A 72,089-nucleotide genomic window follows, 5' to 3' on the forward strand; every position below is an offset into this window, starting at 1 on the left:
TTGTAAGGCAGTTTCAAACTATATGAGAATGGCTACTTAAGTCTATGGTTGCTAGGTACTTTTATATCAAGTAAGGGTCGTTGCTTAGAACTTTTGACATGACCTTGACCTCTGGCATTTAACCTTGTTTCCAAATAAAAGCAATAATCGTTCTAAAATTTGTTTCTATTCAAGGTATTGGTATATTTGTAACCATTTCTGACAAAATCTAATAAAAAAAAACTCAAGGTCAAAGGTCAAGGTCATCAATAACCTTTAACCTTTTGATCAAACTTAAGGTATTTTTCAATTGATTTCCATCCTTTATCTGTCATAGTTTATGAGATACACATGTATCTTAATAACAAGGTCAAAATTATTTTACAAAATAACAAAAATTTCACTTGTAGGTTCATTTAGCAACCACCCTAGCATGCCGAATCCAAAACCTTTAGTTATAAATTACTAGGCAGCAGTGTTAGGTTACGTTAATAACTTCAATGTAAATGGTTGTGGATGTAAAAGAGTGTTATTAGTTCATGCAAAATACCTATAATTTGCCTTCTTGAATACAATGAAAACTCCCTTATTTTAATCAGTACTGCCACCTTCTCCCTTTTTCATTAGAGCTGTATTTTGTCTTTTATCTAACTAATTAAATGCTATATTTTATTGAACAAATATCAAAATATTCATCAAAATTGAAATGAGTGCATGATAACTGCCTGAAAATGGTAATTTTTCTACCCCAAAAATTGCAATTTTGAGCCAAAATCCAATGCAACGGGAACATAACATTTTTTGTCAATATATGTCTTATATGTTTGTCTATAGCTACCAACAAACAAAGTTAAAAAAATAAATCTGAGAATATGCGTGTCGCAACTTGGTTGGTAGCTATAGAGAATTGCTATTAAATACAGTGTATATAAAAAAAAAGGACTTTCAACGATATGTTTTACCGCAGTATAATTATCATCAACTATTTTGAACTATTTTTAACTAGTGATATTGTTCCATTATATAATGCATCACCATATAACAGTCTTGACAATATCAAAAGCGGAAGACTGCGATCGTGGTTACGTATATCGCTTTCCAGTATAAATATTAATTCTGGTTTTACCATTCTACAATAACTGTAGTCAAGAAGTTATTTTTTATTTTTGGTATTGTTAAAATTGCTTATAAACGTGGCGGCGAGCACATGTTAGGGAAAAAAAACTTATTTGACTTAGGTTGAAAATCAGTACATGATGTATTTTTAAGTTAACAAACTTCGAGTGCTCTCAGGGATGAAGTTGAATGCGCATATTCAACGTTGGACTACGGAAGTTTGTTGTGAGAATGATGTGTTGCATTATCATTTATGTTAGGTTCAGGTGAACTGATGAAACGGGACTAAATTAACAGTTATTTACACACACTTAACGACCGCAATCACTACCTGTTACAAAGACCCTTAATATAAAATTATGACAAATTCTAACTTTAACAAACAACAACTAAATATCTGATCGATACGCATGTTATTCGCTTTGACATTTCTAATTTACAGGGTATTGTGATAACTTGCTCATCTCCCCTTAACATAATACTACATTACATTTAAAAATACAATTGAAAGTTCCTTATCGGATTACAGATGTTAATTATAGTTTATGGTTTATGTTTCTTTACTTCTTTCCGATGTTATTTTGAGTGAGTTTTTATTGTATTTAGTTCCTGAATAATTCATCTATAGATTTTGATTTCAAGGGTATAATTTGTTAATCCATTACAAGAATGATCCCTGAAAATATCCCTAAATATCGCAAAACCGTATTATAATAGCTAACCAGAAAGTACAAGGTAGTGTGTGGTAGCTGTTTGAAGAAAAAAAGTGCGTGTAAACAGTTCAAAAAGTGTGCATTGCACGAGATAATAGGAAACAAAGCACTGAAAAAATCGAAGATAAAAAGTACAGGCGTAATAACTTGTTTCACTACGTTTATAAAATTTCGAGACATTGGATTAATTTACAAGAAGTTGTTGTGTCCTAGATGTAACACTGGATTATATAACAATTTAATATAACAATTCAATCAAAACCACATCTGGAAATGTATTTCCATTCAGCATTGCTAATGCCCTTAGACAGACTATTTTGATTTTCCTAACGACTGGTGTTTTTCATCCCAGAGTAAACCATGTTAAAAGATCGTCTATTTTGCTGAGCATACCATGGCGGACGTTTTGTCAAAATAACTTTTAAACATATTTTCTTCTAATGTAACAGAAAATTTGTCTTGTTGTTGCTATTTAGCAAAACCTTCTGAGTTAATTTTATATTCATTTTGTCCCGAACATATTTGAAATTCTTGCCACTGGATTTGAAAATAAACAACAATAACTCAATAGTTTGAATTTTTGAGTTAGTGACAGCAACCCAATTTATGACAAGAAAAAATAAACAAACAAACGCTTAAAAAATATGTAAAATATATAAAAGTTTTATTGAAGTAATTAGTATTTGCATAAATGTTTGGTGATGCATCATGGGGAATGTTATCACAGTCTTATTAAAATGTCAATCCAGTATTAATCCTACCATTAAGGATCATTGCTTCAAACACAACACCTCTTTGTCTTTTTCACATGCAATAGTACCATCATAATTCAAAAACCTATTTATCAAGGTTAAGAGGAAGAAAGTAATTACTAAATTCGTTTCATCTACCGTCAAATTCCGAGATAGGTAGACTGTTTCCCTGTCCTTTATCTGTTGAGCTCTGTCATATCTCAGATACCCGTATGTTGCAAGGTAGAAGACAAGCCTACGAAATTGGCTGATATTGTCATAGGTATATGTATTACCAATCTCCGGCGCAGAGCTCACATCCACTCCGTACTTACTTCGTTTCACTACACTGAATATGACGTCATTGTAGTGATTGATTGATTGGTGTTTTAACTATTTCGTGGCGGTCAGTTTTTATTGGTGGATGTTGCCGGAGTGACCGGATATACCACAGACATTCGGTAGAAAAAACTGACAATTCTAGTCAATTAAGATTTGAGTCGAGTGCACCTGCCCAGTTCGGGATTCGAACTCACAACCTCAGTGTTGACTGGCTAGTGATACAGTAGTTCGACTACTTAGACCACTTGGCCACCGAAGCCCCCATTGTAGTGTAGTGTACTGAGTTTACGGAACGGAAACGAGTGCTGTACGGAAATTGATATATAACCAGTGACCGCTGTGTGTAGTTAACTAGGAATTGATAGTATATAGCAAATACATGTTATTTCTAGCATATATATGTAAATATATCACAGAAAAATGCAAAACTAATTGAAATTAAAAAAAAAAAGATAAAAAAAAAAAAGTATTTCGGAAAAAAGAGGGACGGCTTGAAGAAATGTGTCCTGTCCCCATATCACCTTTGACACACAATTTGACCTTGGAATCATGTGACAGGTGATACATTATAAGCAGAAGGTGCTTATCATGTCGGCGCATCTGGAGCAAAAAATGTTACGACTAAAATCGATCTTAAGTTGAACTTAAACGTTCATAACTTTTTTTCATTTTTGTTCGTACTAAGATTTTTTCCCCCATTGATCGCATGTATCATTCGGTTAAGAGTTCAACAGATTTTTTGTGTCATGTATATCTTTTTTATACAAATATTCATTTTTTTTTTTATATAAAAGAGCGATATGTGGATTAATTTATGACAAAATAAAATACACGCACTTGAGAAAAGACAAAACAAAAGAACAGCGCTTTTCAGGGAATTAAATGCATAAATGTACAGTGTATCTAAAGTAACGAAAAATATACATTATAAAAATAACAATTATTATCTTAGTACACTAGAAAAAAGGGCTCGGGCAGCTAAGATATTTGCCACGATTTTGATGTATGGACAATAAAGAAAAGAAAACAAAATCGGAACCTGGTGCTTTTACAGGGTAAGCAAGAGGTTATTTGTTGAAATTCTTAACCTCTTAAAGGCTGATGATTTCATTCAATGTATTTCACCTAAAAACGTCAATCATATGATTTTGTCAATGTCATTCGAGCTTACATTTGTAGCATGTGTTACTGTTATTGAACAAAATGTAATTTATTAGTTTCAATACTTGAAGATAAATTACTTTTTACTAGGTATTCGTATGTCTGTATGTATGTACATAACCAATAAGAAAAAATCCTATTCAGCAAAAGTTATGAGCACGGTACACTATTGTTAAGAAGGACATTGAAATGAGGACAGTCAATTTCTCATCGAATTTAATTCGCAGAAGGATCGTTTTCAAAGGGTCTTATCCTAAGCCTCGTTTTGAGATGGTGCACGCTCTCTGCACGTTAAGAATCCTTCTCACAACTCTTAAGTAGTCCGTACCTTTAGGTGTAGGTGGAGTGTTGCAAGACAAATATCAAATATACCCTGAGGCTCCACAGGTCGACTTAACAAAATTTAAAAGTATGGCCAATAGGGCCAGTTAGAGCGTAAGTTTACTGGCCCAACTCAAATAAAATTTGCCCTAATAATACTATCTAAGTGAAAATATAGTCAAATGTAATGGCCAATGGGGCCAGTAGTCTTTATGTTCAACTGGCTCTATCGAAATTCTACTGGCCTTGGGCCAGTGTTTAAGTCGACCCCTGCGGCCTCATTTTACAGTGGCAGCATACAGTCCACATATACCTGACCTTCATCCCGGACGGCATATATTGAAGGACCCACGTTTTGTATTTATTGTTAATTTGTTCTCGTCCTAACATGAATATTTGCCTTTGAACGTGAAGCAACCAACAATCAACCAATCAAATGGTGTATGCTATAATTCAGTTTCATAGTTTTAGGTGTGTGTAACTACTCGGTCATTCTCGTTATGCCTACAATCGTAACTACTCGACCATTCTCGATACGTCTACAATCGTAACTACCCGGCTATTCTCGCTACGCCTACAATCGTAACTACCCGGCCATTCTCGATACGCCTACAATAGTTATTTGATAGTTATCAAAGTTTTAGGTGTGTGTAACTCGAGCTCCTAACAATATCTGATATTATTTCTGAATCATTATCAAATAGACCGTTTGCCAATAACCGATTTTATTCTGTTATTACACACTTTATTCACAAATTGCTTCCCTTTGTCTCTATACCGGACAAAATTGGCTTTTACCCACGCAAAACATGATCAATTGAAAATGATATATCGGCGTTTTTAACCAGTTTATAGTAAAAAAAATAACTACTGGTATCAACAGTTTTGAGCGTAACAAAAATATTAATGTACTGAAAAGATTTGAAAAAACGTAAAGCTGGGTTACACACATTATGCACAAATACATTTGCTCTTTCTGCTAGCTCTCTATGGTCAATGAAAATCTATGTCCCTCTTAAGGGTGACAACTAAAAATGGTTCTCTAATCACAGGGTCAATTAAGAGAATTTGCAAAACAGATTTCTACTGTAGCCTGAAGCAGCCGCGATATAGATATTAAGCTAGGTCAGCGTTGAGCAAACTGCCAATCAATTATTATATGATTATTAAACACTGGCTATAAACTGCTATTTTAAAATATTTTTATTACGGTTTGAGTATTTCTCTCGAAACTGAGTGTTAAGGACATATCAACACATAACCGAAAGAGTATCTACAGCCATCGTAACTATTCGGTCATTCTCGCTACGCCTACAATCGTAACTGCCCGGCCATTCTCGATACGCCTACAATAGTTATTGATATAGTTATTGTATGGAGTAGGAATTCGTAGCGAGAATAGCCGAGTAGTTACGATTGTATCTAGAGAACACCTTGCATTACTTGATGATTATTTTTTCCAGAATCAATCTAGTCGTACATTTATACTTCGATGATTCTGCGTTTTTTTCCTTCAAACACATGTTTTTTTTTATCAACATTGTTTTAAACATCATCTTTTTTTTTTGCACTGACTAACATTTTGATTGATTTTGATTTTTTTAATAAAAAAATATATATAATAAAGACTCATTTAATCATAAAATACGCCTTTTACTTTCTGCAATGTACCTATATCATTTGTTTTGATCTACCCAAGTAAAGAGGTGGGGGTGGTTGAGTGCTTGCCAACATAATAAACCCCGCTGCATTCTTTATGTGGGTGCCTCAAATCAAGAATCTGTTATACGTACAGTGGTTGTCGTTGGTTCAGGCCTGTCATATTTCTTTTTCGTAAATGGAATTGTTATAAATAAATTTTCTCGTTTCTTGTTTGAACTGTTTCATAACTTTTTTTATCGAAGCCTTCCAAAGCTGACTATACAGTATGTGTTTTTCTAACTGTTGCAGGTCTTGCGTGGACCAATCGTTGCTTACTTCTACGTCTTTTGAACTCTAATGAATAGATGTTTCCTTGGCAATCATACTACATCTCCTTATTTAAATAATGGCCTTTTTTAAAACAATGACACAAAGACGAAAAAAAAAAAAACAAACACACACACACACATTTTTAAAAACCTTTTTAGCCAAGTCTCTAAATGGTTTATCTACTTTCAAAGATCTTTTTAAATCAAATAATTCTGCCTTCGACGCTAATGTTTGGAAACACACATCTCAGTATGAAGCAGAATATATTCATTAGCTAGTGTTTATTTAACGTTCAGTGGCAAATACATCATGTACATGTATATTCAAGACGAGAAAAATTACACAACAGCATATATATGTTCTGCAAAGTTGGTCTACCAGGATGAAGGGAGGAAACTTTTCACCGTATCTGTAAGAAAAAAAGTAATTTTAAACATGTGAACCCAGTTATCTCTCAGCGAACCACCTGCATTCCCTCAAATGTTACTGGAAGAGAAAGCATGACACTCCTTTGGTAAATGTCCCGATTTCGACCGGAAACATGTCTTCGAATTTATTTATTCCACATACATGTAGCTTATTCATTTACGTCATTTGTTAGCATGGCTTCACAGCCTGATGGGAGAAGTCCAGGTTGTCATATTTTTAAACCAAATTCTATTCATGAGGTATTGAAATAATATGAGAAGAAACAAGCACACACATAGGTTTTCGTCAAAGTAAAGTGAAGTTGAGATACAAAATAAAATCGACAGAATCGAGACTTCATTAGGCATTCGGAATATTAATCGGCAGATCATGACCTCATTCAACCCCATATTACCTCCAGACGTCCGTACTTAATTAGAACCAAATCACTTTTATGAATACTTTTTCAATTGTCGTATTATATTGACAATGTAACCTATTTTGATCTTATTTCTCGCTACTTTATTACTTTTTTTTTAAACAAATTTTTACCACTAGACATTGTTTGTTTTGATGATGTGAGCCAATAATCTAAACATGTCCTTTGTATTTCCCTTATTCAATAATTGTTATGTCGAGTTTATTGTATGATCTTTACGATAAACTGGAATGCTTTCACTGATTCGTGAAATTTACCAATCAATTAAAAATTCAAATCTAAGAAAATCCGTTTGGATCAATTTAGAAATTGGAAACAAGGCAATATATTTCTAAACACGGACGCTGTTGCCTTTGTTGGTAATTTCGTTGTATTACGGAATGCACACTTGACTCACGGGTACATAAATCTCTGTTGTCGTGGAGTAGGTTATAAACCTAGCCGAAACCTCATTGGTAGAGGATGCGATTCCATTATTTGGATGTGCAAACATCCATTTATAGAATTGGTCGTGTAGGATTTCATACTTACTATATAAACGACCTCCAAATAAACAATCCTTCCTGTACACATAAATAGGGAGATGTGAGTTATACGCTGATAGGACAGCAACCCATAAAACACACACAACACTATCTGTTCCCATTATTACCTTAATATCACCACAACCTCTACCTCTTTCGATTACTAGAAACTTATAATTGGACTTACGGAATGTATAGAGTTATTTTCAATCATTTGTTATTCTATGTCGGACCCTTTTTATATTATGCTATCAAACGTTCTATGCTTTTTGCTATTTGTTATTCACGATCGTACCTGTAATGGCGGTTAAACCAGAAACACGCGTTGTACGCTTGGAAACCATATCATCTCATTTGTCTTTTAGATATGAGAGAAGTTTCGAAGGATGCCCCGACAGAGCAATTTACATACGCCTGCATACGGAGTATATATCTCCCAATTGATACGATATTCCCGGGCTTGTGTTTCCTATCATGATTTCCTTGATAGAGGATTGCTGCTCACAAGGAAGCTATTAAACTAAGAGTTCCAAATGGTGAAGTTGAAGTCATCCCTTCGTAAATTTTACGGACGCCATCACGAGTTGGTTGACCGTTATGGAATAACCGTTTCACAGATGATATCGGATATGTTCCTTATGTCGTAAATACAATACCCTCCCTTTTCACGAATGTGACTTACCGAATTAGACTATTTACCGGATGTGTAATAACATAAGCAACACGACGGGTGCCACATGTGGAGCAGGATCTGCTTACCCTTCCGGAGCACCTGAGATCACCCCCAGTTTTTGGTGGGGTTCGTGTTGCTTAGTCTTTGGTTTTCTTTGTTGTGTCATCTGTACTATTATTTGTCTGTTTGTCTTTTTATGTTTGGCCATGGCGTTGTCAGTTTGTTTTCGATCTATGAGTTTGACTGTCCCTCTGGTATCTTTCGTCCCGCTCTTACACAATTTAAGCAAATGGACATCTTTGTTGATTTAGGTAATAGAAATATGGTCTTCCATTGACTCCCTCTATCCGACCATACCATCCTTAGGAAAGAGGGGCGTCCGTCTGGCTGCATAAATAGGGATTTAAGTCCTGTCAGAATATGAACGTATTTTACTAGATGCCTGTGTCAGGGAAAGTGTCAAGCTTTCTGCGACAACTCTTTAGGGGTTCTTCAGAGATATGTTGAAATACGAATGTTATGCCCTATCAAACATACCCTCTTTCCCAATGCCATTAATGATTCTTGCCCTTCATCTCTGTCAACCTACATTGCAAAACGTACATATATGCTATTCGATACCTTTCTTGAATCTGCATGAACTATTTGCCAACGGACGATCACCAAACACCAACCAATTAATCAAACTTGATACTGCCGCTATCTTAACATGAATTTATTTGTAAGGGATAATCCATCTCTGTCTTAGCATACATACATACATAGAATAAAAAATGTTAGATTAATTTCATACGATTTAAATGCAAATCCAATTGCCTTCTCAATTTCTTCTTTTTCTTTTCAAAGATAGCATGAAAAAATATTATGCGATTTTTTCTCCTTTTTAACTTTTCTAAGTACTCTTAAATGTAAATGTAAATTAATAAATTAAATACGGTATAAATTATCATAAAAATGACAGACATAATTGAAACATAGTTAAATAATATCTTTGTAAGTTAATATCAATTTCACGCGGACAATTTTTTGAATGGATTGAAATTTTAACATTCAAAAATCTTTATTGACAGTCTCTTAGGGATGAGATATAGATACATATATTACCTTTTTGTATTTATAGATAGAATGAACGAATGAATAGCGATCAGTTTACCTTTTGATATCGATCAACTTACACACGTTATAGAGCTCTATATATATTATGGAGTTTTTCAAACTAGGGTAAAGTAACGTGCGAGACCAAGAAAAGTGTGTGATTTGCGATACTATCTTACACTTGCTACCGAAAGTATTATACATTCTTAGTTGATTAATGACACAGTACTAATTAATTTTATTCCATTGATATGTGACAGATTTTGGCAAGAATCGACATTGTTTTGATATGCTGAGAGTGAAAAGAGTGTGAAAATGTGTACGCGGACTTGTCTTATAACCTTTTTAGTTTTTGGACTTAACTTTTGGTATGCAGAATGCAACACTACGCAAACATGTCCCCAGAATCTGAACCCTGCTTCTGGAAAAACTGGGTAAGTTTGTTTTTTATTTCCTATTGTTTTGACAGCTCGCTGGAGTTTTTACAAGGCAATTTTTAATACGTAGTAGATCAGATTCATTTAAATAAAAAATCAAGTTTTGCAAATTTCTTTCAGTAAGTTATTACAACAGATGTTAGCTAAATTTTGACTTCTTGAATTGAAACTTTTGTTTGTCTATAATTTTCTTTTTTGAACAACATGTGTACTTGTACAAAACTTTCTCTATTTGACGTCTGTCTAATTTCATGCATGGTGGGTATAGGTATAGATTTATAATTTTATTCATTAATATGTCGTTTTCTCTTTTCTTTTTCCTATATTTGAATTCATACCTTAAAGCAATAATACAATTGAATTAAATATATAAACAAAATGAACAATATCACCATTAGAACAAGTCTTTTCACCTGTGATTTCAATGCATTTTTTTACTATGCACTGTTAAGATAAAGTCTAGAACTATCTTAAAAAGATATCCGACGCCTTAAAATGGGAACAAAATTATGTTTAAAACTTTTTTTTTTGGGGGGGGGGGGGGGGGGGGGGGGGGGTATTATATTTATTTGACCAAAATTGTACACATTTTGCTATTTTGCTTGCGGTTAATAGAATGAATTGATTGTGTTTTGCTGAACGTCCAGCGACAAATATTTCAGGCATTTTATGGATGAACACAATTTAACAATACATACAATAAAGAAGTTCTACAATGTATGTAGCCTTGAGAGATTTAGACATCTTTAATATAATAAACAGTCAACCCTTAATAAATAGAAATCGGGTCTTCCATGGACTCTTTCCTTCCAACAGTAAATTACTTGTTCAAGAGGGGCGTCCATTTGGCTGCATAAATAATTTTTACATTTCTCCAAGGGTTGACTAAGGTATTGGATTATGGTCACCTGGCTTTCTTTCTGAGTACTTTCAATAGCAATAAGACCATTAAAAAAGGGGGGCGTTCATTTGACTGTACGGAAGGTATTCACTATCTAACTATGACGTTTGTTTTAATTCCACGTTCTTGGAGAATGCAATGCTTTCTGTGGGTCATTGAACTCCTGACACACGTATTTGAAGGGTCCGTAGATGACCTACAGACCTTTCTGTCACCCATGTACCTAGCTACATCCACTATCAGAACGTACCTATGTGTTATATTCTTTACTTTGTACTCGTCCTGAATGTGCGTGACTTGTTTGATATCTTACGTTAAGCAAACACAAGTTTATCAATCTATCTTTTTAACTATCAACTTTATTTGTTTTCCTCTGATTAAAAACCTGAAGGTATTGAAATAGATAAAACAATTGCACTCAAATTGCCCAAAAACCTTGACACAGCAGTAAAACTAAAGGATTGCAGTGTTCACCATTTAAAAATATCACAAAATTATAGGCAACTCTTACCCATAAATGACAATATGCATTCAGTATTTCTCGCATAAGATATTTACGTCCATACTAGTATAGTCTATCGCAAATGTTTAGTGCCGTTGGAACAAAAGTCCCCCCTCCCCACATATAGAACATTAAATATAAAAGCTGCACTAATTCGAACGAAGTTAGTATTGATTAATTTATTCTTGTTTGTGTCCGCTGTCAAATTATTATCTCTATTCAGGACGACTGCATGGTGAACTTATTAAAATGATTGCTTCTAATATTTATAATTTATACAAAAACTTCCTTTGTCAAAGTCGACATACATTATAGATTCGTGTGCATTAAAGAGCTTCCTAATGGGGTTTCTGATTATGTGATTACTTGGCCATTTTTAAATTGATTATTTGATTACCAGACCAAGAATTTCATGATTATTTGATTATTTGAAAATCTAGGACTGTATTTTTGATTATTTGATTATTTTGTTTAAAAAAAAATAATTAATGATTATGTGATTATATTGGCAAAAAAAAAATGTGATTATGTAATTACTTGGACACCCCCATGAGGGGCCTCATCAAATTTCCTGTTTTACTTTCACGTTTGCAATTGTTTCCTGCATATTGTGTTGCAGAATATTCTTTTTCATCTTGTATTTATTTCCTGCTCTTACCTGGCCAGGATATTCTTTTTCATCTTGTATTTATTTCCTGCTCTTACCTGGCCAGGATATTCTTTTTCAAAATCCTCCCCCAGAAAATCAAATGGTCGACTCCGAAATGGAATTTATTGTAAATGATATATTTTCTTTCACGACATATTTCTATTTTCCGATCACATATAACGTTTGTTACAACAAAAACCATTTAGACAAGGTATTGAAGTAGAAAATATCATAAAGAATCATTCAGCAAACTACATAATAAAAGTCATCAGCGATATACAGATCGTAAAATAATGGTCATCTCTCAGCTTCAGGATGCGAAATAAATAGTTCCTAATTTGGCTAATATGGCGGAGCTGTATGTAAGTTGTCCTTCGGTTTTTAATATTGGTTATACTGTTCAATGCTTGGAACTGAATCGGAGTGTAAAATATGACAATACCTCATTAAAATAGGGTATACATATGCTTTAATTTGTATCAAACGGTGATAAGATAACATGTAAGATTCATATTATATTGAAGGAGTATTGTTTTCGTAAAAGTCCGGTATTTCCGTTTATCCAAGGGCTTTTCGGTTTTCTTTTGAGTGTTGAACATGCATGAATATGGCAGCTACTCACATTCAGAACTATAAATGTACTAGAAAAGGGTAGCTATAATTACAGTTAAGAACGTAACCGCATCACCCCTGCCCCCCCCCCCCCCCCCCCCCCCCCCACAACAAAACTAATACAGTCGATGTTTAAAATTGCACGCATAATAGACAATATTTCACCCAAAAGTATAATAGTTGTTTTCTGATGCTTATCTTTTAATGAAAACGAATCAAACAGATATGCAGTACATGTGGACCGGAAGTTAAACCAAACGTAAAGGACAATGAGACGAAATCAAGGACATTTTCCTACAGTTCCGGTCCTCCTTGGCCAATCAGATACTAGAAAAAGAAAACATATTGTCTTCCTGTGGGACCCTTCAATAATGGATTTATTTTATGTTCCCCAACACCAATATCATACCTGTGTATACAATTTATACGTATACTTGATAGGACGAGTAAATTCAAGCTTATTTGCCAATATCTAAACACAAGTATGCAATGAAAAATGAACCCAACCTTGTCAGAATAATTGTTGCATTGGCTTATGTCAGAACAGACGAAGGTTTCTAACTAAGTCCGATCACAATCGATGTACAATTCATTATTTTTTTTGGTTAGAATCTTAGATTTGATCAACACACTCAAATGTGAAATTTGATTTATGTATTTTTCTTTTTAGCCATGGCGTTGTCAGTTTATTTTCTACTTGTGAGTGTGGATGTCCCTTTGGTATCCTTCGCCTCTTTTGAAGAAAAAAAAATTGTGTTACAATAATTATGTTCTTTTGTTGAGGTGTTAGATGGGTGGAAGGTTTACTTGTGATGATAAGAATGCATTTACATACAGCCTTCATGTACTTGGTGATAATGTTCTTCACAAAATAACGGGAAAAAACAAAACAAAAAAACATGTAATATAGAAATAAGAAGATGTGGTATGAGTGCCAATGAGACAACTCTCCATCCAAGTCTCAATGTTTAAACAGAAAACAATTATAGGTCAAAGTACGGCCTTTAACACGGAGCCTTGGCTCATACCGAACAGCAAGCTATATATAAAGGGTCCCAAAATGAAAAGTGTAAAACAATTCAAACAGGAAAACCAACGGTCTCATCTATATAAAAAACGAGAAACGAGAAACACTTATGAACCACAACAACAAACGACAACCACTGAAACAGGTTCCTGACTTAAGACAGGTGCAAACAATAACCCGTTACTTGATTTGGCAATCATTTTTACTATAACGGAGTACCTATCATCTCTCATCATCTTGGGGCCTCGGTGGCCGAGTGGCCGAAGTAGTTACTACTGTAATCACTAGCCAGTCAACACCGAGGTTGTGAGTTCGAACCCCGCTCGTGCGGGTGCACTCGACTCCAATCTTAATTGACTAGGATTGTCAGTTTTCCTATCGAAGGTCGGTGGTTTTCTCCGGGCACTCCGGCTTCCTCCACCAATAAAAACTGGCCGCCACGAAATAGCCCAAAAGCGGTGCTTAAAAGTGGCGTTAAAACACCAGTTGTTCACATTAACCAGAGTTTTATATTTCAGTGTTCACTAATTGTAATTACCAAAACATTTATGTCATCTGTTGCAGTATTTTGTGTTTTGTTTCAACCTACATATTACGGAAGCGATTGCATCTTTTTTACCTGGAGTACTTACTTGCTAGTCTTGACCGTTAATATTTTCAAAGCCATGTATCCCCAGATTTTAATACGAATCCAAATGATCGAAAGTAGTTCTTGTGTATACGAAAAGCGTGTCTAGTGTAATGTATCCCCAGATTATAAAACTTGTACGAATCAAAGTGATTGAAAGTAGTTCTTGTGTATACGAGACGCGTGTCTAGTGCCATGCATTAAAATATTGGTATCTTTAATGATTTTTTTTTATGATTTGATATTTGTTTAAGATCTGACAGAAACCCAAAGCATACATGTATCAAAGGCTTTTTTATCATGTTAATTCCCTGAAGAAAACAAATTTTAATGCTTTCAAAAAAATATTTTGTAAAATGCTTCAAACTTATTTACAAGTGTCCGTATTTCTATATATGTAAAATAAAATTGAGAATGGAAATGAAGAATGTGTCAAAGAGACAACAACCCGACCAAAGAGCAGAAAACAGCCGAAGGCCACCAATGGGTCTTCAACACAGCGGGAAAATCCCGCACCCGGAGGCGTGCTTCAGCTGGCCCCTAAACAAAAATGTGTACTAGTTCAGTAATAATGGACGTCAAAACATATAAATGAACTAAAATTAAAAATCATACAAGACTAACAAAGGCCAGAGGCTCCTGACTTGGGACAGGCGCAAAAATGCGGCGGTGTTAAACATGTTTTGTGAGATCTCAACCCTCCCCCGGTACATGTAACTCTAGCCAATGTAGAAAAACACACAGCAATACACACAGTAAAACTCATTTTAAAAGAAGTCCGAGTCTTAAGTTTGTTAAGTTAATTATTAGTATATTTGTACTACAAGACGAATTTAAACTAGGTGTGTGGTTTGTTTACGAGAAATGTTAGTAAAAGTGGCAATTCATATTTTTCCCCCAAGTCCCTTTTAACGGTCTTGTTTGTATCTTTGGTGACTTTTATTTTTGTTGTTGATGTTTTGATTGTTAATACAATACAATATTGTTGACACTAAAGCTTGTTATATATATATATAGGTGCTTTAGATCGTTGTCTTCGTGACGTTGATCTCCTCGTTCCTTTTTATTTTCCTTTTTGACGTTGATCCCCTCTTTCCTTTATATTTTATTTACTGCTATAAAGTAAGTCTTTAACTTGTTATTGCGTTATAGTCTGAACTTACTTAAGATTTGCGTTTTTTTGTTTTTTTTTAATTATTCGGTCGACTCTTTTAAAATGCATTCTTTTGAACTGAGTTTTACTGTGCGTATTGCTATGTGTTTCTTTATTCTACATTGGCTAGAGGTATAGGGGGAGGGTTGAGATCTCACAAAACATGTTTAACCCCGCCGCATTTTTGCGCTTGTCCCAAGCCTCTGGCCTTTGTTAGTCTTGTATGTTTTTTAATTTTAGTTCATTTATATGTTTTGGAGTTTAGTGTGACGTCCATTTTCACTGAGCTAGTACACAATTTTATTTAGGGGCCAGCTGAGGACCACTTCCGGGTGCGGGATTTTCTCGCTGCGTTGACGACCTATTGGTGACCTTCGGCTGTTGTCTGCTCTTTGTTCGGGTTGTTGTCTCTTTGACATATTCCTCATTTCCATTTTCAATTTTATTTACGTTTAGTTCATTCCTTTTTAACAATACGACCAAGGTTCATATTTTTATCGATGCTGTTTTCTGACTAGTATTTGAATGATTATATCATAGTGAAAATAGATGTGTTTATGTCGATGTAATTTATGTATTATATCCAATTGTACCAAGGCTATAAATTACAAACTGGATAAGGTATGAAGAATCTTTTGAATTTATTTATTGATACTTTAAATCCGATTTGGCGTATCAATTGTCAATATAAACTTATGCATCAAACTGTATAAAGTCTTTCTGTAACTGAAATGACCGTATTTAAAGACATTTTAGTGTGTTTTTTTTTCATTCAGAAATAACACAACTCTTAAATGTTACCAATGTTCACGCCTTTTACATTGTTGATTTTCTCCTATTTTCATAATATAAATAGTCATATTTGCATCGATATAATTTATGTATATTTGATAATAACAACGGTCTTACAATGGTGGTTACTGCTATAAACTACAAATTAAAATAAATATATATATACCATCTTTTGACTTTAAATCCTATTTTACATAGCAATTGTCAAGAAAGACATCAACTTGGATGACATATGGATTTATCTGAAGTCACTTACGATACAAATCTAAACATTTGGTTGAATTTATTGTTGTTGTTCGGATAAGAAACGTTCTCTGAATTTTTGTTTTCCAACCAACAATAACACCAAGAAACATCTTGATATTTATTTTCGTTTAGACAGTTTGTGACAATATAATTCATGTCTTAACTTTCAATTGTAACAGGGGCCTCGGTGGTCGAGTTGTCTTAATAGTGAACTACTGTATCACTAGCCTGTTAGCACTCAAGTTGTGAGTTCGAATCCGACACGTAGCAGGTGCTTTCGACTCTAATCTTAATTGACTATTTTCAGTTTTCTTACCGAAGGTCGGTGGTTCTCTCAGGGCACTCCGGATTCCTCCATCAATAATCGCCACGCAATAGTGTTGAAAGTGGCGTTAGACACCAATCAATTGTAACAATGTTTCTTCACCAATGTTAGGTATTCTTTAAATTGCACAACATCTCTACTACAATCTTACTCCGATTTCGTATTTATGAGAGAGAGAGAGAGAGAGAGAGAGAGAGAGAGAGAGAGAGAGAGAGAGAGAGAGAGAGAGAGAGAGAGAGAGAGATTACTGTGTTTATTGAGGCTTACAAATGTGAATAATTTTCTCCGCATCGATGCTTTACTGGGTACATGTAGTTGTTTAATTGTTGTATATGTGACATTTAAGTAACCCAATTTCAGCCAAAAGGTACATTCTATTCTAAGGTGGATTGGATTAATTACAAATATTTCGTTCTACACAAAGTTAAATCTCTTTAATATCAATTTAGATTTAGTAGAATGCTAGCCGCCATTTATCACTAAAATGTGGCATTAAGATATTAAAACACATTCTTATACCTAGACTTTGACCAAACTGATGAACATACATAATTATTATATGATGACGATAGAAAGGTGTTTAGCGTCCAGTGGCAAATATCACTTCCGTATCGGAACGAAAACATGCTTATGCATTATGATTAGTGACACCTGCTTTCTACTAGACAGACACACAGATCCGTATTTTGGACGTGGTAGTTAACTATGTTACAATCCACCTGAAAAAAATATCACCTTACCTGGGGACATTATTCTGTTATTTTAACCGTAAATGTTGTGTACTTAGCGGAGAAGTAGCAACTATCAATTTTCCAAGTCTTTTGTTTGAGCCCTTGAGGGATCGAACCCTCGGTCCCCAGGATTTTTGGCGAGCACGCTCCCACAATACCCCTGATGCAGTTTATGATTATTATCATAATTATTTTATAAAATTGTAATCTAATGGCAATTGTGCCTGTTAAAAGCTATGTTTTGTCGTAAGCACTATTGCAGAAAAAATATCAAACATCATTATAGCAAGAGAGCTCGAGCTTCGCTACATAAAGGATCGAGTTGAAATTAAATTGCAGTTCTTTAATCAGGAAATTATAATATTTCAATTCTAATTACTTGAAATTGTAATTTATTTATCTAACTGGGAGATGGAATTGGATTTTAATTTTGTCTCTTTGTCGTCAATTTCCAATGAACTTCTCCATACCAGTGCTGTGCGTTCTGATACTATTGCAAGTACGCATGTACTTTATTATATAAATAAACTAAATCACCACATTCCACCCATAACGACTGCACAATAAATCTTGTTACATAGCAGTTATATGCATATTTTTGTGCATTGTGAATATTACTTGTATTATTGCAGTGTCAATGCAATCTACATTGAAGGTAAATAAGAAAAAAATATTTGTGTGATATTTTTGGCATTTCTACTCTGATAAGTTCTCCAGATATTTGACTTAGAATGGGTACTAGGTTTTTGGCAATTACAAGTAAACAATCGGTCAGATGAGGTCAGTACGTGAAAACATTTACCTACAAAGACTACGTAAATATAACTTGGCATGTTTATTTTGTGTTGAGTCTGATGTTTTGCATTCATATGCTGATAATGCCAAGGAAGTGCGAATGACAGGTCGGATGAAGCCAGTCAGTTGGAAAGAGAACGATTGTTTTATATTGTCTATAGATCATTTGTTGGTTGCTTAAGGTGGTACATAACACTACAGGAAGATAACTCTGTAAAACTCAGCTGAACGTTTTAATCACATTCTATAGTTAAGGAAATATTAAGCTTCTCAATGATCAAAATTAGTGTTTGTCAAACTACTATATATCCAATGAAATTTTTACGAAAAAAGAGTGTTGTTCAACTTTTTTGAAATGTTACTATTTTTTTCAAAGGGTCAAAGTTAATATGTAGTCAAAATTTTATGAAAATTAAACGAGCCAAATTAATTTTAGTCAAGGTGTTTGGTACCACCTTAATGTCTAACGTCCAGTGGCAAATATTTCATGCATGTTCGGGACGATTTAAATATTTGAAGTACTGAGAACGTGATTACGGGTAAGTGCCGATATGCTTTTTCTCTGATATTTATGGAGTCATAGTTGCTTACATAGCGCACTGTACTGAATATTATGCTCATACATTGTAAGACTTGTATGAAAATACACCAGACAATTGTTGTAGGCCATTCACACCAGAAAATTGCTGACAGCAAAATACACCAGACAATTGATGTGGGCTATTATATGAAAATACACCAGACAATTGATGTGGGCTATTATATGAAAATACACCAGACAATTGTTGTAGGCCATTCACACCAGACAATTGCTGTTGGCTATTGTATGAAAATACACCAGACAATTGCTGTAGGCTATCATATGAAAATACACCAGACAATTGTTGTAGGCTATACAGTGACCTGTATTTGTTTTAACATTCGAGTTTATTGGATTTTAGTAGAAAGCTGTTACATTGGCAATCACGATGACACCTCGGCAGTTTTGTAACACAGATATGAAAATTATTCAATTCATGTACATGTTCGGAAAATATAGAATTAATGCATGGTACGAAGTATAAAAGTAAAGGATAGAAAAGCGAGGCTGTTTTTTTATATCATGTATCGGATATATTATATATATATCGTTTAGAAAATGTTGATATGTTATTTTCTCCTGGAATTTAACATAAACGCTTAAAAACTTTTCGTGTTTAAATTCAAAATCTTTGTCTTATGTATTTCAAGAGATCGACATTGCGAAGAGGACCCAAAGAAAAACTGTAATGTTCATAGTAATGTAAAGATTACTGGTCGCTCAACATAGAAGCAGTTTTGATACAAAAAAAAAAAATTTTTTGATACCAATATTTCAACATACACTGGTTGATTTTAGTACGATAAAATATGATACAGTGAATAACTATGAACTCCTAAATACAAGGAAATTTTAATGCGCAGAATATCAACAAATGTCTTATTTTTTAAAATCCTTTTTTACGTGAATAAAGGTACATTTATATTGATTGATTGATGGCTGCTTAACGTCCAGTGGCAAATATTTCATGCATATTCAGGACTAGAACTCATTTTCAATAAATAAATTAAGTAGGTCCTATAATAGGATTCGTCCGGGATGAAGGTCGGAAAATTTGGAATTCTTCAGGTTATTGAAGGTATATTGGATAGGGACATACACTTTTCCTAGCAGCAGGCCACCTACGAAACCCTCAAAGAGGTGTTGCAGTGATTCTTAACGTGCAGAGAGCGTGGTATTTTCTATACATGAGGTATCGGATTACACGTCCCAAATCTGCCCGGACGTGGCTGCTTATTCCTTTATACCGCTCAGCCAAACGAACGCCCACTTTGACAAAGGTTTTATTTGCGATAGGAAGAAGACCGAAAGTGACCACATTTTCACCCCACAGTCACCCTTGTAAATTTGTAACTAGGCGACAAATTGTCCAGTATTTTTCGCAAGATTCACACATTTAAATCTTCATATTCACATGTTTTGTCATGTTTGAAAATTGTGTAATTCTTTTGGATTTTGTGTTTTTTGCTGTGTCTGCTCTCATTTTGTGTCATTGATGAAGTCACCATATCATTTTTGAAAATTGTGTAATTCTTTTGGATTCATACTTTAAATGCCCAGTAATTTAAAAAAATAAACGATTGGACTATATTGTAAAATGATATGCATAGTCTGCACGAAAAAAGTAAAAATAACAACAAAAAAAATACCGAACTCCAAGGAAAATTCAAAACCGAGAGTCCCTTATCAAATGGCAAAATCAAAAGCCCAAACACATCAAACGAATGGAAAATAACTGTCATATTCCTAACTTGGTACAGGCATTTCCTTATGTTGAAAATGGTGGATTAAACCTGGTTTTATAGCTAGCTTTACCTCTCACTTGTATGACCGTCGCATAAAATTAAAAAAAAATTATTTCTTTCCTTCTAATTTGTACTTAAAGCGTTTGTTGCAAGTAGCATTACTACAAAAACTCAATAATACCAGATCTTACTTCAATCTAATGCATGTCTGAGTGCAATTTTCATGGATCTACTTAAATTGTACTTCATTCAATGTCATTTTTATTATTATTTACAATTCTTAATTGTTATTAAACAGAAACAAATCCCATCTGAAATTAATTGTATTTTTTTTACGTAGCCTTGATGAAATCATTATCATTATCATTCTATTACATAATTAAAAGTATGCTTTTGTTCAAAAGATCTAATACATTGAAATACTTTTTATTGGTGATTTTTACTCGTCATTATAATAATTGATAAGTGGCTTTACATCCCAACTTTGTTCTAACAGGGGTGATCTGAGTCGGATCACGAGTCGTAGTTGTACAGTGTGCTAGTGACCCAATACGATGGATACGGTGCCAGTTGATTCAATATGGAACGAAAGCAAGCGAAGCATACTTTGTAACGAATTTATCTTACCGACTATCTTAATATGAGGAATTTAGACGTACTTTATAAACAAAACGATTTTGTTGCTATAGTGTTCAATACGATTAATCTAAGCTATATTTGTTGTCTGCTAGAGCAGCGCTCGAGTATTTAATATCAAGAACCTACTTGCACTGATGTCAATTTGATATCACATGTTAACACAACATTGAGAAACATGAGAAAATACTGTGTTATTGAACACAAGGGTCAAATTTATTTTGGGGGAAATGATGACAAAAGTCGGCACTTATAATTTCAAAGATGAGAATTAAGTATTCAAATATCTGCAAAGGCATTCAAAATTTTAAGCAGACCATGTTTATGTTTAAAGATTTAAGTTCTAATATCGATTTTTGAAGTTTTGGGTGAAAATATGATTTTTGAAATAACAAAAATTGCAAATAAAAAAAAATCGCGTATTTGCCTTAAATCAATGGTTTTGATAAAAAAAATAACACTCTGTAAATATTAGACCAATTGGGCAATTATTTACCTTGGTACAGTGTATCCAATTTCATTATATATGGAAAATACTTTGCCTTGTATCGTTTCTTTTGTTGACTAGTATATATTTGAATTCTGATGTACAGTTAATCTTCAACATGTTAATTACAAATTAAGAAATTGTCCACCTTTTACTATGTTTACATTACAACACATGCTTATGTTAACACATCTGTAAAACATCTAGTTTTGATTAGGTGTAATTGGAAAACTGTATGTTTCGTGTAAATATTGTGACTTTTTTTCTCTCGAGAAACTGAAAAAAGGTGTTTCTAAAACATAGATGTCGAATAGGATAATTACCTTTCATTCTATTGCAGCCAAACTCATATTTCACATACAGTTACAAGCTTTAGAAAGCCATAGGCGTTGGTACTGTACAAACTATTAACTATTGCATATTTGATATTTTTATAAATTGATTGATTGGAGTTTGGTGATTAACGCTAGCTTCGGCACTATTGGCTTTTCCGTGGCGGCCATTTGTTATTGGTGATGGAAGCCTGGTGCCTGGAGAGAACCATCGACCTTGTGCAGGAAATATAGCAATCCTAGTCAATTAAGATTAAGCCATACGCAGGGTACGAACTCACAACATCAGGCTAGTGATAAAGTAGATTCACATTCTAAATTGAAATATCTGGATTTATTTGCGCAATATCGTTATATTTTTCTGCCCGGTGTTCTAGTATGGAAGCTTTATAAAAATAAGGAGATTAAGGGCCGTATACGTCAATGATATGAAACAGCAACACATCAACAAAACTGTAATTAACCTTCTTGGATATTTTAAAACGCTTTTTCTAAATCATTAGTTTTTATATATATGTGTATGCCATGGTTGTCTTTGCTATTTGTTTTGTCTATACGTGTTTTTTATGTGGATTTCGTATTACAGCTATCGTTTTTAGGGGAATTCACGGTGTGTCATTTCTACTTCAATATTATCAATTTCCTCTTACTGGAGTTGGCAATGCGACAGAAGAGAAAGATGCAGGGGGCTCTTTTCCCATAATCTCTTACCACTAACATTGATTGTAAGGTACATTGAAATGTTCTAAACTTACGAGTATTTTTATCTCTTTAGAATTTTGGTGAACTGATTCGCTGAATAGGATGTTGAACTTTTAATACAATTCTGTGCATTGTGTTTCTAAAAAATTGCATGAGCAACGTTGGATACTTGGAAGTCTAGGGCTCTTCATTTGATTTATTTTGATTTAGCTTTCAAATTGGATCATTTATCATACTTTTATTGATAAAATCAATTTGATTAAACAATTGATCGTATGTTCATGATTTGCTTACAAACCAAATGTGATCGCATAATTTGTATTTAATTTATCAAATTGTTAAATAAAATCGATGTGAAGCAAAGTCCTTAACATCTTTGCATTCACATAAAAAGAATTGTGCCATTTTCTACATAAGGAAATGCATATGACAGTTGTTTTCAATTCGTTTGATGTGTTTGAGCTTTTGATTTTGCCATTTGATAAGGGACTCTCGGTTTTGAATTTTCCTTGGAGTTCGGTGTTTTTGTTATTTTACTTTTTAGGTTATTTTACAGGGGAGTTCTGTGTACGTTTAATTCAGACACATAGAACAAGGCACATGACATGTTCCTTTGTTTTTTAACTGAGTTTCTAGATTAAGACAATTGTACACACGGTCTAGACGCGGAGACCGGGGTTTCAGGTCAAAGCACTCCATCAAGGTCAGAGCACTGTAATCGAGGTCAGTACTCTAAGACATATGACACACTGAATTAGATCTTGTGGAAATTCAATAAACAGTCAATAAGAAACCTTAATTTCTTTCACATATTAAGATAATGAATCTTTGAATAAACAAATCACTTATTCGAGTGTTACATTATAACAAGAAATTATCCTTCGAAGACATTAAACATGTCATTGCATCGACTCCTTGCATAATGCCCTCGGAGTTTTTCTTTTACATGTTATTAGGTTTTAAAAGCAAAACATTACGTAAATCTGAAATACGTCTGATTTATTAGTTAGCAATGTATTGCTAAACCTCATAATGTCTAGGTCTTTTACCCTCCAACCGTTATTTTACTACACAAAAACTATCCGGTGTACATATAACAAGAAGATGTGGTATGATTGCCAATGAGACAACTCTCCACAAGAAACTAAATGACACAGAAATTAACAACTATAGGTCACCGTACAGCTTTCAACACATGTACGGCACACATTGGCTTTTCGTAAATAGTATTGGCATGTCGTGTCCTGGTATCCTTTTATTATGAACGGTTATATTCAAATTGTTATTTACTCAATATTAGTGTCCTCCTCGCGATACGTATGAATAAAGGGAGATATTTGGTATGCGTCAAGGATACAGCATTCTAACGACACAAATAATCTACAAGACATCTAAAGGGCAACTGATCATAGTGGTACACAATGTGACGGTCAAGTTCTAAATCGACTCAAGTTATGAATATATTTATCAGAAATAATCCATACTTAATATCTCAGACTAACAACAACACCAAAATTATCCATTTAGTCTAAATCAAATATCGACACCTTTTAAAACCAAAGAAAACAACTGAAATTGCGGGATAAAAATATACTTATATAACTGTGAAATGATATGTGGATCTGTATACTTGCGACGACACAGGAGAAAAGCTCGTGAGTATTGTTTTTCTTCCTGTCTTTAAAGCTCAATCAAATTAGTTCACTATTTTCACAACAATGCACGTATATTATATATGTACTGCTCAAAGAAGTTGACTTTAAGTCATGTTTCAGCCATATACACGCATGCATGTTGCTTATCGTAGACATGGCATTAAAACACAGTGATACCAGAATTTGAAATTTTCATTTTTTTTTCATACACTGAAAAATAAGCCAAAATTCTGAGATTACCAGAAAATCAATGCAAGGGAGCTACCATTTGATTTTTATGGGAAGGGGGGGGGGGGGGGGGGGGGGGGGGGGGGGCTAGGATGAAATTTAAAAAAAATAGGCAGGACAGGTGTTTTGAGTAAAAAAAAAAAAGGCAGGATGAGACACTTGCAAAAAAAAAGTCAGGATGACAATTTAGGGAAAAAAAAGTCAGTATAAACTTTTAAAAAAAAAGGCAGGACCGAATAGAGTGAAAAATAAAAAGGCAGGACAGAGATTACAACTAAAAAAAATGCAGGAAAAAAAATTTCTTCCTCATAAAAATCAAATGATAGCTCCCTAAACGTGGGGGAAAGGTGCCAACTACGCGTGATTGGTATTTGGCAAAACCTTTCGGATTTGTGGTTCCTCAATGTTCTTCAAATTCGTACTTTATTTGGCCTTTCTAACTTTTTGATTCGAGCGTTTATGATGAGTCTTTTGTAGACGAAACGCGCGTCTGGCGTATCTATGATACGCTTACTGTAGTAAGAAAATGAACTTTCTATGCCATATGGTATTTTCAATTGCGGTAAAAATAGTGGAAACTATAAATCGACAAAATTTCAACACTGATATGTCATATGATATATAATATTTAACACCCTTATGGACTATGACATGTATAATATGAAATAATAATATTTGATATCAATGTTCCTTAAAACACCCAAACATGTACCAAATAACATTTCATACGTATACTTGCATTGTTCAAATATTTTCCTTTTGAGTGAAACAGTACAATACCACCCGTACCTCTTTGTAAACACAATCGTATAACTCAAAACGTAGCTAAAATAAATGCGAAAAAAATCTCTCTTTTGTTTGGTAGTGCAGTACGCATTAGGTGATTCAGTGGAAAACCACTCTAAATGTATGCGAGGAGTTTTCAAGGTGAATGCTGGTGAGTGAATTGGAAGGAGAATCACTATGAAATATCTCTGGTACATTCTTTATATACGATATCACATGGTCCAAATCTAAGTGTTATCATCTCCAATCACTAACAATCTCCCGGTTTCACCGTGAATCACTGAGCACCATCAATGAGTGATTTTTGAGTGAATTGTTCTGTGTATACTTATTGCTGCTTGTCTAGCTTATTGCATTGTTTTATACACATAAACAGTTATTCTGCTATTTAACAAAATGTATCTTTTTACCCAAAATGTATTTTTGATGATGAATTCAAAGCTTTAAACTCAGAGTCGACCGTGCAATATAATTCTGCGGCAAGTTACCACTTTTCTAGGGAGTTAACTTTGATTACAGTTGTCGACGAAGTCTGAGCAGTGTTTTTTGGACTGGTGTTTGTGTCGTCAGTTCATTTTGCCATCAACCTCGTATTTTCTGTTTCTATTCTTTAACAATCCCTAAACTAACGTTTCTGTCCGGAAAGAACTTCTTTTGATATCACAAAGTGATCAAACATCCTCGTTCTCCAGTGAGAGATTGTTTTCTCATACCCTTTTCGAAGACTTCTTTTTGAATACAAATCAGTCATCACTTTCTTTCGCTCGACATTTATGAAATAATGTATATTAGGCGCAGCTAGACATTAATGAAACAGTGTCTATCAGGCGCAACAAACCAACCATTATCAGACATTTTGTGTAATATCAGACAAACAACACTATGTGCAAGGAATACAAACAGACTTTAAAACTATAACAGGTGCAAGGAATACAAACAGACTTTAAAACTATAACAAGTGCAAGGAATACAAACAGACTTTTAAACTACAACTTTTTTCTTGTAGGGTGAAACCAGTTTTAGACAGATACGAGTCAGCATTGCTTATGTTACTAGGATTTGGTGGTTTTTCGATCATCCTTGCCTTGTTTCACAATGCCGTTCGGAAGCATATATTCCACGATGAACACAATCTGGACACAACGTTTGATGCCGGCGGAAACGTCAGTCTTAGTTTAACAGCAGTTACTGTTGCTTCCCAACTGTTTTGGCCAGGTGACATTCTACACAGTGCCACCCTGACGACTAAGGTAAAGTATCAGACTAGCTAATCGAAAGTTGACGCTCTTCTTGGAAACAGGTTGGAATAATGTGTATCTAGTTTGAGCACGTCATTGGTGGAAGGATAGTGTATCTTTGAATAGAATGGTAGTCCCTGGAGAAGGACTTTTGCTACCGATGAGTCAAAACTTGCTTTTAGTTTGTTTTTTTTTTTAAATCAATGAACATCATTTATCAGAGGCAGATTTGGGAAGGATGGGGTGGGATGGGCAGGCCCCTTTTGTGGGAAAAATTTGGTTGATTATTTTGGTCATCACTGAAGCATGACTGGAGCGGGCCCTCTCTTAGGCAGTCAGTGACCCCCCACCCCCTCTCCCTCCCCTCCCCTTTTATGAAGATTTACTGCCACTGTTTATTATAAACTACTAGTGTACTAATGTCATAGTAACATGTATTTCATGTCTGCAAGGTCTGTAGATAGATATAGGAAGATGTGGTATGAGTGCCAATGAGACAACTCTCCATCCAAGTTACAATTTATAAAAGTAAACCATTATAGGTCAAGGTACGGCCTTCAACATGGAGCATTGGCTCACACCGAACAGCAAGTTATAAAGGGCCCCAAAAAATTCCTAGTGTAGAACCATTCAAACGGAAAAACCAACGGTCTAATCTATATAGAAACGAGAAACATGTATGAACTACATAAACAGACGACAACTACTGTAATCAGATAGTGAGTGTATCTTCTCTATTACATAGTCTTCAATTTAGACATGATTTTTTATGTTCATATATGATTCTGTAGTCCATAGGCTTTCCAAGGTTTTCAGAAACGTACATAACACATTTACAGCACTTTTATATTTTCCATCTAGATATTTCAATTTTTCAAGTTAATGGTTTTTCAATAACCAAATCCTTGATTAAGATTTTATATTTAAAAGTAAAAATTGAACTTTGTAATACCTTTCATACAAGAAAAATACTATAATAGTTTAAAAGTAAAAACTCATAAGATTTTTAATAAAATAAAATAGTGTATTTTGAATATCAGCAACGCATATTTTTAAGCAAAATGTCAAAAAAAGTGTTTTCAACTGTTGCAAACAATAAAAACTGAGCTCTGGTAACGTCTTCAATACATTCCTCCACCGATGATTGGCGAATACATCATGCACGAGGGTCTGAATGGGTTTTACAGAATAGAGAATAATGTAAAAAAAGTGCAGAATAAATAACAAGAAAAATAAGTATAGAGAAAAATAAGACACACACAATAAAGAATATAGAAAAATGGGGTGCTAAAATATAAAGAATAGAGAAACATGGCAGATAGAATAAAGAATACAGAAATGACAGAATCTCTCATCCAGACCCCATCCATCATGTCGTATTATATCCCGCACTGAATCAATAAAGAAAATATATCATTTGTCACAGTCAAGGGTCATAATTAGAGCGATAGTTAAATAACACTTAAAATGATTGGTTATGCGAGATGTTGATTGGTAGCCGTGGCCCGTTAGTTGATCTCGAACTCTGCATAGACACAAAATAATTTTGTCGTAATTGGTACCTCAAGTTAATAAGCTTATCGTAAGGAAACAATATCGAAACTGAGGATTTGCTGAACAATTCAATTAGCAAGTTTTGTCACTGATAAAAATATAAAGAATAAATATTGTCTTACAAAGAAGAGTAGATAACAACTGAAGACTCTTTAAGACTTTCAGATTCCACTTTTTTCAACTTAACGTCAAAATGTTTTCACATAGATGACATCTCGCGTGAACGGGATGGGAAAACATGTGATTATTTATTGACGGCAAACATACTTGATGTCTAATTAATTTATCTGGAATTCTTATAAATGTTTCCATTAAGTATTTGATCTGATCTCGTAATTTATCTTTTCTGCATTCGAAAAATGGAATTTATAAACAAAAACAAAAGCAGTGAAATCGAAAATAGGCGCTAGGTTCTTAAGAATGAAATGTTTCACTTTGTTTTTTTTTTTACCGGTAAATCCCTCTGGATGTATTAATTATTCATTCATCCTACAAAAAAAAAGACATGTCATATTTTAAAAATCACAATTGTCCCACCTTCCTGTATAAAACAAGACTGTTTATTATGAATAAATCCAGTGAGTTAAAATGGGGATTTGTAGGCGTCATTCATCTTAGCTTCAAATACTTTCAAGTAGCCTTTAAAATACAAACATTAATGCAAGAGTGGATCCTTAAAATATTCGGTTATTATTTTTGTTGTTTGTTTTGTTTTGCCTATGAGACCTTTTATAGATTTGTGGTCACGAGTATTTGCTCCTGTTGAAGTTACTTCCAGAAACATGTATTATGGACACGAACATTATCATGAATATATATAAAAATATGTTTTTATATAACTGTAATGAGTTTATTTTTTTTACAAAGCAGATATATTTAATATGAACGTTCATTTCAACAATTCTAACCCGTTATTTTAATAAGTCTTCCGAACATTTTGCTTACATTTACAGAATAGATCTATATCATATTTCTCAATCAAATATTAGTTTTAAGTGTATGTAAGACGTCATATTAATACATCTGTGAATATATCCACAATATAAATGTCTTACGAATTAGAGTAAGCCTAATTTAGAATTACAATCAAATTAAAATTTGTCATTTAACCACTGACAGTTCATAACTTTGTTGTACCAAGTTAAACTAGATGAGATTTCAGATATATTCGGAATATACAAAATTTCAAAATGATAATTGGAAATAAGTTTCAGATTATGATATTGTTCTTATCCGCTCTAGAAATTCAACTGTGACAAGACATACTTAACAGCAGTATATAGCGCTGAATGCCATGTGCAACTTGATGTTATGAATATAATAAATTATTATGAAAAATTGTTGAAAATCCTGTACTCATACAGTATAAATCTATTTTTTTTTTAAATTCCACTAGGTTTCGTTAAAAACATGTTTGAAATTATAACATTGTCCTTATCTCTAGAATGTGATAATGTCAACCGATGCAACATACTAGTATGAACATTAACACCACTTAAAACTAATGTATACTCATACATGTACAGTATAATTCAAACTATTTTCCTTCAAATTTCCACTAGGTTTCGTCAACTTTCCGATTTGAACCCCTTGGTCAAAACAATTTCAGGAGAAATATGCCGTACATCTTTAGCTGCCGGCAAAAAGTTTGTAGCAATATTGAATATACAAACACGGAAATTTATAGTCAGTATAAATTAAATTGATATTGTTTTTTTTAATTTGATAGACGTGAAATATATTATATATGTAAGTTTATACATGCAATGCTTGCATGTGGGATGATGCTCAGATTCAGGACTCGATTAAACCTTTCATGAAATTAATGAGGTTTTTGCTTGTTGACTTTAATAACAAATTATTACGCGGGTGCACTTATTAATACACCTTCCTCATACAGTTTAATTTGAAATTGTACTATCAATTTAATTTACTTCATTACACAAGGTCAATACCAGCGTACCGAAAACTGATTAATCCAATAAATATAGAACTTAGCTTAATAACTAATCTTATTACGTTCATAATTTGAAAGGATGGAATGTGAAAGCAACAAGATTTCAAAATAATATCCCCATCTTTATCTTTAAAGTGCAACATATGCTAATCTCAACCGATGCAACATATTATAATGAATATTGACAACACTTAACATAATTTGCAGAGACCTTTTCATTAATTCCATCATCAGGTGTTTTTATTAATAAGTATTAGATTATTTTTAATAATTCAATTTTATTTTAATCCTACACCGTGTTGAAAAATACCATTGAATATATATTATAATGATTAGAGTATAGATACTACAGATCATACATCGAACATCCCGTTCCAATTTAGTTTTGGTTCAATGTATTTTTTTTCTCGTCCTAAACATGCATGACATATTTGCCACTGGACGTTAAGCTACCGACAATCAATCAATCCATGTAATTTACCATTAAGTCATGGAAATCAATCGTAGAAGGTCGTAAAGTCGGGGGTATGTGCACGGATGAATGGGAAATAAAATGGCAATATCTCGATGAACGCAAAATAATTAGCTACCACGTTGATGTTTTTATCAATGTGCACAAAACACGGTGAAAATTGAATTTTAAGCACGAAAAAAAATGAACTAAATTTGAAAATACATTGCAAGAAAATAAACTTTTACCAACCGCTTAGTACACATTCTTATTCTTTTTTTGGGGGAATTCTTAAAATATAGGGTTTTGACCAAGATTTGGCGTTCCAACGAACATGGAAATGTGATAGTGCGTGCAGGGCATGGCATTCTGTGGACACATATTATTGTTAAAAATATCCCATAGACTACAAAAAAGGTCGGCGGAAGGGCATTTACCATGTAATGAGTGAATAGGGATGAGTCTGTTTGAATAGGCTACTATTTCAAGCTTCATTGTATATATGGTAAGTTCACGAATTTAAGATGAAATATATATAATATAAACATATGGCGATGTGGTATGATTGTCCAAGAGGCAACTATCCACCAAAGTTAAAAAGAAAGTGGATGTAAGCAATTAAAGGCAACCGTACAGCCTTCAACAATGAGAAAAAGGTTGCCAATTTTGAATTTCTCTCCATAAAATACATGTAGCGTAGTTATAACAGCTATAGGACTGGTATATTTTTATCCAAAAGATATAAGATCGGGTATATATTTTTGTTACTCGCTCGTAGGATATTGGATGTATCATCTGTCAACTCCGACCAAAAAGGATTGTATTGCCCCCTCCAGAAATAAGTGCACACGACAAACTACATAAAATTGGTCTGGCGTGCCTAAGCGGTTTTAAATTGAAATGGTAGAAACCAAGGGTTTCCGATTTGCCGAAAAGAAAAACAACAAAACAAAAACAAAATTGTGGCGAAATTTTATTTAGAAAGAAATCTAACGGTTCGACGTCGTCCATTTTTATGCCCCCGTCGTCCCGTATGGGGCACTAAGTGTTACCTTTGTCCGTCTGTCCGTCCGTCCATCTGTACGCCCTAAAGTTGGTTTCCGTTCTCTAACTTCAGTTTGCCTCAACAAAATGTTATGAAACTTATACACAATATTATGCTTATTATCACAAGATACAGATCAAGTTCGAATGTGGGTGGCGTCCCTTTTACCGTTCTCGAGATATGTCCCTTTATAACGTTATATGCAAGCGGCGGCATCATCTGTGTCAGATGGACGCATTCTCCATTTATTGTTTATTTTTAGGCTTATCTGAATCAACACTAATGCGATGTTTTTTCTCTCTTTTATTTCAGAATGGGATAGCTGGTCCGTTTTGGTATGCAGTTGGAATAATGATAAACATTTTCATATTTCCAATATTTTCTGTCCAGTTTAAAACAAGAGCACCAGGTGCTAAAACTTATTTACAGGTATAGAACTTAATGCTCTAGTATACCTAGATTGTACTGTCTTTTTTGTTATTTCGTAGACCACACCCCTAATGACTCATACAACTTGTAGCTGTTTGTCTCAAAGACAGGCTTTCCCGTGAAAAAAAAGTTTAAGGGTCGCAGATTTACAAAAAGCAAATAGGTCCTACATTTTGATTTTTACAAAATTGTGCATAAGATTTGACAAATAACTACAGATCTGCTCACTGCTGAGATCTTGAACAACTCCCGCAATAAAAAACATCCCCCGTTAAAAAAAAAACAAAAAAAAAACAATGAAGACTGAATAAGCTTCCTATATATTAACGCTGTTTTCAATACCTGCACTTTTCGTTTGCAGACTATTTATGAACCTGATCAACGAAGTATCATCAAACCTGGATCATAAATATGTAATTGATAACATAGAAAAATAGATAAAAACATAACCAGATTAGCTAATTTTATACACAAACACATTAATTTTTATATAAAATTGAATAAAATCTATTATCTCAGTTACTCAGTCTACAACAAGAAATAAATTCTGGAAAAGCTATTAATTGTATAATATTTAATGTAGTGATTTGATTAAATTAGTATTTTAACCCAGCAAGCAATAACATTATTACTGAAACATAAACATGTACTTTGTCAGTAGCTATAATAGCAAAAACAGTTTGATCTAATGTGTATTATACAAATTGAAACAAACATGTACACATATCAATAAAATATTTGTTACAGTGAAATTTTTTGTTTAGAATTTTTATAAATGTATGTATTCAAAATATAAGATCATGATGATGGATGGCTGCTTAGCGTCCAGCGGCAAATTGATATGCATATTCAGGACAAGAAGATGTTAATGTAATATGAATATTAACCCTGCTTTGTACCAGACCGACACGCTGAGCCGGATGTTTAAAGTGCTAGTTCACAAGGTAACAGTCCGCAGGAAGACATGTCACCTTATCCAGACACAATATTCTGACTCCGAACCAACCACTCTTTGCTCTTACTCTCTAATGTCGCGTGCTTAGCGGAGAAGCAGCAAATATTAAAATTAAAGTCTTTGATTTGACCAGGTCGGGGTTCGAACCCAAGACCTCCCGCACTCGAGGCAAGCACGCTACCACGAGACGGTTCGAAATATAAGACATTGCGTTCTTAAACTATATAGTTGTATAATGCATTGTATACCTTTTGTTCAAATAACAAGCACGAATGCACATCATGGACGTTCAAGTAACAAGGACGAATGCACAGCACGGACGTTCAAATAACAAAGACGAATGCACAGCACGGACGTTCAAATAACAAGGACGAATGCACAGCACGGACGTTTAATTAACAAGGACGAATGCACATCATGGACGTTCAAATAACAAGGACGAATGCACATCATGGACGTTCGAATAACAAGGACGAATGCACATCATGGACGTTCGAATAACAAGGACGCATCCACATCATGAACGTTCAAGTTACAAGGACGAATGCACATCATGGACGTTCGAATCGACTGGCACATGCATTTAAATAAATTATGAATGCATAAAGAAAGATATGGGTTATAGTTCTTGAAACAAAAACCCTATGACACACATAATCAAATATTGTGACCGTTAATTAATAAATGTAGTTATTGTACAGCAAGTTTGGTTTCAAATTTCTTTTAAACGAGTACAACTAGTAAGACCGGACAAATTTCTAGAGTTTCTTACTTACATTTGTATTTTTAAACGCATTGTATTCAATTCAAACCCGGTTAATTTCATATAATTTATCAAGTACAATTTTGAGCTACAATACTGTTATATCTTCGTCTGTCTTTTCAATTAAAATCATTACATGTATCCTATTTATTATAATTATATTGTCATACACTTTCCTTTATTTTCAGATTATCCATGCACGATTTGGCAAATCGGCACATGCTCTGTTTTGCGTTTTTGCCCTTGTGACAAACCTTGTAATCATGATAGGCCTACTTTTGGCGGGTCGGGCAACTATACAGTCACTGACTAGAGATGCTTCCGATGAATTTTGTTTATTCGTAATGGCGATACTTTTTGGTTCTTACTCGCTCATTGGTGGAATAGGCACGACGTTTTACGTTTCATACTTCAACGCGTGCCTCGTTTTCATTCTGTTAATTGTATTTGTCATCAAAATATTACACAATTCAGACTCCGAATTTGCATCTATAGGAGACATTTCACGCATGTACAAATCAATTTCGTGCGTAGAAGGTCCCGTTGAGAACGAAAACCACAGTTATCTGACATTCAGATCAGGTGTGGCATTTTTATATGGCGTCATTGAAGTATTTGTGTCGTCTGCTGTGACGTATTGTGACCAAGCATCATGGCAGAGTAGAATAGCAGCGAAACCAGTTCAAGGAGTATGGGGATTTTTACTGGCTGGTTTCATCTGGTTCTCTATTCCATCCACTATGGCAACAACGACTGGTATGGCTTATATAGCTCTCAGTGCAGAAAATGGGACGCATTACTTGAGTGCTGGTCAGATAGACGAAGGTTAGTTCTTTAATTCCATCGTCTTTTTTGCACGTTAACAGCGAGAGTTACATAATAATCTAATTTGGTATTGATGATATTCCTTTGATATTATTTAAACGTGATTAAATTTAGGGATCAATAATAGTTTGACAAATGACTGACCTTCAAAACGGTACATTGTCCTTCAGATGTCATTTTCTAGTATGATTTATGTTTGATTGTTGTTCATTGGTGTTAGCGCAAATAATCCAATAAATACTTCTTATAACAATTGTTAGAAATCCGACTGGTTTATAAAATAATCTAGATGAATCGAAATCTAAGTTATAAGTATAGTTACAAACTTCAACAGAAAAATTATTGTTGTAATCATATATTTATATAGCAACCATGTTTAACTCCGCCTGTCCAAAGTCAGAAGCCTGTTATTCAGTGGTTTTCGTTTGTTGCTGTATACCATATTTTTTTTTCGATTCTTGTTTTGTGCATAATTCATGCCATTAGATTTTTCGTTTGAATTGTTTTACATTTGTCATTTCATGGCCTTTTATAGCTTGCTATGCGGTACGGATTTGCTCATTGGTGTCGACCGTACCGGTGACCTATAATTTCTAGTCTTCTGTGTCATTAGATCTTTGATGGAGAGTTGTCTCATTGGCAGTCATACCACATCTTCTTATTCTTCTATTACAAATATTCTTAGATGTGTGATCTACAGTTTTTTTCATTCTAAAAGCAAAAATATCCCTCCAATTTAAAAAAAAAATAGATTATAGACCAGGGTCAGTTGAGTCAATGCGCCATATTAGATCACGTAATCGCTAAAAAAAAAGACCAGGATGTAAGTATAAAAGTATGAATTCGGTGCAATCGGAAAAATCAACATTTATAGTAAACCGTAAATGTATGCTTAAGGTTGACTACAGCATAATATAAATTTAAGATCTGTATAAAATTTATCATCCTGTTCTAATAACCACCATATAGGATACTAACATCAACCACTTCAGAAGCTATATTGTACGGGAACTAATGTTTCACGGTAGTTGCATGGAAAGCTGTCGAGATGGATCGGTTGTCTATGATTCCAGTTCAGATACATATGTAACAAGTGCAAAGTGCATTTTGAGTAGCTGTTTAACCCCGCCGCATTTTTGCACCTGTCCCAAGTCAGGAACCTTTGGCTTTTGTTAGTCTTGTACGTTTTTTTTTTAATTTTGGTTCATTTATATGTTGCTGAGTTTAGTGTTACGTCAATTTTCGCTGAACTAATATACATTATTATTTAGGGGCCAGCTGAAGCTCGCCTCCTGGTGCGGAATTTTCTCGCTGCGTTGAGGACCCGTTGATGGCCTTGTGGTGTTTTCTGCTCTGGTCGGGATGTTGTCTCTTTGAGACATTCCCCGATCTCATTCTCAATTTTATAGATTACAATGGCGTCTGATGGCCTTTTTAAGACTTGCTTTGGCCCATATAAATTAGAAGTTTCAATAAGACCGGCGGACGTCTGGGCAATATGAGACTGATCTTGAAAAGCGAAGACTTGAATAAGCGAAATAATTTGTTTCCATTTTACCGAAGATTATGTTAACTTACGAGCGTTCTGTACTGTAGTGAAAGTTCATTGAATTGTAGAATAATTAACAGTGTCTTATTAGTGTAACGACATTTCTGAAAGTTATTATCCTCCCACATATTTGCATTTTTATTGTTCGAAAACAACTACTTTAATGTTAAATTGTGCAAAGTACAGGCATTAAAGTGTTCCAATTATGAGTTTGAAATATAAATAGCAGCGTTCTCGCACTCTTGTGTTCTAATTTATTGTCTGATGGTTGTTAAACGGATGATAAAAAAAGCTTTCCGTAGAAATTAAAACCGGCACATTCCATTCAACGTTGATTAAATTATATTGTTGATCAACATGCTTACAAACACATTTCCATATATTGTAGTTAAGTGTTCATTAAGGCCAAAATAAAAAAGATACTTGCTTCCTGTCTCCTTGCCGAAAAAATAGTAGGCAGATAGGTAAACTTGTTTTAACAGTGCTTAATTAAAAAAAATGGCAATGTGTTACGGTAGGCATGGACATTTTGGGTCAGTAGGGAGGCAGGAAGAACGGTAATATGTTTTTATTATAAGGAACTTGATATTTTTCAATAGAAAGAACGATGAGAAAGGAAACCATCTAAATAGTGTTGATGTTTTGTTCTCAAATTGTACAAACGGATTGTATTGCGGTTATTACCATAGAATGGAAAAGATGTTAAGACGGGGAACAAAAGGGGAAATAATTTTGAATGTAGACAGTTGAAATTAAATATGAAAACCTGTAGTCTCGCCGTCGGTCCCATAATGATGCTACTCTTGATTAATGATATTGGAGGGGTCTTTTTGTATGTTGAAGCATAGCAATCTCCTAATATTGGACATTCATTACCTTCATTTCGAAGTAAAGTTTTTGAATTTGTAATCTATTTGTACGTATCACTTATTCGGATAATCTTAATCATATTGCCATACTACAGGGGAAGATCTCCATTTGTACGTACTATTTAAATATGACCTTTACAGATACAACATTTAGAACAACTTCATTCTAGATTACAACTGCTAAAATATAGAACACACTAAAATATATACATGTAACATATTACACCCTAACGGCATATTGACTTACATTTGTAGGCTATTTAGTAAGCTTATCATGTCCCCATTTTTAATCGAAAAATAAAATGCCGTCTTCCTACATCATTAATACGATTAGGTTGATAGTTGTTTTACCAATCTGTTGAATATAAACTATTTTCAATCATGAACGCAATGTATTTTGCAACGAACTGGTAACATGCAGATCTAGAGAATATGACGAAAAAATTAAATAAAATTTCTTAATTTGACGGAGATATTGGGAACATATCAATTAAACATCAGGGGCCTCGTTGGCCGAGTGGTCTAAGCAGTTTCTTTTTTCAAGTAAATAATGGTAGAATGTGCTGAATGGTAGTTGTGTAAATGAGATAGCCTGATAGTTTGTATACAAACTATATGTTTTCCATAAAAGATTGTAGAATATTGTAGATAATAATATGTGCAATAAATTTTATTCGACATAAATTAGTTTATCAAGAGAAAAAATGTAGTCGAGCTACTGTATCCCTAGCCTGCCAACACTTAGGTTGTGAGTTTGAATTCCACTCGTGGCAGCTGCGCTCGACTCCAATCTTAATTGACTAGGATTGTCAGTTTTCCTGCCGGAGGTCGGTGGTTCTCTCCGGCTTAATCCACAAATAAAAACTGACCGCCAAGAAATAGCACGATAGTGCTGAAAGTGGCGTTAAACACCAATCAGTCAATGAAACATCAATCCAAGGGGTCAATTAATAAAAGTCAGCAAACAAGTCAACAAGCTCTACTCTACAATAAACGGATATCTTTGCATTATTTCAATACAAAAATAAATAGCACCGAATTTATAAAAAAATGTGAATGTCATTTAATTTTGTAAAATGTGTCTCAAATTTACTGAATATAGCACTTTATAGATTTAGGATGTTCGCTACTCTGTTTTAAAATAACAAGCTTTTTAAAAGACTGTTATGAATTGATAGTACATAAATAAAGGAACTAAAAAAGCAGAAAAAAATGAAGGGTCCGTGTGCTTGTTTTCGAGATATAAGCCATTGAATATTTGGCGGGAAATAATTCTCTATAGATTTTTCATACATTTTACATTGGCACCCTTTTTCTTTAGAAAATTATGAAAAAATAACAGCATTTTCAAATATGGCTTTTTAAACTATATGTATTAAAATTATGAAAAAAAAAGTAGAGGTTATTGAGAGAAATTTTTTAATGGTACTACATTTTTGTACATGGATAAAACCAGAGGATTCCGAATATCTGCCAAAAGTTCAAAAGCAAGAGGAGCGAACATCCTTAAGTGCGTCCGAAGCCCTTTACTGGATTGTATTCGTCAGGAACGCTCAAACTTGAATGCTTGAAAGCCTTGGCTGATATGCATAAAACTACTAAGTTAAAATTTGTTCCGAACGTACGGATTTTTCTACATATCCTACGGTAAATTAGAACTACGATTGGATATCTTAACTTGAGTGGTTTTATGCATATCAGCCCAGGGATGTATAAATACGTAGAAACATTAAGAGCTATATATGAATCAAATTGAAACTTTATATGCTATTTTGGTTTATATGCAAATCTCATACCAGAAAGGAGAAAATTGTATAAAAAAAATGTTTGTTCTTTAAAAGAAACACTGTTCGTTAGTAACTTTTCTTTTATTTTTGATCATCAAATTCCTAGTTGTGAACGATACTGCATATACATTAATTTAGATACTTATCAATCTATATGTGATAAACAAAACAGAAGAGACATTTAACGATTCTCAATTGAGTTTAATTGCCTCCAAAGTACGAGTTCACAACCAGTATCCTAACTGTTGTTTCTATTCGTTTTAGTGCGTTCTGATTTAAAATTTATGAGAAAAAAATACAACAATATTAACACTAAATGGACAGCAAACAAATCTAAAATGTCAGTGTTTAATCTAAGTGTTTTTATCACGCAATTTATAATTAACTGTACGAATTGACTCAATTTTATTTGTTTTTTTTCTATCCGTGTCACAAAATTAACACATTAATTTTTAAATCCCATCTTTTTACATCGTGTTCGAAAATACCGTTGGTATTTTTTTTTTTTTTACTATATCAGAGACCAAAAAGTGTAGTATAGGTTTTTCTTTTCATTATAAAGTTAAAATTGACAAGTTACTGTAATATTGATTGACAGATGTTCTATCGAATTTGATTCCGCGTAGAACACACTGGAACACACGTGAAACATTTATGTAACACCTATGAAACAACAATTACTGCAATCAATATAGAACGTCCTAAGATCTAACCCAGAAACTAGTATCATATAAGTACAATTTTCTAATGCTTATCTTAAGATGGACAATGAACATTCAGTGATTATAATTATACTGTTTGTATGGTTATAATTAAATTGTTTGTATTCTATCTATCACTAAAATTGAATGGGGGAGATAAAAAAAAAATATTAAAAGAGGGAAAAATGTACATCTAAATTACAAAAACATTGATTTAAAATAAATAACTAATCCGTTAAAATTTTGAGGTAAATAAACTGCTGGTTTTATTAAGAAAAAAAAAGAAGATGATAATCATCATCTGCTCGAGTATTACCAAGAGAAGTTTTACATAATATGAAGATCTCCATAATTTCAAGATCTTTGAACTTGTTTTTTAAAATGGCAAGTGGTTTGTTTTTTTAATTTTTTTTCTCATCTACCCTGTAAAAAATAATTAAAGGTATATTGCATTGCTATACGACGTGTCTCGGTATTTATACATCCAACATTCATGTATTTAGTTATGATGTGTTATGTCTTATCGTTTGTGGTTTGAAGTCTGTATTTTCGGTACATTTCACATATGTCTTATTTGTCAGTATAGTCGAGTTAATTTCCATTTTCCATGGATAAAGTATTGTGTTAGTCCAAATAATTATGACGTCGTCACAGCAATATTTCAAAATAGCCTTTCAAGACCGTCATAATCATGATAATTATTTGGACTAGTATTGTGAAAATAATTGTGAATTTTTGTAGCTCGTTCCATATAATTGTATGAATTTCAAGATTATATATACGTCACAAAAATACGTCACTTTTTGTGGTGTCCTGTGGTGTCGTTAATTCATGGTAGATGTCCGTTGTTATTCTGCGGTTTACATGTTGTAATGTACTTTTATGTTATTTATTTATGCATTTTTCTGTGCTGAGTGTTCTTGCGTTTGTTTGTACTGTATTCCTGTCACATAGTGTTGTCATTTTAGCGATATATTTTTAACATTGCCATATAAGCGGGAGGTTTGGCTAGCCATAAAACCAGGTTCAACCCACCATTTTTTCTTAAAATGTCCTGTACCAAGTCAGGAATATGGCAGTTGTTATCAAATAGTCCGTTTTTATGTATGTTGGTGTTTGTTTTTGTTGCAGTTCAGTGTTTCTGTTATTCCGTTATTTCAATTGACTTAGATATATAAAGTACACCAAGTCTTTAATAGATATGCATGAAATACTTGCCACTGGACTTTACACAAACGTATTGAATAGTCAATTAAGCAATTAGTCAGAAAAAAGGTCCACATTTTGTGTTTTGCTCGGTTGCTAGTGCTTATAATAGTTACAAACCCAAGAAATTAGTTCATGCTCCCTGTTAGTTAACCTTTAGGACACTGCCACATAAGTATAAATTTTTATCATCCTTGGAGAATAAATACTAATTTTTCACAAATGCTCTTTGCCAATTATAAGGTTGAATTTCTCATTTGGTGTAGTTTTGATTTCGTGTTGGATCTGTTCGACATCTTTCATTTGTCTATAAAAAATAACAGTTACATTTTCTTCTTTTATATTGAATGGAAAATCTACTCCAATCTTGATCGGAAATAATTTTGTGTACTTAAAAAATTATAACAAAAATACCGAACTCAAAGAGATGTTCAAAAAGGGAGAAGTACTGAAAACTGACAAAATCAAACGTTGGTCTTTATCAACCAATGGAAAACAAATGTCGTATTCCTGTCTTGGTTCAGGCATTTTCAGAAAAACATATCGTTTTAATTTCCAGACAAAAATTATAACCGCATACACGACCAAAGACAGTCTTGGTTATGTTCTGCCTAGACAATTATTAAAATCCCCTATGTGATTTTTTGTTTAGATTTGATAAAACTGATGACTGGAAAACGTCCCCCCCCCGCCCCCCCCCCCCCCCCCCCCCCCCCCCCCCCCCCCCAAGATGTGCTTTCTGATGCAGATTGGTTAGAATACATATAGGACGGAAATATTGTTGTTGCCTCGTTGATATATATGTCATTCCTCCCAAGTACAAAATGTATCACACTGACAAAACATTCAAATTAAAATTCTGCAAAATCGTCCGTTACTTATAATTAATGCTTAGTATTGTCTAAACAAAATTGCAACAGAGGTCATTTTGCAACCATTTTTTAGCGTCCATAATTGACATACAATGGGCTTATGGAACGAATTTTCAGAGATTCAATAATCATTCTGACTTTATTTTTAAAAGTCAGTAATTACTTTCGCGTGGTGGGTTAAGCATGTACATGTATAGCAGGAGACGCTTTTCATGTCGAAACCCTTCGAAACCCTTGTCTCGATCCGTTTAAAACCTTTTGTTTGAAACACTACTGTTTATGAAAGATTGAACTCAATTTCTAAAACCGTATCATGGAAAAACGATTATGTATTATATGTACTACTTTCCAGTATGCTCTTTTTTTACCGGACACGATTAGGTGGTGTTACATCTTACAATGTCTATCCAAATTAATTTTGCAAAGAATTCCACTCAAGCCGGTGCTAGGGGCCGTCTTAAACTTGCAGTGAGGTGAGAGTTGTTTTGCTCCGTGTTGAAGCCTCACTGTGACTTTGAGATGAAGAACAACAATAAAAGCGCTGTTCCTTTGCTTTTTGCGTGTATTTTTACTGTGCATGTACTGATTTTGTGTCATGGATGGATACCCCATATTTCTATTAAACACGTACACAATATATATAATCTTATATCATTATCTACATGTAATATGGTAGTACATGTATCAAATAGCCACATTACTTATACACGTGACATCTACGTTTTGACTTCAGTCTTTCTGACAAAAGCCGGTAGATATCTCCGGTCACTCTAGATTCCTCCACCAATAAAAAGGACTTGCAGCCATATATAGCCAGTGGTGTTGACTGTGGCGTTAAGCACCAACAATCAATCAATCTATCATTTCTCATTTTCAACTTACTCGGAGGCAAACACTTTAAAAGACATAATCTCAGACTAAGTAAAACACATACAAATAAGTCAGTAAGTTTATCTTTTAAAAAAATTATTTTGATAATGAAATAAATAAATATTTTGGATATCAGTCAAGTAGAAACAAATATTTGAATTGAGATCGACTTTTAAACTTCAGATTATAATTATATACTTGATTAAAAATGATAATTGAATTTCACTGCAGTGTGAAAAGGCGATGAATGCATTTTTTTATGAATGCATTATTGCGTTAAATTGATTTTTTCGCAAATTCTTTTCTTAAAAAAAAATCAAGTGCCGTATAGGTGGATGCTTTTATATTGAGGAGGATGGGCAAATCCTATTTCAATACATTGTATTTGATTATATTGAAAGTATCTAATGGAATTTTCTTATATATAAGAGAGTAACTGTTATACTTTCATGTTATATTATACTTCACAGGTGGTATATATCTACTAATATACAACATACACATATTACATAGATAGGAATATAAACCACCCATGGTCGTAGCTTTTGTAGTTAGTGTTGTCATACTTTTTATAGATAAATTATGAATAAATTTGCTTTTCCCACGTCCGATATTCGATATGATTTGAAAAAGAAAAATGACACAAGTGCATTTACACATATTTTACAATATAATACTTGCACAATACATAGAAAATGAATAGATATTAAGTCCGTGTGAACTGTTTCCAAGATTCAATATTCTAAATCCAACTAAATCTATTAACTTCTTAACGAAAGAGTCGAGTTATTTTAATATCACAGAATCTAATATTAAAAATTGATATAATGATACTTTGACATACTTTGACATTTTCTTACAACGTGATTAATGTTTGCTTATCCCAAGTTTCAATTGTATGTCTAAGAAACTAACTGTAACTGGGCTATACAATGACAAAGAGAGACAAAAGGTAACAAAGGGACACATTTACTCATAAGTCGAAAATAAACTGACAATGCCACTGCAAGAAAAAAAAAAATAAAAAAAGACGAACAAACAAAAAAACAGTACACAAAACACAACATTGAAAACTAAAGACTAACTAAAGTAACACGAACCCCACCAAAAACCGGGCGTGATCTCAGGTGCTCCTGAAGACGGACGACATAAAAGATAATGCAGTGGTGACATGTTCTTCCTCACGAATATTATAGGCATGGCAAAGCTTATACGAGGAACGCATTTATATCTAGATTTTAAAATATATGATAACCTATTTCATCGCCCAGTTGTTTTGACCTTTAAAAGGATGTTTGCTACTCTGTTTCAAAATAACAAGCTTTGTATAAGACTGTTATAAATTGACAGCATATAGATAAAGGAACTAAAAAAGCAAAAACAAATGAAGGGTCTGTGTGCTGGTTTTCCAGATATAAGCTATTGAACATTTGGCGGGAAAAAATTCTCTATAGATTTTTCATACAGTTAACATTGGCACCTTTTTCTTTCAAAAACTATGAAAAAATAACAAGGATTCGATAAGATTTTCAAATATGGCCTTTTAAAATATATGTAATTAAATTATGAATAGAAAAGTAGGAGTTAGCGGGCAAAATATTTATTAGCACTACATGGATAAAACCAGAGGATTTCGAATATCTGACAAAAATTCAAAAACAAGGGGAGCGAGTAGCAGTCAGTTAGATCATTACAAAGATTCCTTGTTTCGATTTGAAAACCGAAAAATCATTTATTCAGGCTCAATTTGTGTAAGTGGTAGTATTGGACCAACATTTATTTCCACAATCTATGAGTTATTTAAGCATTTTTTTATATTTCAGGTTTGGTGACACCTTTAATTGCAGAGAAGGTCCTTGGTTCGTCTGGTGGAATACTCATTCTGACCATGGGTGCCATGGCTCTAATGTCGACAGGGTCAGGAGAGGTCATGGCGATATCCTCCATCATCGTCTATGACATTTATCAAACATATATACGTCCGTTCAGGTGTGTTGAATGAGTTCTTTTTGAATAGGAAGAACCAATGGAATTTAACGAGAATAAATTCAAGAATATATCTTTTAGCATAGATGACAAATACTGACGCTATCCCCACTTTTTGTGCAAATATAGTAAATCCAATATTTCGCAACGGCACACACACAATCATGTATTTGACTAAAAACAAAACAACACTAAACGTGCATTCCTGTGTTGACTTAATTATGATGATAATCTCGTTTGAATTCATCGCAATATCCCTGCCTATTAAACAATGAGAACATAAGTTAGATAAACAAGCTATTTAGACAATTATCTCAATATGGTATCTATGTTAAATTGCAGGTTTGGAGACACTTTCTGTGCATTACAATTGAATTGACACAGCTTAGTATTATTTCCTTATAACGATGCTTAGGGATAAGGCAAACAAATTTATACTTTGACAGTTCCTCCGACTCTAACATACACATTCATAGGTCGAGTGTTTATTGTTAGTTATCGCTAGTCCGCCATTCCCCCAAATTATAACATGACCCTTAACAATATTAAAAGTGTTATGTTTTATTTGAAATCATATAATTTAGTTTTAAGATTTGTATTGTCTTAGTATAGATTAGATAAATGCCGATACACTCATATTATTGTCTAAACTATTTTTAGCCAGACAAATTGCATAGCTAGCTAGACATGTACATTTAGAGTTATCTCTCTTTGAATAAAATTTTCAAATAAATACCTTTTTGACAAATTTATATTTTAGAAAAGACTTAAAGAGAACGGATTGTGTTTTGTGCGGGAAGCTAAAGAAACAGACAGTTGCTGCCACTTATGCAAATGACCAGGACCGGGAAATTTTGTGTCACTGTCGAAGTGTCAACAAGTGTCATAATTGCTTAGAGGATATACAAAGACGACACAGACCGAACTTGTTTGGTATCAAACCACCGTATATGTGTCCAATACACGGACAGTATCGTCAATACCAAGATTATCTTATCACTTTTAAGAACTGGTGTATCATCTGGGTTACATTGGCGATTATTCCGCTGGGTTTGATAATTTTTGAGTCCGGTATCGACCTTAACTGGATATTTTACGTAGGAGCCATTATAACGATTCCATGTTTTCCACCAGTGATGCTTTCTATTATATGGGTAAAAGCAACCTCAAAAGGCCTCATGGTCGGTAAGTTGACTTAGCTATTTATCTGTTTCCAAGTAAATACAAAATTTATGGAGCAATTTCTGTCGATGACAATTTTGCTCATTTTACTTTTGGCGCGGCTGCATTTAAATGTGATCATGATAACTCGCCATTTCATATTGGTATTTAGTATTTTTTTCAAAAGAGCACTTTTTGTTTGGATGTTAATGTCCCAACAAATGGACATTCAACCAATGACGTAACGCTTTTTTCATTGTGGAATACGAACAATCAAATAACCAACATTTTTTTTCGATTTTGAATCGGTGACTTTATAACTACATTTTCAAAGTACCATCAGCATTTTAAGGCCAACAGCTTATTTTAAATATCTTAATGCTTATTGTCGCTTCTTTTTGCTAATTAGTGAGACGATATATTGAGTGGTATCGGAAAACGACAACAATTAGATATATATGAATGCTCTTTGTCACAGCTTCTAAATAACACTAATGTGTTTTTACATACACATAAATCTAAAGTTGTTTCTTTGTGATAATGATACCGATAAAACATTCCTGAACAATCTCGGGGAACACATGGACTTAATTTGATACAGATTGAAATGAATTATTTCATAAGACCAGAAACATGTCGTTGGTTACAACAAGGTATATAATGGCAGCCGACAGAGGAAAGCGCTTCAAACCTAATGAATGTGTTGTTTAATCATTATAATTTTTTCATTATTTTATCTTTTTTATCCTCAATACATGTATGTACTTGAAGTAAATTGCCTGGTAATTTCGAATTTAAGATTTGCTTCGATTAATGTTTGAGGCGATCGACTGTGATATTCAACGAATTGTATTATGTCTTTTTATCTTTTCAGGTGCAGTCACCGGGTTTTTTTGTGGATCAGCTGCAACACTTACAGCCGCTAGTATGTACCCGAATGGATTGAATGATTTTCTTTTAAATACTGTGAGAGATTACAGTATTTTAGCTGGAACATGCTTTAGTTTTGGCGTTAGCCTGACTGGATGTTTGATTATCTCCCTTTTCACACATAAGATTAAAAATAAACATGACGAAGATATGGAATGGCAGAAAATGTACAACATAGATAATCCTCTTAATCCTTGGGAGCTTAATTTTAAAGAGGAGCTAGAAGGACTCCATTTTGATACGAAACCAACATTTCAGCAGATGTCTACTACCTTTAGAAAAGCAAAAATTACAGCATACGTAGGGGGATTTTGCAGTATATTTTTATTCGCCATTTTGATACCAGGGATAATGGCTACCTTCACCGTTATGAGTGAAACCCAATTTAAAGTATGGGTGTGGTTTACACAAGGTTGGGCAGTAGTAATGGCGGTTATAGTTATCGTTGCACCTCCATTTGAAGAAATTCGGAGAATTGTTAAACAGTACCGCAAAAACAAAGAAAGGAGGCAAGAGTCGAATGGAAATATCAATGATAAAATTGTAATGAACGAAGTTATTTTTAAGGACAAGTCACATACCGATAGTAATAGTGTCCCAACTAAGGTTTAATGATAATCCGTCATTATATGGAAAGAAGGTGACATCCTACAAATTTGTTTTCTCCCCACGTTCAAGTAGGTCGTTAACACATAATCGTAATGATTTATATAGAATGCACTTATATCAGCGATTTTTGGATAGACGATCCAAATCAATAAGTATACGAGAAAAAAATGTATTATAACAAAAATAAACCATGCATTTTGTTCATGTAAACAATGAATCAAACTGTCCTTTTTTGTAGCAATCGTAATAAATGCACTTTTTAGTGTAATGATTTGCTGAGTGTTTGTAACTAGAAAACATATGACTATATAATGACAATACTAATGAAAATAATAGTTTGTAGAAATTCAAATATTAATATATAATTAAATTTTTGTTGTGGTTTTACTTAAATGAACTTCAAAGCTGTTGATTTTTTCGTATTAAATTAACATTGAAATTCAAAGTGATTATCATTATCCTGATAAGAGAGAACAATTTGTATCCCTCGATCACGCACTTTAATACCGTACTTTCTAAAATACATTATAAAAAAATAATCTATGTAGCAAGTGCATTTTATAGAAAAAAGGAAACAAACCAGCAGCTCTAACTAGTCTACTAGCAGACTGTAATCGACCTTGAATCAGAAATACATGTATATGTATATTTTCCTAAGGAGGGACACAGATTTGAATTGAAAATAAAGAGCTAGTGGAAAGAGCAAATGTATTTGTGTGTAATACATGTATTCTATATTGTTTTTCATATCTTTTAATTCTTTTAAATATTTTGTTAAGCTAAACAATGTTCATAGTTATACTTTTTATATAAATTGGTTAAACATATTTATCAATGTGTACTTCTCACGCTTAGTATGTATTGGGCAACATCTCATTATGTCCGGTTTCGAACCAGATTACCATTGGCAGAGGGAAACATCTTTTGGTAAACGTGTGTAATAATAGAATCAACATTGGTAATTGGCAAATAGATTTGGTATTTGTATATGCTTTTCATGTTTATTTCAATCAAATTATCCGTTAGCTATCTACCTCGATTAATTTTTTGAATATAAGATTATTTACATTGTATAAACAAGGAAGGTGTTGTAGCATTTGTTCATTTTTTGTATTTCTTACTCGCAAATTATAACAAACGTATATAACAATGTACTATGGTTTTGAGAAATATATATAAATAATTAATTATAAGTGTTCGAACGGCATATTTTGAAGTTAATAAAACATTCTGGCATTTTGGTTTTAAAAGAAAAGAGTCCAATTAATACATGTACAGATTTTCATTGCATCAAAACGTATTTTAACACACATACATTATATTTTTTATCTGACAAACTATACAGAAGAAGAAGAAGAAGAAGAATAAGAATATTTATTGAAAGCAATTAAAGGGACCGTTTCCGAGCATATACATATAGATTCTACCACTGCATCGAGTGTGATACGATATTTATCCACTCGAGACAGTTAAATTTTCAAATTTAAAACGCGAGGCTCGCCGAGCGTTTTAAATATTTAAAATTTAACTGTCGAGAGTGGATAAATATCGTATTACACGAGATTTGGTGGTGGAATCTGTTTCTCTAATGATTTTCAAACTATATGCAGGCAAACTTATTCCTTCTTTTTGAATTATCTGCAAAAAGATGTGTTCTTTCTATGTGACTTCATCAGGCATGGTCGCCTTTTTTCATGCCGTCACAATAGGAAATTCAGAGGAAAGCAAGAAAATTCGACGTCATAATCAGATTTTAACCAATGAAGAACTGAGATCAAACGAACCACACGTTGATTAAATTTTTTTTATACAATTGGTGCAGAAAGGGATAAATTGACGAAGAATTAGAGAAATATATATATAGTATTAATTGTACATGATATTACGTCTATCATATTTCACTGTTAGCAAAGTCCTGCTCTTTCACTATTATTTTTAAAAATGTTGAAATATGTATAAAAGTACTGGGATCCTCTCAAAAATGTTTACTTGATAAATCTGTCCAGAGATATGCAACATGAATGTAAGAAACTGAAAGTCCATAAAAGGATGCTGCGTTGTTGTGACTTTCAGTAAAGGCTGGGAAACGTTTTATTATTGACTTTGCTTGGAGACAATTTCTTTGATATTTGATTATTTATCTGGTTTGGAGCACAATGTAGACGATTTTCAATTCTTAAAGAAACAATCTATGCATGTTCTTGTAAGCGTCAGTCCATCAATAACAGATATTACACTGAATTTAGAAATAGGATTGAGAATGTATTTCCTCAATGACTTTGACCTTTAGTCATATGTATCTAACCAACTATTTGTATGTACTATAGAAGCATTTTTAGCATAAAGTCCAGTAGTGTTATGAATGAGTTAAACATATTTTATTGTTCATTCAACATTTGGTCATAAGAATTTGATAGTTATTCATTTTTCTCAAAAGTTATTCATGTGTATTCAAGTTTTCATTTGTTTTATTTGTCAATGTACTAGAAAAAAACTTTTATATGCATGTGTTTAAAGAATTCAATTTCGTATTTTGTATTTTGTAGCAGAATGCTCCTGAAAATTTAACCTTTTAATATGTACAAAAATAGACAAATAATGTTCTCTTATCAATACCAGTCCAAATGTATGTACAAATATATCCATAGTTTGTAGTTTTGTAAACATGAATGTAAGAATAGAATTTGTTACAGAAACACAATAAAACTAGATTTACATTGTTGTTTTTATGTAGGTAGGAAGCTGTCTAAAGTAGTACATCCAATATCTTTTGTGTCACATCTAATCACTGTGTTGCATTCTAGTTAGTGTGGCATTAATAATTTGATAAAAAATTTTGACCTACAATTTTGCATGGAATTAAACTCATTTGTATTTACTGCAATTGATTGGTTTAATGCATTAGCCTTTCTATGCTTTTTTTGTTTGTAACTTTTTTTTCTTTAATTCAGAAGGAGTTTGGTTATGTCTGTCTTTTGGTTGCTGTCTCATTGACGCTTAACTTCAGTCTTTTGGTTGCTGTCTCATTGACGCATTACTTCAGTTGTTTGGTGCTGTCTCATTGACTCTCAACTTCAGTCTTTTGGTTGCTGTCTCATTGACGCTTAACTTCAGTCTTTTGGTTGCTGTCTCATTGATGCTTAACTTCAGTCTTTTGGCTGCTGTCTCATTGACGCTTAACTTCAGTCTTTTGGTTGCTGTCTCATTGACACTTAACTTCAGTCTTTTGGTTGCTGTCTCATTGACGCTTAACTTCAGTCTATTGGTTGCTGTCTAATTGACGCTTAACTTCAGTCTTTTGGTTGCTGTCTCATTGACATTTAACTTTAGGTAACTGTTAGTAAGATATTAGCCTTCGTAAAAACGAACATGGCATTACCTTTATAATTTCACCTACACGTAATGTTTTACCTGTTTAATGTTATATCTGACCCGAATTTATTGAAGACGCTCATCCGGTTTGCATTTGAAAAAAAACCCAAACAAATACTTCAGCTTTTACTTTTAAAACCAAAATAAGGAATCCCGGTAAATTGATTGTTAAGTTTAACAAATTATCAAATGGAAAATACGAAGTATGATATTTGTATGCTGAAAATCTGCTTATCATAACTTGTCTTGTTCAGGGAAGCAGAATGCACTATTTCTCGAAAGTTCTACAAAGCCGACGTAATAACGTCACCAATTTTCATGGCATCAATTCACAATGGATGCTATGAAAACGTACGCGCAAGAGCAGACTATGTATGACTGATTTTAAATGTATGATTTGATGTTGTTTTCTGTCAGTTTCATCAGAATGGAGATAACAATATTGTATTTGAATCTCCGACAGCATCAATTGGTGATTTGATGGTCGCAAATACCCGTTTACTGTGACCGCTAACGCGTCGCTATTAAACTAAATTTGCGACCATCAAATCACCAATTGATGCCGTTAGAATTTAAACTACAATACAGTTATCTTCTAATTTTATATTGCAGATGAACACATATATATTACATTGGTTTTTGCAAAAACAACAATTCCAGCCCTGCCCTAAATCTCTTCGTTAATGAGTACCATAGCATACGATGAATCGTAACATTTAATTTCATCCTGCAATCGACCTTTCTTCTATTCAAATACAGGTTTACAGATAACACGAAATTACTGTAACTGTTGACATCACAATTCAATTTGGGGTCCTCATTTCGGTCCGCGTTTACGTCATTTCGATTCCATTTTAAAAACAAATTCAACGATTGGAATGAAAAAAAACCCCGTATAATGAGAAATTGCAAGATAAAACAATATTCGTACAGTGTATACGTAGGAAGATATACTATTTATTTGAAGAGCTTTAGAAACAGAGAGAAACTATGTAAGAGCAACATTATAGGTGTCACAAGTCAAGAACAAAAGTTTTAACAACCTTCGGACTTAATCAATAGTCTTTATGTTCGGTTTTGTGAACTGCACATTGACTACCCTCATTCATTTGATGATTTCTAATTATCTATTGGCAACTTCTAAATATTTGTGGTATATAAAAAAATTATTTTAAAACCTTTGAAACTGATCAAACATCAGTGGTGAAAAGCTGTTTTAATAAAGAATATTCAAAAGATTCAGCAGGTGTATGCAAACATCAATATTTTGATCATTTTGTTGTTGTTCACAGTACGAGTACCGAAGTGAAAATGTATCGTCATACTAAATACTTATCAAAGGTGGTACTTGTGAGACGAGATATAACACCAAAAGAAGTAAACATTGAATAACAAAAAATGCATTAAGAATTGTGTCACAAGATCAACATCCCCGATTCCATCCCTGCTCTAGATCATAAGATATATGAGTCCATTGGACTACGATGAATCGTAAAATTTATTTATTCTGCAATCGAATTTTTTCTAATATACAAATACAGGTGTACAGACAACACGAAGTCTCCTGGTAACCTGCTCCTTTCTAGCGAACGGTTAAGTTCAAATTACTTTTTACATAACAGTTCAATATGGGCCCTTATTGCGGTCTGCTTTCAAGTCATTTCGATTTCATTCAAAAACAAATTCAACGATTGGGATGGATAAAACTATACATTCAATGTTAAATTGCAAGATAAAAACAACATGTGTAGTGCAGAAACATATACACATTTATTTGAAGAGCAAAAAAAATGTAAAAAGCAACATTATCGGTAACACAAGTCAAACACAAAAGTTATTATCAACCGTCGGACTAATTCTATACTCTTTATGTTCGGTTTTGTAAACTGAAGATCTACCCGTATTCATTTGATGATTTCTAATTACCTCTTGGCATCTTTTAATTATTTGTGGTATATATATAATTTATTTAAAAATCTTTGTAAACTGAATAAACATCAATGCGGAAGAAATGATAAACTAAAGAATGTTTCAAAATCATGTGAAAATCTCAGCAGGTGTATGCAAACATCAATATTTAAATTCAATTGATAATGTTAAATACAAACGATCGATTTTGGAACACTTCACCTTTTCATATCTAATGTCGTTTTAGATTAAATAGGCTTAGCTCAATACGAAAACAAATGACACTTAATAGATTCACAAAAAATACAGAAGTGCTTAAATTTATATTAAACGTTTCGAGGAGTTAATTCCCACGATATTCATGTAATAGTATGTATAATAAAAATGTCAATACTTTAGACGCATCGCGTATAGTTATCAAATTGTTTGTTTCTCTTTGTGTACTTACATAAATTATATGTACAATTACAAAGAATGAGAACATGGAGCTTATAAATGCATTTGTCTTCGTCATATGATCTCTGGTTGAAAGTTGTCTCATTGGCAATCATACAACCTCCCTTTATGCTTATATTCTATACATTATCATTAGTCTTAAAAAAGATTAAATCGAGATTCTTGTCTCAACTGGTTGATAGATGTTTACTTGCTGCTTAACGTCCATCGGAAATTATTTCATACACATTCAGGAGAAAAGCAAATCAACTATTAGTACAATAGGTAGGTTCTACAAGGTGTGATAAAGAAATAGAAATTGGACTACCGCTAGAAAAATATTTGAATGGGGGCATAAGTTGATCCTTTAAGTAGGCAGGCGAGAGCCGCCTGATGCGTTGTAGCAAGGATTCTTTAGCGTACAGAGAGTGTGGCAATATACCTGCACGAAGCATCTGATTTAACGTCACGATTCTGACCAAACGTGTCTGCGAGATTGTTCATCCTGCACAGTAAAAATGTAAACCCCATGTTAGCGATGACCATTTTTTACTGCCGGAACAAGGAAAGTTCAGGAATGGCGATTAAATAAAATTGAGAATGGAAATGGGGAATGTGTCAAAGAGACAACAACCCGACCATAGAACAGACAACAGCAGAAGGTCACCAACAGGTCTTCAATGCAGCGAGAAATTCCCGCACCCGGAGGCGTCCTTCAGCTGGCCCCTAAACAAATATATATACTAGTTCAGTGATAATGAACGCCATACTAAACTCCAAATTGTACACAAGAAACAAAAATTAAAAATAATACAAGACTGACAAAGGCTAGAGGCTCCTGACTTGGGACAGGCGCAAAAATGCGGCGAGGTTAATCATGTTAATGAGATCTCAACCCTCCCCCTATACCTCTAGCCAATGTAGAAAAGTAAACGCATAACAATACGCACATTAAAATTCAGTTCAAGAGAAGTCCGAGTCTGATGTCAGAATGTGTAACCAAAGAAAATAAACAAAATGACAATAATACATAAATAACAACAGACTACTAGCAGTTAACTGACATGCCAGCTCCAGACTTCAATTAAACTGATTGAAAGATTATGTCTTCATCATAAGAATATCAGGCACAATCCTTCCCGTTTGGGGTTTAGTATCATACCATCATAACATATATGAGAAGAACATAACCCGTGTCATGCCAACAACTGGTTTTTAAATAAATGTGTTTAGTGTCGATGCAAAGACCCTATAAGTGAATCAATATTAACGCCAAAATATGCAATCTTTAATGACCTGACAACAGTATCGTAACTATATCCCTTCTTAATACGTCTATTTAAAGGTTTTGTTAGCTTCAGAGGTGTATACTGACATTTTTGTGCTTTATAAAGAATATTTCCATAAAAAATTGGATGTGAAATACCTGAACGTATAAGAAGTCTGCATGTTGAGCTATATTTACGAATGATGTCCTTATACCGATGATAAAATTTAGTAAATGTTTTGACTAGTTTGTGATATCGAAAACCCTGGTGTAATAATTTTTCAGTAATACATAAATTTCTCTCGTTAAAATCTAAAACATTGTTACATACACGAGCGAATCGTACAAGTTGAGATATATAAACATCGTAAGATGGTGACAAGGGAACGTCACCATCTAAAAATGGATAATTAACGATAGGAAATGAAAAATCATCTCTTTTATCATATATTTTAGTATTAAGCTTTCCGTTAATGATATAGATATCAAGATCGAGGAAAGGGCAGTGGTCATTGTTAGTATTAGCTTTATTTAAAGTAAGTTCAACAGAATAAATTTCTTTAGTATACATACTGAAGTCGTCATTATTGAGAGCCAAAATATCATCCAAATATCTAAAAGTATTATTAAATTTGTGTATCAGATGTTGTTTCGATGGGTCTTTGCTAATTTTTGTCATAAATTGTAACTCATAGCAATACAAAAAAGGTCCGCAATAAGTGGTGCACAGTTAGTCCCCATTGGAATTCCGATAACCTGACGATATACGGAATCTCCAAAGCGAACAAAAATGTTATCTAGTAAAAATTCAAGGGCATATATAGTATCAAAGCATGTCCAATTGACATAGTTTTTTTGTTTATTGCTACTAAAAAATGACCTAAAAGAGTTTGAACATATATATTCACATTCTGACTTTTTAAATGCCCATTTAATTAGGTGTGTGATTTTTTTCTTAATGAGAATGTGAGGCAATGTGGTATATAGGGTAGAAAAAACAAAACTTTGAACAAATTCAAAATCACCAATATATGCATGCAATTTATCAAGTACTTCCAACGAATTCTTGACACTCCAAAAGTAATTAATTCCACTATTTTCAAAGGCCTTATTTGAACAATTTATATACTACTTTACCCTAACAACACCTACTTTTTTTGTTTTTTTGTCAACATTTTATATCATGCACTAAATAACCAATCCTTCTTTGATGGCATGACTTCAAAAATATACACTTGATCTAATTTCATGTTTAGGGATTTGTGGGATTTGTGGGATTATGCTATATACTAAATTATACCAAGACTGCGACTATCTCATGTAAAACTTCTTTGCACGCTTATTCGTTGTTCAGATTATAATATTTTCAACTTTTCACTTTGCCTCCTTTTTATAAATGTTTCGTATTTTATTTGGCTACCAGGCTGTTTTGATCTTAGTAATAAGTGTGGTGATTTGATGAGTTTTCTTTTCGCACTTCTGGCTCCGAACATTCCTGATCAACGTTGAGCCTCAAAGACGTTTGGGTACAAGGATGCTAGATCTAAAGTTTAAAAAAAAAAATTTTTTGAAAAGAAAATAATAAAATAGGAGAATATCCCAATAACTTGTATTTAACGGAAAAAATGAAAAACAAGTCTTTGAAAACAGGACAAGTGAATGAATACTGATTAACTGAAACACATGTAATCAATTGTAAAGGATTAGTATATAAAGACAAATTATCAGAATAACAAAAATACCAATTGTACGTTGATAAATCACCACTGGATGGATATAGTTGTACATTCGACTGAAATGCACTGTTCTGTAGTCAATCGAATGGCCATCGCTATCTGTGTACATTTTCAGAAATTCCTTGCTTACTTCTATATCTTAAAGAGACACTGTTGTTTGCATCACTATCGTGTATTGTCTGCTTTTGATGAATAACTATTCTGCTTAGGTTTCCTTTGACTTTTCATCCCCAATATTGTTTCAGTCACATAATGACACATAATGCTTAAAGATTTCTGAGGATGATATATCCAATGAAACTAACAGAGCAACTTAACTGATAAATAGTTAAATACATAATATTAAATTGCATTGATCTATTATGTTTTATTATAAATGTGGTTTATATGAATTTCCAATTGTGATAAGTTCTGATAATCTCACATAAGAAATAACTCGTTTATTTTCACTCTGAAGGCTTTTCCCGCCTTTTACCAGACGCTCACTCGAGACTTTGCTCATTATACCAATAAAAACAATATCCAAAGATTGACAGAGTTAAATTAGTAACCTTGGATTGTAACTTATTTTCTTTTTTTCATTATTTGTTGTTATGTCAATAGTACATGTAGTATCAAACTGATGAGTCTAGCCTTTCTTCGACTGATTCTACTGTTTGGTCGTTGCGTCCTTGTTTCATCCATGTTTTAACACTTTAATTGCGTCACATTCTTTACTTACTTTTTTCAATAGAGTAGCCTGTAGTAAAAAAATCAGGCTGTTTAATTTGTTTAGTTCCGTGTTCTTTTATAGCTTAATTTATGATACATGTGATTTATATTTTTCTAATAGTTTAAGGTAGTTAAGTGATATACTAGAATAGAGAATGGAAACGGGAAATGCATCAAAGAAATAACAACCCGACCAAAGAGAAGAAAACAGCACAAGGCCATCAATGGGTCTTCAACGCAGCGAGTAAGTCCCCCATCATCAGGCGGAATTCAGCTGCCCCCTTAACAATAATATATACTAGTTCGGCGGAATGTACATCACACTAAACTCTGAAACATACAAATGAACCAAAATAATTAAAAAAAACCAAAAAAACACAAAACTAACAATGGCTAGAGGTTCCTGATTTGGGAAGGGCGCAAAAATGCGGCGGGGTTAATCATGTTTTGTGAGATCTCAAAACTAAGCAAAATGACAATGATCAACATAGATTAACAAAGGACCACACGCAGCTACTGACATGCCAGTTACAGACCTCAATTAAAATGATCGAAAGATTATGTCGTCATACTCATCATACTATGTATGTGAAGTTAGCGGCCGGTTCGTTATTCGGTATTCGATATTCAATATCCAACCGGCTGCTAGCAGTCGGTTCGATATTCAAATTTAATTGAAAATCATAAAAAATTCAAATATTTGATAACATTAAAAGCATGATTTTTATAGTTAAAAGGAGTGAAAAGATACGTAGGAAATCGTTTTTTGACCCCTTCAAGCTGTCTTAAATTCTCGTTGTCCTAGAATATAAACCCTTATGTAAGTTGCATATTTGTCTTTATGTAATATAGATTTTTATCAATAAAACGACATCAAAGATGTAATTTTATATATAATATTTTTTAAAACCAAAACAAAAACCGATCACTCTCTAGAAACATATATGAATATAAATAGAAATATTTAATGGAAAGCCCCCCCCCCAAAAAAAGAAATGTATAGTGAAAACCTACCGGAGACTGCTTAAATAACGGTGAGACCCCCATGGTCTTTTAATGTCCATAAAATTCGACGAAATCATAGACTTTGTATATATAAAGTTTGAATCAAAAGGATTTCCCAGAATAATGTCATCTTCGATATCTACGGAGGGCTTAGATTGTCACTTTTCTGCTAAAAATTGTCAAAATTTCAGGACAAAGGGCACAGGGCAATGGTGAGACCCCCTGATCTCTCAATCATCCTAATATAATGCAGACAGTCAGTTAATATGTAGATACAAACGTGACTAAAGGGAATTTGGGTACACTTTCTGTCTTCTATGTTTCGGAGGGCCCAAAGTGCCAGTTGGATATTCAAAATATATAGTCAAAACCTACAAGAGACAGCTTAAATGACGATGAGACCCCCATTGTCTTTTAATGTCCATAATATTCGACGAAATCATAGACTGTATATATAAAGATTGTATCAAAAGGATTTCCCAGAATAATGTTATACTCGATATCTACGGAGGGCTTAGATTGTCACATTTCAGATAAAAATTGTCAAAATTTCAGGACAAAGGGCACAGGGCAATGGTGAGACCCCCCTGATCTCTCAATTTTCCTAATATAATGCCAACAGTAAGTTAATATATAGATATAAACGTGACTAAAAGGAATTTGGGTACACTTTCTGTCTTCTATTTTTACGGAGGGCCCAAAGTGCCAGTTGGATATTCAAAATATATAGTCAAAACCTACTTAAACCGCTTATATGACGATGAGACCCCCATGGTCTTTCAATGTCCATAAAATTCGACGAAATCATAGACTTTGTATATATAAAGATTGTATCAAAAGGATTTCTCAAAATAATGTCATCTTCGATTTTTATTTGAAAAGTGACTCTTTAAGCTCTCCGTACATATCGAAGATGACATTTTTATTGGAAAGTCTTTTAATTATAGCATCTGTATATATACAAAGTCTACAATAGTATTCAATTTTGTGGATATTGAAATACCAGGGGTTTTCATTGTTTTTTTTTTTCAGCGGTCTCCGGTAGGTTTTCACTATAAATTTTGAATATCAAACTTGCACTTTGAGCCCTCCATAAACTTAGAAGACGAAAAGTTTACCCAAATTCTGTTTGATGTCATTTATATCTATATATTAACTAACTACACTGTAAATATATCGGACGCCTGACGCGTCCGGACGCGTTAAAAACTTGTACACCGAATGTTCAATATTTTAACGTCATATGTTCATGCTTAGAGACGTATTCAAAATTTGAACGTTTGTGTTCAAAATATTAACACCTGTGTTCAGACGCAAAGAACACCGGTGTTCAAGTTCTGTTCTAAAAATGAGGATAGTCGTTTGTCCGATTTTCTATCCTTCCAATTGGCATATTCAAAAAGAAATTCTTTAAAAAATATGAATGTATACGCAGGATTTTGATCTTGTGAATTTTTGGTTAATATTTTAGTAATTGTGAAATATAAAACTTCCAAGCTGGCATACTTGTATAGTTTATGAATGTATTACAAGTTTTACTTATAAGTGACATAATTATGCATATCAATGAGGCCTGTTATGATAATATCGTAATAAAAATATGTCGATGTTTATCTTATTTCATGATCCGTTCAGTTTTTAACATTACATGTTCAATCAGTGTTCAATTCGCTCGAAATTTTGAACACCTCGAGTTAAAAAAAATATACCAGGATACCAAATACCGGAAACAGATATCGGCTGGCGATTTAGGCGGTTAAACGAAGTAAGGACACACACAAAGAAAAGAACTGGAGAAGGGACTTCTATCAACCACGAAAACGAAAGAAGTGAGTAACTTAGAACAATCTCCATATATAGTTCGATGGCTTCCTTGATATTTTCTCATGCCAGATATATATATATATATATATATATATATATATAAATGTCTAAGAATATAACTTAACTAATTAATACATTAAAAAGTTCTATTAGATTTTAAATAGAAATACGCAATATTTCGCTAAACAAATTAGCTTCATCAAGCGTGTGCATCTCTCAGGGTGAAATCGGATGCATGACACAAACATATTTTTTAGCTTGAACTACACAAAATTTGAGTATAAGTTTAACATATTTATTGATGTTCTATAAAAAATATATATGTTTGTAGCTTCAACTACATAAAGTTGGAGTAAAAGTTTAACATATTTATTGATGTTCTATAAATTGTATGAATTTCTATAAATTAATTTGTATGATTTCAAGATTATTGTTTTGATTTGTTTTTAAATCTTTTTTCGTCTCTCTCATTGAGTCCATCAGGTTCAAGAGTTCGTAACTGGTGCATAAAAACTCTCTCTCTCTTTTGTCTTTTGTAAATTAAAAGACATCACTTTAGCACCAAGAATCGATAACTCGACACCACCTTGTATCATCAATGAAGTAGACACTGAAAGTATCCATAATGTCTTGGTATTTTCGATGAACTTTTTGAGAAAAAGGATAAGACGCTCTTTGACAAAACCCTGGCGCATCAATATTTTGCTCAGACACCGATGACGTTCTTCACAGTCTGAGTAGATACTGCAAACTCTTGAATATCGTATTAGTTGAAAAATGTGTACTCTGTACGCGAGTGAAGTTGGTTTATTGCTGCTAAGTTGATGACAATTTCAAAATTGAAATCATCTTGTTTGTCATAGCTTCTGGTACTAAGATAATTGTTGTAGTCAAATTCGAGGAATATGTCTAGAAATGAGGCGGAGGACGCAGTATCTGTGGTTTCTTTAATCTCTATTTCAGCTCTGGTTTTTCACCAGGGTCTGAAATACCTCATTCTAAAAAGATCGTTTTAACCTAGGTTCCTTCATTAGCCGCGAAATTTAATGGCATGCTAATAAGAAGAGATTAACTAGGTGATCACACATAATTAATCCTGTTCCTTCTGGATTACCTGAATCTGATTAATTTTCATATGTTGGTGTTTTGTCTGGTTGTCATTTCATTATTTATTGTCCTGTTTATGCAAAGATGTAGTCTATCTTTAATCATACTCTCTTATATCCTATTTTGTTTAAAACATTTCATTCATTTCATTTATAATCTTTAAGTTTATAGCGAGCGTAATAACGCTTAATCTTGAAACTCACGCGGACTTTCAACGGCATTATTTGTTTATGATTTGTTATAGTTCGATGATAAACTGCAGATACAAGTGATGTGTGTGCCGGTAAAATAATGACAGTATATTTAGTGATTTCCCTAGCCGGTAAAGATATAACTGGATATTTGAATAGAGAAGGACATGCTTAATAACTATTTACTTGTGCCTTTGTTTTATACCTTGGATGAGAATAGATTATGGATCAGCTCGTTTGATTTAAGTAGCCACTGGTTTTAAGATTATAACATAGACCAATTAGAATAATCATAGCAGTTTGGAAGACTTCTTGTGGAATCGAGGAAGCAAAACATGCTATTTGTTGCAGTAAAGCACTACTAAGGATGGAAAACTTGCTAGCAAAACGACAACTTTCCCATTACACTAATTTTCGTAACCTGTATCTATGCTATGATCTTCATAAATTTACTTTCATCTATTTTAGAAAATTTGTTCAAGGTTTGCAATATAACCAAGATAAATTGTAAATTAAAGGACCAAACACAGTCATATATAGTTTACCCGTTGACATATTTATGTCAACACAAGTTAACCACTAGAACATTTTATAACCGACAATGTACTTGCACGAAATACTTTAAAACCCTTCTTGTAAAAATTATGGTGTTGCAAAGTTTTAAATTGCCACGAAAACAATACTGTGATCACTGACGATTTAATGTTCATATATAGTATATGACAATGTATGTGTTAATATTCATAAAAACTTCCACTCTAAATTGTAATTTACAATTAATGTCATTTATGATTCCGTTTTTTGTTTGCTTTTCATGCACACATATGCATATAAGACCAGTCAAATGAAAATTCTTTTTCAAACGTTAAAATGAAGATGAATGGTTGCATTAGTTAAAATATTTGACAGAAAAAAAATCCGCAATGACAAACACGACAAGGTAAGAATGTTGATCCGTTCATTCATTATCTTTATGTACGGAGCTTTCTTTTTTAGGGGTAAATTTTAAATATTTTTACGTGCAAGTGGACGTGACACAAACAACAATCATACATGCTAGCCTTTTTTTCATTTAAAATTGATGACCAGCACTACCTGATATCATACACATTTTAAACATGTTGTATAATTATTATTATTGTCCTTGAAGAACCCTCGATTTGCTAGATTTTCTTTCTTTCAGGTTACGGTTTGTATTGACTATCATATTTTATACAGTTACGATGATTCAATTAAATGTTGTTTTATCGTGTCCAGAAAACTGTACGTGTAGCAATGAAACATGTTATTCGAATTACATATATGTTGACTGCTACTCTAGTGGACTGACAAGTATTCCATCGGACTTTCCAATTGATTCATACAGCATGTGAGTAATCTAAATCATTATGTATTAACCATCTAAAGCAAGTAACTAAAAACTTTAAATATTGAATTAAATAGTCGTGGAATGCATTTTATCAGGGCATACGAGAGATAAGATAAAGTGGTAATAAAAAGCAGCATTCCAAAACAAAACAAAACGACAAGAAAAGAAAAAAACAACAACAACTAAGCACTGCATTTAAAACCAAAGCAAAATGAGCAACACAAATCTGGTAAAAAATCAGAGAATGCTGTTTTAAAATAGTTGAAAATACATTAATTTTCCCTTTAACGGCTGTAGACCCCATTCATATAGATAACGGTTACGGCATCATCTAGTCTACGATATTTTCAAAATTTTACCTTTCTTAATACAATGTGAATAATTGCCTTAATTCAAGAAATAAATGCTACATGATGTCTTTTTTTTTTAAATCTCTTTATGGTGAGCAATGTTAAATTTCTTAAATTGTAAAAAGCTAACTTTTCATTGGTTTCATGGATTTAAAAAAAGCTTTTACAAATGAAATGAGTTGAAACTATCTTTCAGGAACAGTAAAGATTCCTACATAAAAAAATCTTTCTGCCGATTACAAATATCCACAAGCTGTATCAGTCTGTGAAGATATCGAAATCAATGTCTTTTTTTTAGAAGGCTACAGTTATAAACTATGTACCTGCCAGTCATTGTCATTAGCAGGTTCAACATTACCGCATTTGTAATATTGTACAAAAGAAAAATTGACTGAACATTAGTGACTGTTGATCACGCTTTCATAAATTGACGTCCAATTAACGATCAGTTAATGTATTAAACACTCACTGTATTTCCTAATTATTTGTGTCATGAATTTCTACATCCTGCATGAAATTTTTTATGCTAGTAATACATTTGTTGGAAATTCTCACATATTTTCACATGCCCTGGGCCGTTTATCTTTCAGAGCGTTAGCGAGGAACAAAATTAAAATTAACGAATATTACGGTCCAGGCAATTTAAAATGTTACAAATCTTTGTCTTGCATGAATCATTTTGATTCTGATAAGATATATACAGTGATTGAAAAAAAATATAAAACAAAGATAAGTGTGCCTTTTATTTGGCTGTTCTATTTAAACCCATGTAAGATAAAGCTATGCATATAAATAAATGTATGACTTGCATACATTATTTCTGAAAGAACCTCCAGAAAACATGTTTAATCATTACAGTTCTCCATTCAAACATTTTTTTTTGGTTACTATTTACTGACAATTCCACAGTTGACAGATCCTGATTTAGGAGTGAACTGCCATGTTGATTTGCTGAAATCCATAAACGTGCGAATAATGCAATAAAATATGAAGCAACACCTACCCCATAACTTCATTTTAATGCGATTGTATCCGAGTTTGGGGCGTACACATCACTGAATATTCTCCAGCTTGATAGTTAACATTTGTAAACGTTATTTTTGACCTGAAATTGACATGACGTAAATGTATCAAGATCATTTATGGAATTTCGCGGAACCTTGATTCATTTTGTTTTTATACATTTTTTTCAAGCTGTAATGCATTTTATTTTTATACATTATAAAAGGAAAAGCGGTCTTGTAGTATTTTAACTATTTCAATTAAACACAGCGAAATTGACATGATTGTGTTTGCACAATGGTCACGATACATGTGGATTTACTTTGGAGGTAAATTGTAACAAACGTTGATATGTACATCTCCGAGTCTGCGCTCAAAATAGATATATCGAGAATTTGATCACGTCGTTGTTTTCAAAGCGCTATAAACAATGGCATGCATAATGATGTTTTGATTTTGATTTAAATTGTATACATGTTTCCCATCTATAATGCATTACTTCTACGCATACATTTTGTACTAGTGATAACAGTTCTTTACATTTTGCAATTATAACACAGGGTAATCGACATAAGATTTAAACATGGGGTAAGATACATGTCACCGAGGATTTACGTATGATATAAACTGATAAAGCCATAAATATGTACATATGTAGTATGTGCTAAGTATAGATACAGGTATATTGAAAATTATATTACGACGTTAATTAAAATGCGAAAGCAGCACGTTGCTAAAAAATCTGTCTTTATTTTTTAGTAACCTAAACAGCAACACATTTACGATAGTGGAAACAGGTTCTTTTCAAAACTTTTCTGTTTTGGATTCGCTGTAAGTTTAGTTAATAGTATACAAATCCATTAACTGCTCTTTATAATTTATGTAATTTTCTCTTTCAAAGAATGATATTTTCATGTTCATTTTGCATTTCCTCAATTTGGAAATAGGAAATTCTGCGTGTTAAAAAAGAATAAACGCAAAGAATGGAAGAAATATTCCAGGTACTTGTATAAAATGAAAGTATTAATCAACCTTATAATACATCTACATTTCCAATACACACCTAACATAAAAAAAAGTAAACAATAGATCCTAGTCTTTTTTGCAACATAGACTAGTATATCATAAACTAATTTACATAGTGTTTTACAATCTCAAATTAGAGAGATTGGTTCCAAAATGAAGTTTTTTTGTTGGTTTTAACAAGAAGGTTAAATTCTCATACCTTTCTTTAGAACGTTCAAACCAAAATAGTGCGCTGTTAAGTCTTAGATGTTGACGGACTACATAATGATAGTCATGACGACATTTTCCAGACTTGCAATGCAAACAAAATGCGAACAATACCTAATGTCGATTCAGATTCTGTCGAAAATAAGCCGATAACGCCGTGGCAAAACTAGCGAAAAAATGCGATTGTTGGTCTACAAAACACTTAAACAAAACTAAAGACAAAGCAATATACCACCACCCAAAGCTAGAGATGATATCAGGTTTTGTAGAAAGGTAAACAGATCATACTCCACATGTGGTATCTGTTTTGTTGCTCATGGCAATTACAGACTCGGTGATCAATCTTAAGAGGCGATGTCACAATTTGAAGAAAGAATGGGATTGTGCTACGAACTTTTGATGGTACTTTTGGTGGTACTTTTGATTCTGTCAGATGTGAAAACTGTTGATTATGTAGCGCTTTAGTCTGAGTTTTCGTACATCAAATATACATAATGGAGTTTAGAAATTTATTACTTATTTTAAAGCTAAAATATTCTTTTTTGTAAATCTAAAATTTCAATTTTAGAATATAGCTTATTAAACGCCAAAAGAATTGCTCCGTCAATTTGGATAAACATAGTATATGCAGGTCAAATAATAGTAACAACTTGTTTTCATCGCTTTCACTGATTAAACAAAAGCTGCAAAATCGTGTCTCAGATTTTTATTTGTCTCCAATTCGAAGGAATATTGTTATAAATTCTAGGTGCCAAACGTTATTTCACCTTAAAAAAAAAAAAAAAAAAATTTAAGGTAGTACATGATTGTGAGGTACTGCCTCTTATTACGTACACTAACGTTTAGCTGACTAAATCAAACTAAAACCATAATATCCCATTTATCACCTTTAAATTCAACACAAATATTAAACTTCCACTGGGAACATCACTGGAGTATTAGGATTGATAAATTAACTCAATCTAATCCATTATAATTATAGAAATTACCATCTACTGTTATTAAGTTAATTTGAACATCTAATTACGCCCTGTATTAACATGATAAAGTACATACTTGAAGCTGATATTATGAATTCTTATCAATATTTAGAACGTTTACAGAATGCTAAGAAGAGGCGAAAGATACCAGAGGAACATTCCAATTCATAATACGAAAATAAACTGACAACGCCATGGCTAAAAAAGAAAAAGTCCAACAAACAAACAATAGTACACAAAACACAACATAGAAAATTAACGACTGAGCAAAACGAACCCCACCAAAAAGGTGTGAATCTTATAATGGTTAATGATTGGTCCTACTTCTTTTGAACTAAAGAAGGTACATCATCAATACAACATTATTGAAATAATCTTTTAAATACAACAGGAAAAAAATATTACAATGTAAAGCACAAATTAAGAAAATAATTCCAGACACTCCCAGCGAAAAATACATTCTTAAATGCGCGCCATACCTAATACACATGCATATAAGCAAGTGAGAATACTTTAATTTGCAAGTATTGTTTACAACATCACCTCCCAAATATGGTTATAAAAACATGTTGAACCGTTAGTTTAGCATGTTTAAATATATCAAAAGCACGTATCATAGATTGTTGGCGAAACTGGTATTGATAATAAGCTTGCAAAACTTCGACAGCGAAAAATCATAGAGTTGTATTACCTAACGAATGAGCTAGACACACACAAAACAAATTAATCTGATATTCAAAAGTGTTTTGATTGTATTGAACCATTTATAGATAGGTTGCTATATGTTATGTAATAAATCAAACATTACATTTTCAGTTACCTTTCACATTGTAAGATAAACGTAATCAAACCAGGAGCGTTTGCTTTATTATCAACACTTAGATACTTGTAAGTATCTGCTTGATGTATATAGATTCTACCACTGTATTGAGTGTGATAATATATTTATCCACTCGAGACAGTTAAATTTTAAAATTTAAAACGCGAGGCTCGCCGAGCGTTTTAAATAGTTAAATGTTAACTGTCGAGAGTGGATAAATATCGTATTGCACAAGATTTGGTGGTGGAATCTGTTTCTCTAATGATTTTTAAACGATATACAGAAAAATTCAATCCTTCCTTTCGAATGATTTGTAAAAAAGATGTGTTTATTCTATGTGACGTCATCAGGCATGGTCGCCTTTTTGCACGACGTCATAATAGGAAATTCCGACGAAAGAAAGAAAATTTGACGTCATAATCGAGTTTTGACCAATGAAAAACAGGTCAGGAAAAGGATAAATTGCGTAAGAATTAGAGAATATGTATATATGTATGCATTTAACAAAACAAGAAACATACTTTGATGTTACTTAGATTTAGTATGGAAACGGGTTCCCCTTGTGAAACAGGAACATTTATACTTAATGAACGTAAATCTTTGTTTTCTATAAATATAAGAAGGTGTGTTGTAATTGCCAATGGGACATCATCTCAACAGAGACACAGTGACGTAGGTGTTAACAACTATAGAAAACTATACGACCATTGTAAAGGAGAAACACCCATATAGCACTTTGTACCCAAGACAAGAAATCAATCAGTACACGTCTAATGGGTTTAGTGTTAAACGTCATAAGTAGTCACAGAAAACATAACATTGTGCAATGACAAATATAAGTATGGATGGGAAGAAGAACGTAAGTGTTAATTATTTTAGCATGTCTATAGCAAGATATATATATATATATTTATCAGTGTTAAATTAACATCCTTTAAGAATAATCTTTATTTAAAGGACCAATAAGCTTACCTGGATTGTATTCGAAAAAACTGACTCTATAATAATGTTACCGTACAATTAAGCATACATATCTTGTTTGAAATAAGATTTCTAAGAGTACACCAAAAAAAACCTACCAAATACATGTATGCATGAAATAATTAGGGAAAGGGTTTAAGTAATATGTGGTAACGAATCCCTGACTTAATAATTTACCAGTGATATATATAAATTATGTGATCTAATAGAATCTGTACAGATACGGGCATAGCAAACGGATTTGATTATATAAACTACACACCGTCAGGGCGGACCAAAAAAAGATTAAAAATCACAATAGGGAACAAACAATCGTCACTTTTGTCGTAGATTTGTGTAAAGGGTTTTCGCTTGTAAAATTAAAATATCTATATTTTAGAAAAGAACATTATTACTGTGTACATTTGATTTATCCAAAAGAAAAAAAATCATCAAGATAAGGGTAAATGTTGTTGATAAAATGAAATTCAGATTGGTCTTCACTGAGTTTAGTCATCACTGTGAATCATAGTAACACAGGGACAAGTCTGCAATTACAGGGTCGTATTGATGGTCATTGGAACACATACAACCTGATGGTTTGTATTATTGGCTTTGTTGTTAAGCTCAATTTTAGACTCAACAGAGTTTTTGATAATACTCTTACACCGTTTCCCCATTTATATATCGGGTCCGTTCGGCCACATTACAAAATCGCCCCGGTTTCGTTCGCCGAAAGAATTCGTGCGCCATCATTGATAATCTATAAACATATCGTATTTTTCAACTATATTTGGTTTATTCATTTTGTTTCGTGTAAATAACAGGTCAAATTTAAAATTAACAGAAAAATGCAAAGTGTCTATCTTTTATGAGACATTTGTATTTCATAATTATGAATTGTTGTGAATATTGATTGATAAATATAATGTCAAATATGAATTATACTGTATTTGATCTCCGTGATAATTACAATTACTAGCTCTACAGAATAAATGATTAATAAAAACACAAAAACAACTCATGTTCAAGTTGATCTAAGTTTATCAAATATTTTTTGTCATTTAAATAAAAAACTGTATTTTGTTCATTTTTCACTTCCTTTCATTACTTATCATTTATTGAATATAACGACACGGTTTTGCAACACAACACTCCATGCACAACAATGATAAAGCTGGACATGAATATTGGCGAACAGTGCCGGGGCGAACATGAAATTTTAAAAGAAATTACTTCACTGAATGGAAATTTGAAACATGTTTGTAAGAACGACTTATTGAAAAGAATTTTGGTATTCTCAGTGAGACTTTTAAACTCAGGTAATTTCTCTCAGCTTTCGTTTTACATTTTTTCTTTGTTTTGACTTTTATTACAAAGTTTGAGTATTTAAAAAAAAAGGGAAAACATATCATATCATACTGGAACGTTTAAATGATATGAAAACAGACATTTTATGTCCATATTTCAACAAACCGGCTCTTTAGATCTTTTAATATTTTCCTATTTTATGTTATAACTACTAAAGTTGGATTTTTCAACACGCAAAATTGTATAACTTGTATAAACCTGGAAAATTCAGACATGTACTATCAAAATAAGGTGCCATACTAAAAAACTACATATCCTAGCAACAATGTGAATCAGATGTTGATACCAAAAATTCGTATGAGCTATAAGGGTCCATACAATTCTAGTATCTTTTCTCTTGCGATAGTAAAATAACACTTTGACGTTTTCATTCTTTAAGCTAATGTACCTCATTCTAACTTAGATGACTTGAAGAGAAATATTAAGGAGATATCCAACTTTGTTAAAAAAAAAAGAATAAGCGACGTGGATCCAAAGATTTTAGATAAGGAAGGGATAAAAACGGAATGATTAAAGCATAGTTTACACATATCTAAATCAGACATCATAAAATACATGTAGATATATTAGTATTTCCAGATTTGTTGAATATGTTGAATGCATATATCTCAACTTTCTTGAAATAAAGGGATACCACAGGGAACAACATAAATACATCGTTTCTGTCCTCTTTTCCTCGATTGAAACATCACCGACGGATTTATACTTATATTATACATAGGCAACGCTACGGATGGAACATGTGAAACATAAACTGATATATCTTAAGGAGCACTTGAGTTAATCCAGGTTCTGATTAGGTTTAATGTTGCATAGTCTTAATTTCTATCTAGTGAATTTGTTCGTGTTTTTTTTTCGTTTTTTAACTTTTTTATTTTGCCTTGGCGTTGTTTGCTTTCTCCGTTTTAAACGTCCATTAATATTTTCTGCCTCTTTTTGTCGCTTAATAATTTTGCTGAATTACAAAAAAAATATATATATCACAAGAATGTAAATATTTTGTTAGAATTATTGATTTCTTTGATTTCTTTGATTGTTCATGAAAGTTGTGTTATATAAAGTGTTTTGCGACATAAATAAGAGTTTCACTAACAAATTAAATGAACCATTTTAGCCAAATAATCCTTTTGTACTTGATGTAAATGTCAAGTTTTAAACCGTCAAAATAAGTCGCAATTTAGATTGTTTTTTGTTCAATGAAATTTTCATGTGAAAACGTGCCGCAAAAAAAAAATCGTATCAATTTGAAAAAAAAAAAAAAAAAAAAAAAAAAAAAAACAGAAACTAAACTGTACATGTAATATTGGCTGATGACATTCAAAGAAGGTATTAAATCCAAACAAACTTTATTTATGACTTCTATTACAATTTAGCAAATAACTAAAATGGTAGCAGGCTTAAGCCTACATACATGTACATCCTTTCCAAGTATATATATCATATTTTATAAAAGACACTTGCCTCCGATTAGACCAAAATAAAATACATAATTTTCAACCTGGTTTTGCTCAATTTTTGTCCTCTTTAAGCTTTGTTTTCTTTGTTTAAAGTTTAGATCTAAAATACATTGCGCGGTTAAAGATAACAGGCGTTCAAATTACATAACGAATTTTGGGTATAACTTGATTATTTACAAGACCACCTGTGAGACTGTTGAAGACACAACGGGCGTGTGGAGTAACCAATTGTAAGCGTGATAGCTTAAATGATTTGTTTCAATGAAGTAATAACTAATGGATTACACATTTTTTGAGATGAATCATTATGCGGTAACTAAAATATATCACTTCTGTGTTGGAATATCTTTAACACTTTTTGCATCGATGAATATGAAAATAACATTTAATAATATTTTTTGTCACAATGTTTGAGCAAAATCAAATGTCAAACACAAACTAGACTATGAATGTTGTGGTAAAGTTAAGTTATCTGACATTAAAAACATTGTATCATAGATAGTTTTTCTTTTTAGATAATAACGTTGTCAAATAATAATTTGTAGATACCTGAGCCACAACAACATTAGAAACATATCAGCAGGAACTTTCGTTGGATTGGATAATCTTTGGCAACTGTATGTACTGTGCTTCTGATATTTGTTTTTTTCAATGAATTTGTGAATGTGAAGGATAATTTGGTTACTGTAATAAACAATAATTTCAGTTTTACAACGTCTTAAAACTATGATTTTTGTTGACGTAGAAATAGTGTGTTGGAATATCTTTAACACTTATTGCATCGATGAATATGAATATAACATTTAATAATATTTTTGTCACAATGTTTGAGAAAAATCAAATGTCAAACACAAACTAGACTATGAATGTTGTGGTAAAGTTAAGTTATCTGACATTAAAAACATTGTATCATAGATAGTTTTTCTTTTTAGATAATAATGTTGTCAAATAATAATTTGTAGAGACCTGAGACACAACAATATAAGAAACATATCAGCAGAAACTTTCGTTGGATTGGATAATCTTTTGCACCTGTATGTACTGTGCTTCTGATATTTGTTTTTTTTCAATGAATTTGTGAATGTGAAGGATAATTTGGTTACTGTAATAAACGATAATTTCCGTTTTACAACGTCTTAAAACTATGATTTTTGTTTACGTAGAAATAGTTAAAAAAAAGGTATTCTTGTCTAAAAAAAAGTAATTTCAATTGAAGAAAAGTAAACTGCTCATTTCTAAATAAAAATCAGGGGGGTAATTGAACTTTGTTTATAAATATATATCTAACATCTCTGAAAACAAATTGAAAAACAAGAAACGCTAAAATAATGAATGACCTCTTATCATACTTTAACTAATGATAACCAAATCTTAGCTGTAATGACAATAAGGGTACCGATTTTACTGCACTAGATGCGCATTTCGACAATCCATGTTTCTACCGTGATACTAGAGAACAAAATATTTAAAATCCAAATCTTAATTCAAATGATGAAAAGCTGATCAAACCAAAGGTTAGCAAAAAGAAAAGGCTAAATTCAGACAAGGAATCCCAGCTTTGCAAGAGGAATACATATTCCACTTTTCAAAATACCTCAATTTTTTTAACAGCAAAATTCAATAAAACATTATTCGTAAGTTTATGCCAGTACCGCAGTATTGGCTTCTGGGCAGTTAAAACACTTTGGAATTAACAGTCCACCAACAGATGTATCAAAAAGTAAAAAAAAAAAAAAAAAAAAATACCGAACATTAGGAAAATTCAGTACGGAAAGTCCCTAATCAGTTGGCAAAATCAAAAGCTCAAACACA

General features: G+C 32.9%; 1 protein-coding gene across 1 annotated transcript; it reads left to right on the plus strand.

Moving 5' to 3' along the window:
- The first annotated feature begins 9,549 nt into the window (after positions 1–9,549).
- Positions 9,550–49,896, plus strand: LOC127714803 (uncharacterized). Its single transcript, XM_052220838.1, has 7 exons — positions 9,550–9,907; positions 26,429–26,672; positions 31,980–32,096; positions 34,003–34,639; positions 44,317–44,482; positions 45,240–45,664; positions 46,515–49,896. The coding sequence occupies exons 1-7, from the start codon at positions 9,789–9,791 to the stop codon at positions 47,180–47,182; spliced, it is 2,376 nt and encodes a 791-aa protein (XP_052076798.1). The 5' UTR covers positions 9,550–9,788; the 3' UTR covers positions 47,183–49,896.
- Positions 49,897–72,089: the final 22,193 nt, after the last annotated feature.

This window comes from Mytilus californianus, unplaced genomic scaffold (assembly GCF_021869535.1).
Source record: "Mytilus californianus isolate M0D057914Y unplaced genomic scaffold, xbMytCali1.0.p SCAF_9, whole genome shotgun sequence".
Classification (NCBI taxonomy): Eukaryota; Metazoa; Mollusca; class Bivalvia; order Mytilida; family Mytilidae; genus Mytilus; species Mytilus californianus.

Excerpts from the sequence above, each read along its gene's own strand:
- LOC127714803 (XM_052220838.1), top strand. The coding sequence starts at position 9,789 with ATGTGTACGCGGACTTGTCTTATAACCTTTTTAGTTTTTGGACTTAAC. Across the intron at positions 9,908-26,428 it reads CCTGCTTCTGGAAAAACTGG|GGTGAAACCAGTTTTAGACA; the intron begins GTAAGTTTGTTT and ends TTTTTCTTGTAG. Across the intron at positions 44,483-45,239 it reads ACATATATACGTCCGTTCAG|AAAAGACTTAAAGAGAACGG; the intron begins GTGTGTTGAATG and ends TTTATATTTTAG.